The 68,386-nt window shown below is 40.6% G+C and overlaps 1 protein-coding gene and 1 long non-coding RNA gene across 3 annotated transcripts; one reads left to right on the plus strand and one right to left on the minus strand.

The window, feature by feature from the left end:
- Nucleotides 1-26,624: 26,624 nt before the first annotated feature.
- On the plus strand, nucleotides 26,625-53,519 carry ZC3H6 (zinc finger CCCH-type containing 6). 2 transcript variants are annotated; one of them, XM_060754471.2, is made up of 12 exons: nucleotides 26,625-27,375; nucleotides 36,148-36,331; nucleotides 37,015-37,134; nucleotides 39,470-39,707; nucleotides 40,523-40,635; nucleotides 41,101-41,217; nucleotides 42,302-42,413; nucleotides 43,499-43,608; nucleotides 44,539-44,792; nucleotides 45,369-45,832; nucleotides 48,447-48,683; nucleotides 51,176-53,519. In XM_060754471.2, exons 1-12 carry the CDS (start codon nucleotides 27,002-27,004, stop codon nucleotides 52,660-52,662), a joined length of 3,810 nt encoding a protein of 1,269 aa, XP_060610454.2. In that variant the 5' UTR covers nucleotides 26,625-27,001; the 3' UTR covers nucleotides 52,663-53,519. The 2 variants fall into 2 exon arrangements, with proteins under 2 accessions (XP_060610454.2, XP_067319486.1); XM_067463385.1 differs by lacking the exon at nucleotides 48,447-48,683.
- Nucleotides 53,520-56,443: 2,924 nt separating this feature from the next.
- On the minus strand, nucleotides 56,444-59,318 carry LOC137095879 (uncharacterized). Its single transcript, XR_010909029.1, has 3 exons — nucleotides 59,132-59,318; nucleotides 58,086-58,203; nucleotides 56,444-56,676 (listed from the first exon to the last, which is right to left on the minus strand). It is a non-coding gene; the product is annotated as an uncharacterized lncRNA (long non-coding RNA).
- Nucleotides 59,319-68,386: the final 9,068 nt, after the last annotated feature.

Consider the following 68,386-nt stretch of genomic DNA (forward strand, 5'->3'; position numbering starts at 1 on the left):
AAAAATAGGAAATACAAAAGATTAGTAATCAAAAAATGGCAAAATACATCAAGTCAAGATAACCCACAACAGTTATTCAAACATGAATCCATAAACCATAAAACAGGAGTTTCTTCCAAGGCAAACTTACAGGAACGAAGTCATGAACCATAACAGGAAACTTGAATCATGATCTTGAAGCATAGACAAGAAAATCGTCCTTTAGTAACATTGTCTTCTCTAGGAAGCTTGACGCCAGACCACTTAATTTAAGCCCGCCCAGGCACCCATGACATCATACTGAACACACCTGGACTTCAAGGTCTTCCCACGGATTCTGTGGGAATATCTAGTTTGTCTGTTTTTGACTCCCTCCGTTCTCAGACCTAATCTAGTTTCCTGAGAAAACTCCCCATCTGCCCAAGGACTTTCGCTTTCCCTGTCTTATCTGCCTCATCTCCCTGCAATTATCTCCAATCTGAGGCCTGAAATCCTCTCCAATCACACACAGACTACTCATTTTAAAACTCATCATCCCCCTCATCCTCTAACAAATCCTCAGACATTTGCTGTGCTATAACACACAATGTCCTGGGGTTTTTTTAGTACTCCATTGTGTCCACAGTACTAAATTCTTGCTCTTCTTGTTTCCTCTTTTTCTTATGACCTCCCATTCCTTGCCAAAAGTACCCTTTGATGAAACCTGAACGCCAAATTAAAGATCCTATGAGAAACATGGAAATAACAAATCTGTTCAGCCTCAGGGAAAGGAAAAATTAAGGCATGATAGCAGTCTTCCTATGCAGAAGAAGATGGAGTAGACTTGTTCTCCACTGATCCATGGAAAACAGTCAGGATAGGTGCACAAAAGGAAATTTTAGTTCAGCATTAGGATAAATGTCCTAAGGACTTTTCTGCATAGGAGCAGATTGTATGAGGAGGTCTCCAGCCTGACAGCATCATCGGTGGAGACAAAGTGGTGGAGAAAATGTAGTAATAACATGAGTCTCTATCATACATAAATCATATTTTGAAGAGAATGGGACCTGGAAATTCCTTTGTGTGTCACTTTTACCTATACATATTCAAGCACAAGAATGAATCATAGGAGCCAATCATAGGGTTGGAAGAGACCGCATGGGCCACCCAGTCCAATAACCATCTAGACCGGATAATGCAACTGGAACTCTGGCAAATGTTTGCCAAGACCCTTGCAATATATTCGAGTTTTGCATTCTCCATGAATCTCTTGTGGTATCTTTTTGCCTGTTAACTAGACATCCACTTAAATGAATGATCAAGTCTTCAATGCCAACTGAGATGCCAAAGACTACTTCAGCATTGCTTCAGGCACCTTGGAGCTATATTTCACCATAATCAAAACTGGACAATCTATTCACCATGGATGTTCTCGCTTCCATGGAATCCACAGGTATATTATGCTGAGCAGTCAAATGGAAATCTTATATCTAATCAGCATTAGGTGGTAGGAGTGACTTGATGCAGCTTCTTTGATGTGGATGATACTGTTTAAGAACATTCATAAGGGAGGTTTTCTACTCCTACCAGGACATTTAAGAAATTTAGAGGCCAAAAGGAATTCTTTGGATGGAGCCTTGGGATTTGATATGGCAAAATTGCCCTTATTCCTCTTTTCTTCTAGTATGACCATTTGGTAAGACATCATTCTCACCATATTTATTTATTTATGTATATTAATACATTCACATGACCCAAGATTGCTTTCTCCTACATTAAAATAAAGAATGGCTAAAACCCTTATAATACACAAGTAATAAAAACACAAAAAAGTATAAAAACAACCACAATTTAATTTTATTTTTAATAACAATAAAAATGTAATTTAGCACAACCCTCTATTTAAGTTTTATGTTTTATTGATTTTATTGTTCATGGAATTTTATGGATGTTATATGCTTTTAACTGTTTATATTATTGTGGTATCTAATTGTGTTGTTTTGTAAACCACCCTGAGTTGCCCTCAGGCTGAGAAGGGCAGTATAGAAATATAGTAAATAAATAAATTAAATTAAATAAGATCACGAGTTCTCAAATGCCTGTTTAAAAAGGTATTCATGGGTCAGCAGAAGTGCCCATGCTTGCCAAGTATCTTAGCTCCATATGTCTGCCAAGACTGGCTTGAGGTCTTCAGTCAGGTGAACATCATCAGGGTCTGTCCAGCTGGGGCAAATTCCAACTCAATCTGTAGTCTGAGATCAAGAAGTCTGGCCAACTGAGCACGAAGGCCAAAAAGAGGGTAGAGGGAGAGATCAAACCAAGGTCAAGAGTCAGAGGCCAAGAAGCCCAGAAGTGTTAAACAACGACTCTTGATATATAACTATATGCAAATCAACACAGCTGGCTCCATTAACCCATTATTGACTCTAAAAGCACTGATTTACTATCTCAGCCTGTCTACTCTGCCAAGGCAAACCTGCTTGGGCCTCCTTGCTCCCTCCTTCCTCCATGGATGGATTACTTATCCAAGTATGGATGAGAAATCACTTTCCTTCTCACATGTGAGGACACCATATCCCCCAGTTAGTCCACCAGTTCCATCAGCATTACCCAGAAGTTGTGGTCTGACAACTGAGGAGGAACACTTAGAATCATAGAATTGCTGAGTTGGAAGAGACCTCTTGGGCCATCCAGTCTAACCCTCTGCCAAGAAGTAGGAAAATCGCATTCAAAGCATCCCTGACAGATGGCCATCCAGCCTCTGTTTAAAAGCCTCCAAAGAGTGTGATGGAGGCTCCTTCTTTGGAAGCTTTTAAACAGAGTGTTCTCAGTTGACAGACCACAACTTCTCTGGGTACTGCTCATGGAATTGGTGGACTAACTGGGGGACATGGTTGTCTCTGGTGTCCTCACATGACCTTTTCTCAGGGCCATACTCCACCCAATTGATGAGACACTTGAGGTGGCTTTGGTGTCTACAGGAAAACAATGCTGCAGTGACTGATTATTTAGGTTTTCTACTCCTATTCTTCATCCTCGTCAACTAGGGTGCAAGGTTTTGATCAGACAGTCCAACAGGCACCACCAAGAAATTCTGGAAGATTAGATGAATGTGAAAAGGCCTGGGGAGCAGGATTTACCTGTAGTGGGGTACAGGTCTATAAACCAACTTTGGACAATTCACATTCTTTCCGTATGCACCATGCAATAGTAGTGCAAGCACTCATTCCTTGCACCAGTATTAACTTGTGTTTTACTTTTTTCCAGTAGCATCATAGTACCCTTCTATGGTCTTGTTTTGGAAGAGCCAGTACTCTTTGTTCCATTGTTGTCCTACTTTTCCAGTTGCTTTTGAATTGTTCCAGTTTCTCTCTCTTCCTCTCACTTTCCTCCTTTGTCCTCTGCTTACTTTGGCTACTGTAAATTGAGTTCGAAGTGCAAAAGTAATTTGCATTCAATTATGGTAACTCAGTAGGGGAAGAGTGCAGAATCATCCCCTTCCCAGTAAACTCAGGGAAATGCAAACTGCTACAGCCTCTCCTAGCTATTCCATTCATAACTCTTATCGTCTTAGGTCGGATCTACACTACCATATAGCCCAGTTTCTGACTCCAGATTATCCACTTTGCACAAGATTATATGAGTCTACGCTGCCAATGATTTAACCTATGTGTTCATTTACAATTTATTCAATACGTCTACTCTAACTGGGACTAACCAATATGGTTCAAGTCTTTATTTATTATATCTAAAGATCTAAGGCACAGGGAGATGTTCAGACCCAAGGTCAGGAGAACACTCACACATACTACACTTTCTTTGTAATATCACTTTTTGGTGCATGTGACTTAAATAAGGGGCACTACTGTTTATTGAGTCTGTCTTACTCCTGATATTTTGGTGAGAGGATATGCCATACCTTGCCTGGGAGTTCTAGTGCAGTGGTCCTCACCTTTTGATATGTTATGCACTTCAGCTCCCAGAATCTGTTATCACTGGTCATAATACTGTCCAAGATATTACAACATTGTGTTGTCGAAGGCTTTCACGGCCGAAATCACTGGGTTGCTGTAAGTTTTCCAGGCTGTTATGGCCAAAGGAGAGGTGGAGAGAGATCCTGGGACATTTCAGAAGTAGTTGAAAAAGCAAGATTGCAGAAGATTAAGCAGGACTGTCTTTGCAGAATCAGAACTGGAGGATATGAGCCATGTTGACCCAGTCTTCTGGGAGTTGGTGTCTAAATCACCAAGGAATCAAAGACTGAGATCCTTGCCATAATTCCTTAGCAAATGACAAAGCCCCAGGTTCCATAGACAGCATCAAAATGGCATAACTATGTGAAGTGAAAGAGACCTTGGAAGCCCTACATAGTATGAATGTCCAAGAGCAACAAAGCCAACATCCTTGGCATTGGCCTACCCTTCCGTCATTACTGCTAGAAACAGCTCCTCCTTTGATCGATGTACCCTGCACCATAATTATTCCAAGAAAAAGCAGAGAACATGCTGCCCTGAAGCAAATCAAAAATAAATAAATAGACGAAAGGCTTATAGCTGCTTTTTTTCTAAGCTCAAACATTTCAATAACATCAAGAATTGGCAGAAGAGATTTACTGTTTAGGCAACCCAATGCCTGTAATCTTATCTGTGACTCAGGGCAATTCCTCATAAGCAGGCTTTTTGCGCAATCAAATCCATGAATATATGTTTTTAATGAAAACTCCCTGTAGGTAGCTGTTTTGAAAAGCAAATAGAGTGCTGCATTTTGTACTCCAAAAAGAGGTTTTCTTTCCCTGCATCCAAAGGCATGAAAATGCAGGTGCAATTCAAAATTCAACCCCAAGAAATATGGAAGGCCTACTGTACCTAGCTACATAGTACAGGTACCTTGGCACATCTACACTGTATAATTAATGCAGTTTCTGTGTAACTTGCATCTATGTATCAATTCCTAAAATTATAAACTGTATCAAATGAAATTATCAAAATATATCTGGAAGGCAGTTACCTCTCCATACCCTCAGTTTGAATAATCCCTTGGGAAAGGAGATTACGGCCAGGGTCCCTCCAGTAATTTCTCAAACCAGATAAATTTAAGAAACATTGTGTAGGCAGATGACCCTCTTTGTTCCTGAGATGAGCTCAGGGTATTTGTTCATTTTACTTGAGGCTGAGAGTCTGCCGCTCCCGCAGAAGAGGAAGCTCAGCAAACATGAATTCATTAAATCTCTATAAGAGCAGCCAAGCCTTTGATTGTCTGGAATCATCTTTTGGGTCTTGCAACCTTTATTTCACATGGAACTGGACACTTGAGTTAACCAGGGACTCATCAGCATATCCATATCACAATTTCCTCCTGAATTATACCCTCCCAAAGGGCATCTCTACAATGGACTGGCTCTTTAAATTAGCCAATCACTAGTCTTTCTTCCCACCATAGGACTCTCCTCATGTAGGCTGCAATGTCAAGAGAACCGTCACCAATCCTGGCACGGATCCTAGCCTACCTCTCTTTTCGACCAATTAGGAGAGGGAGCGGGAAGTCTGAATAGCTATCAGAACTGTATAAGATGTCATATATTTTTCTGTGAGGCACCTTGCTTGTAATAAACCTCTGTAACTAACCTCTGTAGCTTTGCATTCAACCTGGAGAGCCTCTACTCTCCTCTGGCCAATCTGGTTTAATGAAAGCTCACCGGGCATGGACCTCTCTATCCATGGTCCTAGCTGAAATTGCTACACTCCCAATATGATTGTACTCTACAGTCTCACAAATAGCCTGATTACAGCCTACAATCAGCTGTAAAACTAGCACTGGGAAATTAGGGCAAAAAGTTAATCATGTTGGAATAAAGAACTGACTTCTGCAGTGTCAACTGTGAAGCAATCTTGCTTCCCTCCAAGGGTTTCCTCTGCGAGTATTGAACATTCATCTGGATTCTTCCAATAAAAACATTGAATTGGCAGCATGAGAGAGAGGAGATCACAAAGACACAACACTCACTTGGTTACAAGTCCCAGTGCTTTAGCACATTATCCTTTTATTTTTATTCCTCAAAAATATCTTTAACAAATTTAAGCACGGCTTCATATTATTCCTTTGACTCAAGGATGGTATGAATGCAGATGATATCTTGGGACCTCAAAAGACTGTAGGCCCCTTCTACACTGCTGTATCAAATCCAGATTATCTATTTTGAACTGGATTATATGGCAATGTAGACTCATATAATCCAGTTCAATGCAGATAATGTGGATTATTATCTGCTTTGATTATCTGGATTATATGACAGTGTAGAAGAGGCCTGGGGGGGGGGGGGGGCTTCCACACAACTGTATAACCCAGAATATCAAGGCAGTAAATCCCACATTATCTGAGTGTAGACTCAAATAACCCAGTTCAAAGCAGATATTGGGGGGGGGGGGGTTGCCTTGATATTCTGGGATATAGGGCTGTTTGGAAGGCCTCCCAGTCCACACTGCCATATATTCCAGTTCAAAGCAGACAATGTGATATTTTACCATCCTGTGGGAGGCTTCTCTCATGTCCCCGCATGGGGAGCTGGAGCTGACAGACGGAGCTCAACCCGCTCTCCCTGGATTCAAACCTCTGACCTATTGGTCAGCAGTCCTGCTGGCACAAGGGTTTAACCCATTGAGCTACTGGAGACCCCATACAAGACAATAGAGAAATTATATTTAGAGTTGGGAACAACAATAGCTTTCATTGGAAAATTCCAGTATTCCCTCTCTCCCTCCCTTTAGGTTTAGATAACACAGGATTTCCTGCATGTGAACATCCTCTGTTTCTCCTCATCCCATTTGCTCTTCCTATTCTTCTAAATGCATGGTCATAAATACCTTTCTGAGTATCCAAGAAACTAGACCATGTGATCCCAGAAAGCTAGTAGGGTCTTTGGTCATATAAAGTTTCCCCCATTCTTCTGAAGTCTCATTGTTGCTGATGTTATTCTCCCTCTTCGATGTTTGGAGCTCTTCTTTCAGCTGTAATTCGCTTCTCCATCAACAAGATGGTAAGTTATGAATGAAATTACAACTTTTTGCCTAGTTTTATCATTAGCTAGTTAGGATGTTGGTGCTCTGTGAATATGTAAATGTTGAAACCACAAGGAAATATTTTCTAGCCTGCAAATTTTGTAACTGCTTTATATGTTTTTTTAAATTAGTTTCAATTCAACGAAGCAAGATAAGATAGACACATGCTCATTTTCTATTCTGCTAAGCAAAAGCTGATTTCCAACGGTTTAAACTTTCATGTTCCCCAAAACAGCTAAGACCTTAGGAAACTCTAATTCCCAACAGCAATCGGGATGTTTCTTTTCATTTACTGTATATACTCGAATATAAGCCTAATTTTTCAGCCCTTTGTTTTAGGCTGAAACAGTCTCCCTTATACTCAAGTCAAGGTTATTTATTATTTTACTCTGTTGTTATTGTTATTATTACATTTATGATTTTACACTATTATTACTGCTATTATTACATTTCCAATTATTATTATTATTATTATTATTACATTTATTATTTTACTCTATTATTATTATTGGAAGGATACGTAATCACATTGAAATTGAAGAAGGTCAGAATAATGGTTTAATCAGAGTTGGGCAGTCGTATCTTAAATTACAGTTTTATGTAAATATTCAAAAACATTTAACCTACTGATGCTTCAGTTAATGTAATTGTGTTGTTATCTATTTTTATTTTGAAATTTACCAGTAGCTGCTGTATTTCCCACCCTCAACTTATACTCGAGTCAATCCATTGTCCCATTTCTTTCTGGTAAAATTAGGTGCCTCGGGTTATATTTGGGTTGGCTTATACTTGAGTATATATGATATATATATTTTTAAAATATGATAATTTCTCTCAAATTAGATAGGCATGTTTAGCACATTTAGAAAAACTGAAACTGTGGAAGTGTATGTCACAACTTTCCTTCCATACATATCAAGCATTCAGCATAGTAAGGAACGCAGGGAGCTGGGATTCAGGTCCCTTCCACACAGAAATATAAAATCCACATTGAACTGGATTATATGGTAGTGTGGACTCAGATAATCCAGTTCATAGCAGATATTGTGGATTACCTGCTTTGATATTCTGGGTTATATGGCTGCATGTAAAGGCCCTCAATTGCTGGGAAGTGGCACTAGATGACCCAGGGCCCTTCCACACAGCCATATAACCCAAAATACCAAGGCTGGAAATCCCACAATATCTGTTTTGAACTGGGTTATGAGTCCACACTGCCCTATATTCCAGTTCAAAACAGAAAATGTGGGATTTTCTTGATATTCTGGGTCATATGGCTGAATGGAAGGGACCCCAGTTCCAACCCTGCAATTCTGTAATGCTATATCCAAAATTATTTCTAGCATTCCTACTCAGAAGATGCATCTGGGTTATGTTCCTGGCAATATTAATTTCAACCATGTTCTGCCAGTTTATATTGGCTGGCTGCACAGAACTGAACTAAAACAGCTGATCTGTGATGAGTTACATAAAAAGTGGGAACTTGGGAGCCAATGCAAAGCACACATAGAGTTACATAACCATAAGCAAAGGACCTCCTCTGCCAAGCAAGTTGAAACTCCAAGTCCCTTAATATTTTGAAAATTGGACCTTAAAGCATTAAAAAAAGATTATGGGTTATGAGTCTGGGTGTTTTCCAAAAAACACTGAAATCCCATTAGCTTAACATTGCTGACCCCAAAAGAATACGTTCCTGTGGTAAGAGACATGCTCCGTGCTCATCTTCAGGTTGTATCTGTGCATATGGAATCCATTGTCAGACAATCTTGCTTACAACATCTTTAGAAAGCTTCCAAAGAACATGGCATCCACGAAAGAAAAAAATCAAAAGAACAAATTGTACAAATTCACGTTAACTTAAGTATCCAACTTCATTGCGTGGATATGGTGAGAATATGCAAAAATATCTTGTTACCTAACACTAATTTTTTTGCAGCAAATAATTAACTGTTCATACAAAATATTGACTTACCCAGGAACATAATATTTTGGACTTTTTCACAGATTTCTTGCTACATTCATTTGGAGGACTGTGCCGTCGCACCTGAGGGCTATAGCTCTTAGTGAAAGAGGCATGGACGTGACATCTTTCCCCCAGGGGATTGCTTCTTGCCCTCCTTTAGAAAACTGGAACTCTCAAAGACCCAAACACTGTAGATAACTCAAAATAAGTTTTATTGTTCACAAAGAGTTATCTCTTTAAGGCAATAAGCTGGAAGTTTCAAAGGGGTGAAGGAAAATGTAAATTACAGTCTCTGGTTGTCTTGGGTCCAAGGAGTTTTGCAGCTGAGAAGCTTTTCCAGGTCCCTCTTTCTCAATGGCTGTAAATGCTGGAGCAATCCACAACCTCAGTCCAAATGGCCTATGTTTGAAGACACAGGGTCTTCCTCTGGTGCCAAAAGAACTGGTTTGAAGGCGCTTGAGACTTCCCAACGTCGTTCAGGTTGGTCTGAACATGAAGAATAAGTCTCAAGGGTAAGAACCTCAGAATTGGTGCTGAGAGGTAATTTAATCAGGGGCTTTTAGAGCCAAGTCTCTTACTCACGTCCATCTGGTAGAAAATATGATGGTGGAATAAAAAAGGGAAGCACTCCCCTCCTCCAGGAAGAGGTGGAGCCAAACAATTGAGCTGAAAAAAGCAATTCAACTGGTGCAAACAACACCGATAGCTATAAATAACCAATCAATCCAACTATACATAAGCAGGGTAAAAAGGCAGGATTAAGCATGATACAACAGTTTAAATCTTGCAACTAACAGTTCTACACATAGGTGGTGCCACTCGCCCTGTCACAAGGACAAAAAGATTTTAATATATTTTGTATAGCTTGTAATGTTGAAAGAACACTGAGAGGAGTTTGGAACAAAACTGGCCTTTTTCTGTGCTCATGCGCTCTCTGGTTCACTCTATGCTCTCCCACTCGTTGACCTCACTATGAGTAGGCTTTCCCTCTAATCTCCATTGTCACCTGCTGCCCACTGAGTACATTCTGATTTTAATTTTTAAAATGTATATGTCACAATATATATTTATATACTGTAAATGATGCGCCTAGAACCATAAGAAATGCAAAAAAAAAAAAATTCACTGTTAATAACTCATTCTTGAATTGCCCCCCAGTGGGGTCTGTGCCCCACATTGGGAACCATGGCTATAGAGGATCAAAGACTGAGAAGCACAGGTTTCTTATATTCCTCTCCCAGTGAGGTAGGTACACTATTCTCATAAATGGATCCTGTTTCCCCTCCACCAACCCACAAAAAAGGTATCCCGATTTCTATCCTGCTACTTATTTATTATTTATTTATTTTAAAACATTCCGCTCTTCTCACCCCGAAGGGAACTCAGGGCGGAGCACAGCATATATACGGCAAACATTCAATGCTGGGACACAAATTCTTATATATATACATAAACATTAAAGGCATTTATCAAAATATTAAAATACACCATTTAAAACCGTCCTAGTCATCCACGTCAAATCTAATTGGCCTAGTAATCTTTCCTTTTGCTACTTTATTGCCCTGTCCCGAAAGCCTGGTCCCATAGCCAAGTTTTTACCATCCTTCTAAAGGACAGGAGAGAGGGGGCTGATCTGATCTCACCAGGAAGGGAGTTCCATAGCTGGGGAGCAATCACCGAGAAGGCCCTGTCTCTCGTCCCCACCAACTGTGCCTGTGACAATGGCAGGACAGAAAGCAGGACCTCCCCGGAGGATCTTAATCTCCATGATGGTTCATAGGGGGAGATGCGTACAGACAGGTCATTTGAGCTGGTGAATGAATTAGAACCAGACATCCTGAGGAGTGAGGTTGAATGGGCCTTAAGAAGCATTGCTAACAACAAGGCAGCAGGAGACGACAGGATCCCAGCTGAACTGTTTAAAATCTTAAAAGATGATGCAGTCAAGGTGATGCATGCCATTTGCCAGCAAATATGGAAAACACAAGAATGGCCATCAGACTGGAAAAAATCAACTTATATCCCCATACCAAAAAAGGGAAATGCGAAAGACTGCTCAAACTTCCGTACAGTGGCCCTTATTTCTCATGCCAGTAAGGTAATGCTCAAGATCCTGCAAGGAAGACTCCAGCAATACATGGAGCGAGAGTTGCCAGATGTTCAGGCTGGGTTTAGAAAAGGTAGAGGAACGAGAGACCAAATTGCCAATATCCGCTGGATAATGGAGAAAGGCAGGGAGTTTCAGAAAAACATCTACTTCTGCTTCATTGACTATTCTAAAGCCTTTGACTGTGTGGATCATAATAAATTGTGGCAAGTTCTTGGTGGGATGGGCATACCAAGCCACCTTGTCTCTCTCCTGAGGAATCTGTACAAGGACCAAGTAGCAACAGTCAGAACTGACCACGGAACAACAGACTGGTTCAAGATTGGGAAAGGCGTACGGCAAGGCTGCATCCTCTCACCCAACCTTTTTAACTTGTATGCAGAACACATCATGCAATGTGCGGGGCTTGATGAATGCAAAGCTGGGGTGAAAATTGCTGGAAGAAACATTAACAACCTCAGATATGCAGATGACACCACTCTGATGGCCGAAAGCGAGGAGGAGCTGAGGAGCCTTCTAATCAAGGTGAAAGAAGAAAGCGCAAAAGCTGGGTTGCAGCTAAACGTCAAAAAAACCAAGATTATGGCAACAAGAATGATTGACAACTGGAAAATAGAGGGAGAAACCGTGGAGGCCGTTACAGACTTTGTATTTCTAGGTGCAAAGATTACTGCAGATGCAGACTGTGGCCAGGAAATCAGAAGACGCTTACTTCTTGGGAGGAGAGCAATGTCCAATCTCGATAAAATAGTAAAGAGTAGAGACATCAGACGGGCAACAAAGATCCGCCTAGTCAAAGCCATGGTATTCCCTGTAGTAACCTACGGATGTGAGAGCTGGACCTTAGGGAAGGCTGAGCGAAGGAAGATCGATGCTTTTGAGCTGTGGTGCTGGAGGAAAGTTCTGAGAGTGCCTTGGACTGCGAGAAGATCCAACCAGTCCATCCTCCAGGAAATAAAGCCCGACTGCTCACTGGAGGGAAGGATACTAGAGACAAAGTTGAAGTACTTTGGCCACATCATGAGGAGACAGGAAAGCCTGGAGAAGACAATTATGCTGGGGAAAGTGGAAGGCAAAAGGAAGAGGGGCCGACCAAGGGCAAGATGGATGGATAGCATCCTTGAAGTGACTGGACTGACCTTGAGGGAGCTGGGGGTGGTAACGGCCGACAGGGAGCTGTGGCGTGGGCTGGTCCATGAGGTCACGAAGAGTCGGAGACGACTGAACGAATGAACAACAACAACAAAAGGCCAAAGCCAGCACTTTGAATTGTGCCCGGTAGCAAACTGGCAGCCAGTGGAGCTGGCGTAACATGGGAGTTGTATGCTCCCTTTATGCCGCCCCAGTTATTAACCTGGCTGCCCCTTCCACACTTAGGCCGCTTCCACACAGTTGTATATAATCCACATTGAACTAGATTATATGGCAGTGTAGACTCAGATAATCCAGTTCAAAACAGATATTGTGGATTATCTGCCTTGATATTCTGGGTTATATGGCTGTGTGGAAGGGCCCTTAGTCATATATCATGGCCTGATACCACCTTGACAAGCCCAGTTCACCATAATAGCCAGCAGCCACATTGGGAGATCTGTTCAGGGTGCAAGAAATATGTTTCCAGGCCTTTCCCATTGGTAAGCCATAAAAATCCAATAATGACATATTATATGGTTAACATTTTTGCCCATTAATGACAAGGCATTATGATAGGGCCTTGCTTCTGCTTGTAGTTTTGGTCAGTAGCAAGACAGGACTGGAAACATTCTCCTTCAAATCAACAGCTAAAACAGGACTGTTTTAGGAGAAATGCCTCTAGAACATGGCCATATAGCCCGAAAAAACCCACAAGAACTAAAACAGGACTCTTTTGTCCACTGCAACTCCTGTCTACTAAGTGAATTTTTGATGCAATTACAGTCTTACTAACTATGGATTACAGATCTGTAATTCCAGGTTATGAATCCATAGCAGTAATAAAGTATGCCAGACACAGTTTCCAAAGCTGCTCAGATAATAACAGTGGGTCCTGCAACAAATCAAGCCTGAATGCTTCCTAGAAGCCAAGATGACTAAACTGAGATTCTTGTGCTTTGGGCACTTCATGAGAAGAGATGACTCACTAGAGGGGAAAAAATGCTTGTTAAGGTAGAAAGCAGCAGATCATAAATATTTCGCTACCTGGAGAAGCAAGTCAAGAGACACATTCAAACCTAATCAAACACAGAAGGAAGAAAAATCAAGAGTCTTTCCCTCTCAGTCAAAATACAATAATGACAGATTATATGATGAACAATATTGTTGTCCAAATCTCTTTCTTGAGGTTGCTTCCTCATCTTGCCTAATGATAGGATTAACTCTCCAAGACATTTTCTTTACTTGGGTTTATTTCCCAATCTCTCTAGTTTAGCTCACAAGAAGTTCTAATCCAATTGAATTCTATGGACTTTCCATCCAAACCAGAGGAATGTTTGTCGAAATTGATACAATTTGCAGAAAAGGAGTCATTTCTTGGTTTCTTAAATATCTGTAACCAATTATAGACTTTTTGTCAAAAGACAACAAATTGGTTATTGATTATTAAAGTGAATAAGTTATTGAAAGAAGAGACTGTGCCACAATATTTGGAATGAGAACTTTGAATAACTATATACACAATAGCTTGCTGTGAGTTTTCCAGGCTGTATGGCCATGTTCCAGAAGCATTCTCTCCTGACATTTCGCTCACATCTGTGGCAGGCATCCTCAGAGTTTGTGAGGTCTGTTGGAAACTAAGTAAGTGAGGTTTAGATATCTGTGGAATGTCCAGGGTGGGAGAAAGAACTCTTGTCTACTTGAGGCAAGTGTGAATGTTACAATTTGCCATCTTGATTAGCTTGTGGATTTAAATGGCTTCTCTGTTTAGTCTGTCATGGTGGTTGTTAGATGGTCCAGCATTTCTGTGTTTTCAAATAATATGCTGTGTCTAGGTTGGTTCATCAGGTGCTCTGCTATGGCTGACTTCTCTGGTTGAAGTAGTCTGCAGTGCTTTTCATGTTCCTTGATTCATGTTTGGGCAATGCTGCGTTTGGTGGTCCCTATGTAGACTTGTCCACAGCTGCATGGTACACGGTAGACTCCTGCAGAAGTGAGAGGATCCCTCTTGCTCTTGAATGTAGCTTTGTTGGATTTTCTTAGTGGGTCTTTAGATAGTTTGTAGGTTGTGTTTCCTCATCAGTTTCCCTATGTGGTCAGTGGTTCCCTTGATGTAAGAACACTTTTCCAATGGGAGGATATTTGTCTTAACTCTCATGGCTTGTTCTTGGTCTTGCAGCTCTTCTGATGTCTGTGATATTGTGATGACTATACACAATAACTGAAAGAGAGATTGAAAGTCACCTTTTTTTCTTTTTTTCTTACACACATTTGTATATGTTTCTATTCTTTAGTTTTTGTTACTTGGAATGCATTTTAATATTCTCAAAAATATCAGTAGGATTTAAAATCACTACACTTTAAAGAGATCTTGTCCCCTTTATCATCACGCTATTCACGGAAGCAATTAAACTAAGGAAACTTTGGATGGGTGAGCAGGATTTGTTTAAATACCATCTACATTGTTTAAGGAAAGCTTATTACAAGGCAGACATAGCCCATGGAGAAATGAACTATTAATTATCTAAAACTGTTTTAAAATCATTTGTTGTATCTTGTATTTATAGTTGGATTTTTAGTCTATTAAAAGAAACTTTCCAATAAGGTTCAACCCAAGTCCATTTACACAAGACCAGGCATTTGTTTAACTAGAACAGACGGAACATCTGAAAAATTCTTCTTCTTGAGTCCATTTTGTTGCCTGTGACAGTAAAAGTGACAGTGTGACAAGATGTTTAGTCGTTTCAATAATGGACGCCTTTGTGTGTATCTTCAGCAGTTGTTTTTATGTCTGTCTTTAGAATACCTTTGGGCCAATTATACTACAAATTGAATAGTCCTTATCTGAAAAGCCTCGAAGCAGAAGTGTTTTAGATTTTGGATGTTTTTGGAATACCTGCACTTGACTATATGTACAAAAGGAAGTAACATGAAGATGAGGTACAAATCTAAACATTGAATTCATTTGTGTTTCATATATATCTCAAACACATTGGCTGGAGGTAAATTTATACATACCATGTTCATAATTTTGTGTATGAAACCAAGGTTGTGTACATTGAACCATCAGAAAGCAATGGTGTCGCCATCTCATCTGCTCATGTGGACAATTTTGGATTTCTGAATTCTGGATAAGGAGTGCTCTATCTATATCTATAACCACTGTAAAGAAAGTTAGAAGTCAATTTTCTATTTACTGTATAAGCCTAGTTTTTCAGCCTTTTTTCAGGGTGAAAATGTCCCCCTAGGCTTATACTTGAGTCAAGGTTATTTATTATTTTACTCTGTTATTATTATTATTACATTATGTATTCTATTTATTATTATTATTACATTTATCATTTTACTCTATTATTATTACATTAATTTTTTTACTTTATAATTGTTTACTGCTACATTCATTATTTTACTCTTTTTATTACTATTATTACATTTCCAATATTTTACTCTATTATTATTATTACATTTATTATTTTACTCTCTTTATTATTATTGGAAAGATACGTAAACACATTTACGTTGAAGAAGGTTAGAATAATTGTTTAATCAGAGTTGGACAGTCTTATCTTAAATTACTGTTTTATGTAAACATTCAAAAACATTTCACCTATTGATGCCTCAATTAATGTAATTTTATTGATATCTATTTTTATTTTGAAATTCACCAATAGCTGCTGCATTTCCCACCTTGGCTTATACTTCAGTCAATACATTTTCCCCAGTATTTTGTGGTAAAATTAGGTGCATTGGCTTATATTTGGGTCAGCTTATATTCAAGTATATACGGTATATGTATTTCCCCCTATCTTACCAGCTTGTATTCTGTTATCTTTCTTTTCTATCTATTTTCAAACAGTTCGTCATGTGTGTTTCATCTTCAGCGTCATAAATCAGCATTGGTATTGAAGATGGGAGGAAATAATTGTATCTTTCCTTAGGTGATCCCTCGTTGTCTGAATATGATGGCCTCCCAAGTGTAGTGTCTTGGTGGTGGGTCTGTAGGTGACTGTGAAGCTCTATTATTGACCCGCATGTTCTTCCACAATGAGGGCATCAGTTTCCAGGTGGAAGGTGGTCCCGGTCAGGGTTGACTTGATGCGGCTTCTTCTTGGCACGTTTCTCCCTTTTGCCCTCCATTCGTGCCTTTTCAAATTCTGCAGCACTGCTGGTCACAGCTGACCTCCAGCTGGAACGCTCGAGGGCCAGGGCTTCCCAGTTCGCAGTGTCTATGCCACAGTTTTTAAGGTTAGTTCTAAGCCCATCATTAAATCTCTTTTCCTGTCCACCAATATTCCGTTTTCTGTTCTTGAGTAGGGAATATAGTAACTGCTTTGGGAGACGGTGATCGGGCATTTGGACAACATGGCCAGTCCAGCTGAGTTTATGGCGTAGGAGCATTGCTTCAATGCTGGTGGTTTTTGCTTCATCCAGCACACTGACGTTTGTCCGCCTGTCTTCCCAAGAGATTTGCAGGATTTTTCAGAGGCAACACTGATGGAATCATTCCAGGAGTTGAGTGTGATGTCTGTAGACAGTCCATGTTTCGCAGGCGTATAACACGGTTGGGAGGACAATAGCTTTATAAACAAGCATCTTGGTACACCCTCTGCTTCATTTGGAAAAATGCTGCACTCACAGAGCTCAGACGGTGTTGTATTTCGGTGTCAATGTTGACTTTTGTGGAGAGGTGGCTGCCAAGGTAGCGGAAATGTTCAACAGGTTCTAACATTACACCATTAAGCTGTATCTCTGGCATTGGAGAGGGATTGGCTGGTGACTACTAGAAGACCACTTTGGTTTTCTCGATGTTCAATGAGAGGCCAAGCTTCTCGTATGCTTATGCAAGGGTGTTTAGAATGGCTTGTAGGTCTTCTTCTAAATGTGCACAGACTACGTTATCAGTTAGAAATAATTGTATATCAGCCCGAGATTTGCTAACTTGATTATTGCTGATCACAAGCATCGAATTGTCAAGATTCGCTTATAATTTCGGGGTCGGTAATTGTCGATGTCTCATCCCTTTGAAGGTCTTTTATTTAAGCACTTTTGCTAGATCCAAGGAGTGGGAACACTTTCCAAAACACTTATTAATCCCACTGTAGACATTAATGAATTTTTCGACCATAATATTTTTATTTGTTAGGTTGCTAAGTATGTTGCTAAGTTATACACACCAAAGCCTGGCTCCTAAAATGTTTGTGTAATCTGAGAGTGTAAACTGTGTTGAGGGATTTCTTTCACTGAACTGGACAAGTTTAATTATATGTGAAAGCTATGAAAAAGTGCCACTTATGAACTTCCTATGGGCCTACCATTTTTCCTTGACAACACAAACACATGTAATTATAGTTAAACAAATGTTTGCTGGAGGGGGTTACTCTTTGCATGTTTTTCAGTTAATTTATGCTCCGTTTTGCACTTGTGAGAGGAAAAAGGATGACTGGAGAGTATACAGTTAGCAATTTACGCCATAGACCAATAAAATGAGTTAGTTACAAAAGAACTGTTTACAAAACAGAAGCTATAAAAATATACAGCAGAGTCATTAATTGAGTAACACAGTAAATGGGCCAGAGATTTTCAAATGCAGGTCCCCGTCTGTCTTAAGTGATAAGCACTTACACAATGCCTTTTTGTTTTTAACTTGCGAAAGACTGATATGTATTTTGAATGTTGGTTTATCCACCTCTTCCCAAACAAAGGACTAAATTAAACAAGAATCAGTGGGCATTTAAACAAAGGGCAGGCAACTGCAGTTGGGGAGTCTTTTACAGGCCTTGGAAGCCCAGGCTACCTACACACACACACACACACTCGCTTAGGTACCCGGTGTTGCCCAGATTATTTGTTATTTTTTGATTTTACAAAATGCATAAGGCTGTGGATGAACTACAACTCACATCATGCCAGGTTAACCCTCTGAAACTCCATCAGTGGTTAAAGTGTGTCATGTCGGGCAAGTTTGCTCTCTAGATGCATCATCGGTGGGATCCATGTGGTCTCTGGCTGTGGGTTTATTTACAGCTCCCACCATGGTGGGTCAGTCCCCTCAAACCCCTCCAGTATATTCAGTTGGTCATGATGGTTCTGTGTGCCAAGTTTGATCCAGATCCATCATCACTGGTGGTCAGTGTCTCTGGATGTAGGCAAACTATAACTCCCAGAAATGAAGGTCAGTTCCCCTCAAACCCCTCCAGTATATTCAGTTGGTCATGATGGTTCTGTGTGCCAAGTTTGATCCAGGTCCATCGTTGGTGGGGATCACAGTTTCTCTGGTTGTAGGTGAACTACAACTTTCAAAAATCAAGGTCAATCTCTCCTCCAATATTCAGATTTGGGTGTATTGGGTATGTGTGCCAAGTGTGGTTTCAGATTCATTGTCATTTGGGTTCACAGAGCTCTCTGAATGTAAGTGAACTACAACTCCCCCAAATCAAGGTTAATATCCCCCAAAGCCTTCCAGTATTTTTTGTTGATCGTGAGGGTTCTGTGTACCAAGTTAGATCCAAGTCCATCGTTGGTGGGGTTCAGAGTGTTTTTTGATAGCAGGTGAACTATATATTCCAGTATCTACAACTCCCAAATTTCAAGACCAAGCCCCTTAAAACCTACCAGTATTCAAATTTGGGCACTGCAGTGCAACATGTCTGTAGAACTCTAAGTTTAGAGACAACTGAGAGCAGGTTCTTGGTATCTGCTGGGATTTGGTTCCAGGACTCCCTGTAAATATTAAAATATGTGGATGCTCAAGTTCCATTATATACAGTGATATAGTTAAATGGTTTGATTTGGTAATTTTAAAAAATGATTTTCAAACCAGCCATGGTTCAACCCATAGATGTAGAATTCATGGATAAAGAGGGCCAGTTGTATTTATAATCCTCCTGCAAGGCCAGAGCATCACTGAAGTAAATAGAAGAGATTGTTTACACATCTTACATTGACTTTCATGGGAGAATTGTATAGTATCGTTTCAAGCAGGACCGTGGAACAATAGCTCTATCACCCGTCCAGTGGATGAGTAGAGTTATCTATGAATGGAATATATTCATCAAATATTTCACACTGTAGGGGGAAAAAAATCATACATCATCCCAAACAGAATGACTTTCCAACTTGAGCAAAGCCATGCTAGATAACGTGTTTAATTTGTTGGTGTTGTTATGTGTCTTCATATCAGCTCCAACTTAAGAAAATGCTATCGCAGGGTTTTGAAAACAACATTTAGTCAGTTGGAAGAGGCGTGCCATTGCCTCCTGCAAAGGCTGAAAAATTGGCCAAGGTCATTCAGTCAGTTTTCATGGATATGCTGTGATTGGAACCCTGGAGTTCTCATCGAACAGTCACACCAATACAGCCACATTGGCTTCCCAGAGATTTGAGGTTGCAGTATAAGATCTATTTTTTTAAAGTAATGTCTTTATTAAATACAAACACACAGCCACAGAAACATAATATAAAACACACAAAAATTCATATTAATAAACCACAATCATCATCTATGCTACATAAAAAATAATAAAAAACAAAACAGGAGGCTTGCAACCTCACTGATGAAGGTATTATTTGCCTCCTAAACCTAATTCTAGTAGAAACTATATTTTTAGGAAACATGTGTAAACTGCCACTTAACATGATTTCTATTATTCTTCAAACATTATAACTGATTATTTGCCGTATTTTTTTCACAATCGCTTGCCAGTCTTGCTCAAACTTCGTTGCTATATTGAGTTTGGATCAATTTCTGAACACTCTTCAAAGGTGGTTGTTAGTCTGTCCTTTTCTGCTAAATCAAGGAGAATTCTCCTTCTTTGGAGGCTTTTAAACAGAGGCAGGGTGGCCATCTTTTGTGGATGCTTTGATTGTCCTGCGAATATTGGGGGTGCACCAGGCATTCCCCGGTATCCACAGGTCTTTGAAAGCTCAAATTTCCAGCTTCAGATTCAATTTGCAGGAAAAGAGATTCCACCAAAACATTGAGAAGAACTTCCTGGTAAGAGCTCTTTGGCAGTGGAATATGCTACCTTGGAGTTGGTGGAGTCTCTTTCTCTGGAGATTTGTAAATAAAGAGGCTGAATGGCCTCCTGTTAGGAGTGCTCTGATTGTGCTCTTCCTGCATGGCAGGGGGTTGGACTAGATGACCCCTCGGGTCTCTTCCAACTCTATGATTATGTGATTCTGTAATTCTATTGAAAGAATCTCCTTACCTTTCTATGTTTGTGCATATAAAATCCTTGCCACCGTAATCCTATACAGCAGAATGCATCCATGTGTCATGTTGATTATCTAATAATGCCAACAAGTTTTTTTCCCAATTATACAATGTATTTCCCAAAATTCCACATACAAAAGCCACGCGACAAGCTTATTCATGCTATAAACCTCCTTAAAGTGTAATTTCAACACTGAAGGCACCTGTGGAAATGATTCTGCTTGCATTTTGTTTGAAGAACCATAAATTCTCCAACTTTTGCCCTATTTGTTATGTTCCAGTAATCTTTCACCATCAAGGGATTGTCAAGAAGTGAAATATTGTCATAGACAGGGCATATATGCCCTCTGGTGGGCAAGTAATGTGTTTTTTGAAATCTAGAAGGTAAAGAATATTCCATACTTATAAAGGTAAAGTGTAAGAAGGCAAACTGCAACCAACTATTTCAGTGTTTAGTGCTCTTTTTTTTTTTTACCAGTGAGTCAATTATACCGTATTTCATTGAAAATAAGACTGGGTCTTATATTAATTTTTGTTCCAGAAGATGCATTAAGGCTTATTTTCAGGGGATATCTTATTTTTTCATGTACAAAAATTTACATTTATTCTTTAAGTATGTCCGTTACAACACAGTATTGAATTATGAAGACTCATATTAGTCACAAGTACTTCTATTCACTTGGGTATTTACAAATAGTTAATTATAATTTATATTAAGTATTAATGTAAACAATATTATTTATTTTATATTTAATTATATATAAATATTACAAATGGCTGGCAAACTTAACTGGGGCTTATTTTCCGGTTAGGTCTTATTTTCAGAGAAGTAGGGTATCTTTTCCAGGACACTCCATTCCATTCTGCCTTACACTTCATTTCCAGCAACCCACTCGTATTCTTTGGCCATTGAGCACACTTGGATCTCATTTGGCGATCTTGGAGGAGCGGCTTTGGGAGCTGGGGATGTTTAGGTTGGAGGAGCGAAGGTCAAGGGGGACGTGATAGTCATGCTTAAATATTGGAAAGGATTAGACATTGAGAAAGGAGACAGCTTGTTTTCTGCTGATCAAGAGAATATGACACAGAGTAATTGTGGTTTTTATTATGTTTTATACTGTTTTTATTTAATATGTCTATGTTGTTGTTAGCCGTCCTGAGTCCCTCTGTAGAGGTCAAAATAGGACGGGATCTAAATGATATAAAAAAATAAATGGTAGAACCAAAAGTGATGGGAGTTGTCATTCAAAAACATCTCAGGACCTGAAATGGGTAAAAACTAAAGAGCATCGGCCACTATGTAAAAAATTGCAGTTGGTCCATTGTATCCGCGGATTCTACATCCATTAATTCAATGGCCCTTTGGAGGCAACCTTAAGGTTGATGTGGCCCTCAATGAAAATGAATTTGCCACCTTGTGCTAAAATGAGGACAAGAATAATAGAATTCTAGAGTTGGAAGAGACCCCCAAGTGCCATCCAATCCAACCTCCTTCTGCAATGCAAGAGAAACACAATCAAAGCACTCCTAACAGGAGACCACCCAGCATCTCTGTTTATAAATCTCCAGAGAAGGAGACTCCACCAACTCCGAGGCAGCACATTCCACTTCCAAATAGCTCTTACAACCAGGAAGTTCTTCCTAATGTTTAAGTGGAATCTCTTTTCCTGCAAATTGAATCTCAAGTTCAAAATGTGAGTTTTCAAAAACCCGCAGATACCGAGGGATGCCTGGTGAGTTCTGCTGACCGCAAATGTTCCATGTCAGAAATCAGGATCTCACCAGTGTGAAGGCAAACAACAGAAGTTTTATTCAATCGACAGAAAAGACACTAGTACACCAAGTGCTCAAAGGGTACAAGTGTGAACTACAAGGAAAAAGCAAGCATCTTTAGACATTTTCATGCATCTACGGTTCTATGGTTCGAAATTCCCTCCCATTCCCCTGATTGGCAAGTGCCAGGAGGCCAGTTGGCATTTCCCAGGCCTCTTATTGGTTGAGAGGCAGGCCTTAGCTGGTGTGCACACTGATCCCTGGAGGACGTGATGATGAGCCTGGGGGTTCCCTCTCAGCTGGGTGGGGAAGCCCTGGGGCCTCCAATGGATGATCAGAGACAGTTTCTGGGGCAGGGTAGTCTCCAGGGGGGTTGTGTCCACCCCTGGGTGTATGGCAATGGAATGCTGAAGACAATGACAGTCCAGAAAGATGAATGATGGGATTATGCAGATACTGAGTATTGGATGTTGAGTTCCCCAGACACCTTCCTATGCTGGTTAGACAAAGAAAAGGTCCAAGATACAACACGGATACAACGTCTATGGGAGATGAGTGTGCCATCAGAGTCTTTTCTTGGATCTTTGTCCAGCGGGGCCCTTCTACATAACCATATAACCCAGAATATCAAGGCAGATAATCCACAATGGTCCCTTCCAGACAGGGTCTGATCCCAGGTTTTCTGTTTATTCCAGATTATCTGGCAGTGAGGACTCATTTAATCCAGTTTAAAGTAGAAAGTCTGGGTTCAGGTCCTGGGATATAGGGGAAGTGTGGAAGGGCCCAACATCTGCTTTGAACTGAGGACCCTTCTACACAGCCATATAACCCAGAAATATCAAGGCAGAAAAAATAAGAGAAATAAGGTTGAACACTGTGAAAGCCTCCCACTACATGACTACCAGCCTCCTCCCAGTAGACTCAAATCAAGGAAAAGCTTTATGAGAACTACCACTCCTATTGGCGTCCCCCCAGCAGCAGCAAGGGTATCACTCTGGGCAGCTAAACCAGGAGATCCTAACTGGATGGCCATGAGGGAGGGTCTTCCCCCAGGGGGAAACCAAGAATGGGCAACTTGGAAATCCCTGAACAGACTCAGAAGTGGAGTGGGCAGATCAAAATACAACCTGGCAAAATGGCATTACCTATAAGAATACCACACCTTGTGTGACTGTGGAGCAGAACAGACAACTCCGCACTTTTTATGCTTGTCCACTGTGCCCTGCCTCATGTACAGAGGAAGCACTCTTGGAGGCTACAGACAATGCCATTGCTGTTCCCCATTTTTGGTCAAAGGATATTTTGCTGCCTGTGCTCCTTCTATTTTTATCAGTTTTATACTAATTTCTGCAATAAAGGCAGAAAATGCACAATATCTGCTTTGAACTGGGGTTATCTGAGACCCCTTCCACACAGCTGAATAAAAAACACCATTTTCTGCTTCGAACTGGACTATATGGCAGTGTTGAAGCCGGTAGACGCTTTGGAAGGGTCCTCCCCAGGAGGAGGGACCCTAAGACCACACCAAAGAGGGTCCACTACTTTGGCGAGCCAGAGAAGCCTGATTTCAGCAATTTTATTTAGATTAAAATTCAAAATAAAGCTCACCAAAGTTGAAGAAGTGGCACCGAGGCGTTTATTAGCGATTCGGCTGAAAAGGATGCTATGTAGCAATAATTTACCTACAAAGCATGAGGAGAATACACCAATGCAGTCATATTTATAGTAAATTCAAAGTTGCAGAGTTCAAACTTCCCACCCCAGCCTCCCTGCTGCCCTCCACCGTGATTGGCCGATGGGCAAACAGCTGGGAGGTGGCCCTCCCGCCCCTGGCGCCTCTGGACCAATCAGGAAGCTCCAGTGGTCCGTAGGATCCAATGGGGAGACCTCGGCCACCTGGGAGTGACAGCAAATCAGGAGAGAGGGAGGCGGGACGATAGAACATAAAGGAATCTGTGAATGAGTTTTGAAAAAAAAATGCCATGTGGCTCACGAGACAAAAAGGAAGTCTCAAACATGTGTTCATGAGTGAAGGCAATAAAAAGAAATCTGGGTTTTCCTGTCGCCATCAGATATGACACAAAGGGGGAGACTTGGGTGGAAGTTCTTTGTGGAGAAGTTTGAAAGAAAAACGGCTTGGAGGAAAAGAGGACTTTCCTAAGATCATATCCCCCTCCCCCATTGTTATATGATTAAAAAGTCTGCCAAACAGAAATCCTAATGGTGGCCCAACTCCGAAGACAAAAGGATTTCCTTTACTATTGTCCATGCAAAGAATGTCCAAAGATAAGGGTCTTTTCATGATCGCTGATTGCTTTTCCAGAGGCAGGGCAGCTTCCTTGTAGATTTCCCCCAAGGAGAGGGGAAGGGGGCAAAAGGGTCAGGGCAAGGTCAAATACATGAAGGGAAATATAGAAATACAGGAGAAAATATGAAAATATAGAAATCGTAATACAGAGAGTAAACCCAACTACCTTCCCCCAGTGTCCATAAAGGGAAATATCCATGAGGGGGAAAGAGAGTCCCTTGTTTGTGAGATGGGGGACCATCAGGAGGCCAGGTGTGCCTCAGATGGGAAAATTCAAATACTTTTGTGGCATGATTTTCAGTAATAAATTAGTTACTTTCTGCTGTAAACATATGGAAATAGAGCATAAAGCCTTGATTAAATGATAACACACCAAACTGACCAAGGCTTCACCCTTATTATCCAGCCTGGCGTCCTTGCCCTTAGCAAAACTATAAGTTACTATCTCGGGGGGGGGGGGGTCATGTGTGGACTCGGAGTACCCAATTCAAAGAAGATATTGTGGGATTTTCTGCTTTGATATTCTGGGTTATATGGCTGTGGAATGCCCTTCCCACGGACATTAGACTAGCACCATCTCTAATGGTATTCCACAAAAAAGTGAAGACCTGGCTATTTGAGCAGGTGTTCGAATAATCAGTGCAATGATTGGTAATGAACATAGGAATGGAACAATGGATGACGAATCTGGATTATGTTTTTGATGATTTGACGATAGTGAATGGTTATTGTAGTAATTGCTTATTAATTATGTAATGTGTTAGGTCGTTAACTGTTTTTTACACTGTAGCATTGAATTTTTGCTGTTCTTATTTGTTGTGAACAGCCGTGAGTCGCCTTCGGGCTGAGAACAGCGGTATATAGGTAAGGTAAATAAATAAAGTAAATAAATAAATATGGCTGTGTGGAAGGGCCCCGAATCCACGCTGCCATATAATCCAGTTCAAAGCAGACTGTGGATTTGATACAGCTGTGTGGAAAGGGGCTGAGTTATTGGGAGTCCACACTGCCATATAATCCAGTTCAATCAGGATGTTATACAGGTGTGGGGGGGAGGGTTTGAATAGCCATGTCCATCACCTAGGGAATCTTGGAATTTGTAGTGTGGGGAGGGATATTTATTTATTTCCCTTTTTCCCCTTTAGTGAAGGCCAACCCGCCCTTTTCCTCCTCCTCCTCCTGTTTTTCTTTCCCAAGGGCGGGCCTTGTGAGAGGCACCCGATCCGCCCAATCCCCTTTTACCCTTTTCGGACGCGGACCAATGAGAGCGCAGAGAGGCGCAGCCAATGGGGAAGGAGGGAGGAGCAAGCGGGAGCGTGCGCAGCCAAAGGCGGCTTGGGCTTGGCGGGCGGCGGTTGGGGCCTGGCTTGTTCCCGCCCTTTCCTCTCTGCTCGGCGTTTATTTGAGAGAGCGACGCCGGCGCCATCTTGTGAGCCCTCCCCTCCCGAGAGCGCGCGCGCGCCATTTCACTCTCCTTCCTCGCCTTCTCTCTCTGTCTCTCTCTCTCTGTTCTCTGTGGAGGAAGGACACAGGCAAACGGGCGGGCGCCATGTTTGTCAGGAAGACATAGCAAACAGCAGCAGCTGCTCAAGCTCTCCTTGTCCCTCCTTCCCTTCCCTATTTCCCTTCCTTCCTTCACTCCCGTTGGATGTGGACGTGCGTGTAAAATGGATGTGGTCTAATCCCTCCTCCCTCAGGAAGGGAGGGATGCCTTGGAGCCCTTTCTGCGCCATTTTTGGCCTGGGCCCTTATTTTTTTGGGTTTGTGCGGGCAAGAAGGACATTTTCCATAAGGCTATTCTTTTGATATCATAGATATATTTGTGAGCTTTCATGTTGTGTGGTGTGAGTGTGAAAGAAATTTGGAAAGGGGAGGGGGCATTTCAACCTTCCAAAGCGATAGGCCCATTATTGTGTGCCTGTGTGTGGTATTCTCCCATTCCATGAAACCTTGAGGAAAAAGGACACTTTCACCATTTTGGGGTTCACAAAAGGCAATGCGATGATGGGCTAGTTCCCTTTCTGCCCAGTCTCTTTTTTGTTGGTATGTGATTGCCCCTTTTTCCCAGTGAGAGAGGAAGAAAGCTTGTCCCTTGACATTTTGTGTCTCCTCCCCCCCCCCCCCCCCCAGGTCTTTGCGCGTGTGTATCTATGTGGGATTGTTCTCCCCCTGGATCTTGAAGGGAAGGAGGACTCTCCACTCTTCTCTTGGCTAGTTCCCTTTCTGCCCAGTCTCTTTTTTGTTTGTGTGATTGCCCCCTTTTTCCCTGTGAGAGAGGAAGAAAGCTTGTCCCTTGACATTTTGTGTCTCCTTTTTTCCCCCCACAGGTCTTTGTGTATGTGTATCTATTTGGGATTGTTCTCCCCCTGGATCTTGAAGGGAAGGAGGACTTTTCCACTCTTTTCTTGCCCCTTTTTTCCCTGTGAGAGAGGAAGAAAGCTTGTCCCTTGACATTTTGTGTCTCCTCCCCCCCCCCCCAAACAGGTCTTTGTGTATGTGTATCTATGTGGGATTGTTCTCCCCCTGGATCTTGAAGGGAAGGAGGACTCTCCACTCTTCTCTTGGCGAGGCTTGCAGCTTTGTGCGCACTCTCGACTGCCTGGTTGTGTATGTGGTTTGTGTATGTGCATGTTGTGTGTGTGATCGCGCCTCCTCCCTCCTTCCTTCCCTCCCTCCCCAACCACTGGCAGGCATCAGCAGCAGCAGTGCCCTGCCTTCCTCCCTCTCTCCTCCTTCCTCCTCCTCCTCCTCCTCACACACAGCCAGAGCCAGCACAATGGCCTTTGAAAGCTTGTTCTCCAAGCCCCCAAACCCAATTCTTGACCAAAACATGCCCGACTCTGACAGGCAACATGCAGGGGACGAAAGGTCGAGTAACCCTTCTTCTCTCTTTCTTTCTTCTCCGCTTCTCAATGGCGATAAGAAATGACGATATGCTGTGAGATGATGGTGGTAATAATAATAATAGTAATAATAATAATGTCGTAAATTGTGCCTTGGTGGATTTAAGAAACAAAAGGGGAGAAAATAATAATAATAATAATGTCTGTAGCATTGTAATGGGGAGGGTAGGGGGAAGAAGTCACCTTCAGCCTGGAGGAAAAAAAAAACAGTGATGTTGATATGTATTTAATAGAGAGGGGAAAAATAATAAATCTAGATACAAGGATGTTTGATCAAAGAGCATTTTGCATGCATTTTTTATTTTTTTACATTTCATTCTGTAAAAAGGAAAAAAAATCCATCTTTTCATACAACGCACGCAGTGGGTGTCTGTATAATGTCACCATTGTTCCTCTTTCCTCACTCCCATTTGAAATCAAAAACAGTTGTGTTTTCCTCCCATGTGGTATACATGAAGCTACATGTAAATGTCGACACCTTACACATTTAAGTAGATTTAGGGGGAGGGGTGTAGGTGAGTTTGTATCCGATGTTATCTCTGCCACTTTTCAATCCTAAACCAACAAACCCCCAAACCCTTCCTGTGGTTAGAGATTCTGCATCTTCCTCCTGTCTTTTCAGCGGGCTTTTTTCCCTCCTACAGATTTCACTTTTCATGTTTCTCAAACAGGAGACTCCTTAAATAATTTTCGTACATTCAGTGACATGTATGCATTTTTTTCTAGATCACAGTAACATGTTTCCAATAATGGACAAGTCTGCCTGTAAAAACTTATTCCACTCCACAATCATATAAAGGATTTTAAATCAGTGATGCAAAACATATACGCAGCCCCAAGCACTTTATGGTATAGCCTGTTTCCCCTTTCTACGAGTGACTGCGAGATAAAATGACTTGCACGCAGTAACAGTGAAGCAGGTCTGGGCCTTGTAGCTAGATCTACGTACCAGCAGTCTTCAAGTAAAGTAGCAGCATTTAACATGTTAATGAAATGCTTCTTACTACAGACTGGATACTAAGTATATTATAACTATTACCAGAAAGTGATATAAATGCCACCTACTTTACCTAATGGATTCTTAAAAGCAGCCATTGCCCATTACTGAATTACTAGTTTTGAGCTTATTATTCTGTGACTTACTGTTATTTTAAAATTAAAAACTCACAGAAAGTACAGAATTATATTCATGCAAAATATGCTCATTTGTAGAAGGAAGACACTCAGCGAATGTCTAGGTATTAAAAATTAAGTTTTCATCGCAACCCAGAACATTTTCCTTTGTTTGCCTTGACAGAAGACACATTAAGCTATATTAGAATGACCCTATGTAGTTTGAGAAGTAGAATTGGATCTTGTAAATTTATGTAACTTTGCAAAAGTAGGAACTTCTTTATGAGTTGACTGCTCTCGTTGCTTATCTGCATGTTTATTTTTACTTTAAAAAAATCCCCTATGTTCTGATAATAATAAGATGGGTCACTTTAAAACTGGATACTTAGAATTTATTGTTCAGAGCAAAACAAGAAAAAGTTTTACTGCCTTATTTTTCAGCAGTTAGTTGGCAATTTTTTTTATTTTACCTTTGCTAAAGCACAAAACCAAGATTATGGCAACAAGAATGATTGACAACTGGAAAATAGAGGGAGAAACCGTGGAGGCCGTGACAGACTTTGTATTTCTAGGTGCAAAGATTACTGCAGATGCAGACTGTAGCCAGGAAATCAGAAGACGCTTACTTCTTGGGAGGAGAGCAATGTCCAGTCTCGATAAAATAGTGAAGAGTAGAGACATCAGACTGGCAACAAAGATCCGCCTAGTCAAAGCCATGGTATTCCCTGTAGTAACCTACGGATGTGAGAGCTGGACCTTAGGGAAGGCTGAGCGAAGGAAGATCGATGCTTTTGAGCTGTGGTGTTGGAGGAAAGTGCTGAGAGTGCCTTGGACTGCGAGAAGATCCAACCAGTCCATCCTCCAGGAAATAAAGCCCGCCTGTTCACTGGAGGGAAAGATACTAGAGACAAAGTTGAAGTACTTTGGCCACATCATGAGGAGACAGGAAAGCCTAGAGAAGACAATTATGCTGGGGAAAGTGGAAGGCAAAAGGAAGAGGGGCCGACCAAGGGCAAGATGGATGGATGGCATCCTTGAAGTGACTGGACTGACCTTGAGGGAGCTGGGGGTGGTAACGGCCGACAGGGAACTCTGGCGTAGGCTGGTCCATGAGGTCACGAAGAGTCGGAGACGACTGAACGAATGAACAACAACAAAGCACAAAAAGATGCAAAAAAAATTAAGATAAGACATTCCTTTTAATTAGTTCCCCCCCCCCCCCCCATAATATGTTGAGTACAAAGTTTTAGAAGAATAGGTTTCTTGTTTTGCTGTGCTTTGAGAGTCCTGGTTAGTGAGGGAGATCTGTTTTGTTCCATCTCAATGTTTGGAAGTTGGACTGTTCATTCTGTCCCAGTACTACAACACTATACTGATCATGGATTACTGTATACAGTCACCCTTCCACATTCTTGCCTTGGAGTGCAGGACCCATGTGAAAGCAGAAAAAACACACATTTTAAAATGTTCTTTGTTGCCTGAGAAAACACCTCTACAGGAAGCTCTAGGTCTTGCATCATGACTCTGTTGTCACCTTTGGGCAGAATTTTTCCACAGAATCACAAAGGAGGAACTAGAGATTCCTAGAGAGAACATATTAAATCTGCAAACTTGAAACCCGCAAATATGGAAAGTCAGCTATAGTATAGAAGAGGAGGATAAGTGTTACAATTATTTCAACTTTTATATAGGGAAGACACATTGGCTGAGCATTTCCTTTGTTGAGAATTTATAAGTCAGGTTGGGTTGGGTCAGTAGCCAATGACTCAGAATAAAAATTCACAATGTCATTTGGACACCCAAGAAATAAAAATAGGAATAGGTGTGGCTCATATTTTGTTAAAACTGATTCTGATTATCAGTGTTGTGAACACAATGATAATATCGTGTAATAGGTTGTATACTGACTGAAAGGATAAGGTCGTGATATGCCAGAATTGCAACACATAAGTTACCCTCTCAAAGAGAATGAGCAATTAATTACTTTGTGAATTAAATATATGCAGTTCCTCCAAAATCTAAAATAAGTGAATATCATAGTTAAAAACTGTGCCAACCAAATTACTGAGGTTAGTTCTGTGATAAACATTTCACTATTGAATTAAAGGAAGCCCTCATAGTTAAGAATGGGGGTCAGACAACAGGCAATGAGAGAATTCTACCCCTCAGAAGGGAAATTCACACCTGAAAGAGTTGCCATGGTAGAAAGATGTCTCCACTGAAGCTTTATCACCCATCCTTATTTCCACAACAAGCCACTATTTTCAAAAACAAATAATCACAGAGACAGAAAGTGAGATGAAACACAGCACAGGGGTGTTAACCCTTCCCTATTCTATCCGAAGCTTGCTCCCCCCCTCTATATATATGTATTGCTGGAGTTACCCTTAAAAATATACCTGTGCTGACTTACAAAGTCAACTTAAGAACAAATTTACAGAACCTATCTTGTTCGTAACTTGGGGACTGCTTGTACAGTCATATTTATAGTACCCTGCACATATGGGAAGGTGATCAGTAGGTCATCTGCTATAGCTCACTACAGAAGAGAATATTCTAATAATCAAGTAGTCCTTGAAAATCTTCACAAAGTTTTGTTTATGGTCTAAATAGTTTTTCTGGCCTCTTCCTTAATTCTTTCTTCTGGTGCTTGTAGGTCTCACTTTCCATATTTATGACTCTAAAGCCAGTGTGGTGTAGGTATTTGAGTGCTGAACAATGACTCTGGAGCCTAGGGTTCAAATCCCTGCTTAGCCATGGGAAACCCTCTGGGTGATCTTGGGCAAGTTGCACATTCTCAAACTCAGAAGGAGACAAAGGCCAACCTCCTTTGAACAAATCTTGCCAAGGAAATCCCATTATATGTTTGCCTTATATGGAAGAAATAACTTGAAAGCAGACAGCAATAATAACAATAGTGTGTGAATCATTATTTTCAATTTTTCTCTTGATTACATTTTATATATTAACACTTTTCAAGTCCCTTATATGCCCCCTCCCCTCAAATTTGTCCTCAGCATTATGTCCATTTTTGTTCTTTGTCCTATGTGTGCATCAGAAAAATATGAGGGGAAATTAGATCTTCATGCCCAGTTAACATTGTGAGAAATACCCACTCAAATTGACAGAGGAACAGTAACTGTGTCTTGGCCAAAAGACTAAATCAGTTCACTGAAGGTTATATGGCTTAGTCCAATAATGAGCTTCATATTGGCTCTTCCCACAGACTGAAGCAGATTTACTAATTGTTCAAGGATATACCTACCAAAGCAGAAGGCAAGATAGTTGACCTTTTCTTGTACTGCATTACCACAAATTCCAAGTTTGAGTTCACATAGTTGAATAGTTGTTTGTTTGTTTGATTTATAGCTTGCCTTTTTCCCAAGACATGACTGTTGAAAATTGTATGTAACTAAGAAAGCTTGTCAGGATGATTTTACATTTTTAAATTACTTGAAATTTTCTTGCACTGGAAACCTTCTACAAAGAAGCATTCAAACATGACCTTAATGCTTGCAGTCCGAAGTGATTATAGTCAAGAAATGTTACCATCTCACTTTCTGTTTTGATAAATTAGCTCAGATACCTTCATTGATTGAATGAAAAAAACCCTACTTTGTTTCAAGCCAACATTCTGAACCAACTATCCTACATGGATCATTATAGTATTCCATATAGAATGAGATTTCTCTGTTTGATGTGTGCCATAACAATAGTGTGGGAATGTCCTTTGGAGTTATCAGTAATACTGAGCTAGATGTAATTAAAACATCTCTCTATTAGTTAACTATTTTCCTAAAAGTAACTAGACATGTTAAGAATATACACTTCAAATTGGAGTAAAATTCTTTCCTCCAACACTTAACTTGCATGATAATTTTTGGGAGATTGTTTTTTCTTTAATTTAATTGCAAACAAAAATTCATTTCAAAATACTCTGTTTACCCGCAACACTTTGTAAAGTTGGTTCTAAACAGGCATGTTTATGATTCATTTGTTTAAAAGAAATCAGATTAAAACATGTAATACCTTTAATGTGAGGCTTTTTAAATGGCATGTTTCATTTACAATTAATTAATGTTTGAAATCTAACTAAGGCCCCTCTGCTGACAAAATAATTATATCAGCGAGATTTTGGATGTGATCTAGGGCTTTTGGATACTTAGCATTTTTCAAGTGCACTTCAAGCCTTGAAAATAATTTTGCGTATGTTTTAAACTCATAGGGTAGCAATTTACGAGGATAGTAATGTTAGTCTGTTGCAGGAAAATATCAATGTTTTGTGACACCTTAAAGACCAAGCTTTCATGGATTATGGATCACTTCATCAGATGGAATGGATTGGATACCTACTTGGGTGATTCGTCTCAGTTGTTTCTTACTGGAATTGGTCTTGGAAGTTCTTTTGTTCAAGAATGAATATCTTGAGATTAGAGACAGAATGCCTCATGAGACTGAAATGTTCTCATTCCCCATTTTTTATTAAACCTTGGAGTTTCTGATGCCAATCTTAATCTATTTATTTTGTGTAGAAACTGATCCATTTGTTCTATGTAGAAAATAGTGGTACAGTAAGAAGCACTGGTGTTCATGTTGGGTCATGAACAAATATGCGACTCTCCGATCATAGGTACTATGGGTAACCTCATTAGGTACTGCGGGGACATAATCATTATCTAGGGCACTGCTTCTTAAACTGCAGGTCCTGACCCTAAATTGTCAACAGTAAAAGGTTTCCAAATGTCACCCAGTGGTTGTTTTAGACTATACAAATCTGCTGTGCAGTATTTACACTGGGGCTGTTCATTTGTTTTTAAAATTGTTGTACCCCATTTTGAGCTATCAGGAGAGGCGGGTAATAAATAAAATGTATTATATTATTTTCAGTTAGATAAAGCAAATATAGATCTGGCCCTTGTAGAAGATGAGCTAACTGTTTTAACTGGGAGGAATGAGTAACAAAAGCAGAATTGTTTCCTCCTTCTAGGTTTGACCTTTAGTAGATTAATCCTGTAGAACGGTCTGACTACATTAACCTATTATTTAATTTGATTGCATGGGTATTGTAAGATGAAAAATAACTTGCTTAAATCGTTGCTTATAGGTTTCTTTTGCATTTGTCTGAACAAATATAGTTGTAGATAGTGTTGTAAAATTTCTGGAAACTTTGAAACCAAGGGAGGAAAATTGATTTTTTTTTTTACAGTTTTTTTAAAAAAAATGAAAATGTGTGATACTAACTTTGTTACCATATTGAAAATACATTTTTCTTCTTTAAGAAAATGAATGATATTATATATAATTGTTTGGTATAAGGTTATAATGTTTGGTATACTTAAACTTCTCTTTATTCTGACAGTAGCTATGCATTGCTTAACCTTTTTACACATTGAGTTGCTAAATTCTAAACTGTAAAGAATCTCTTTGGTTTTACCAATCCATCAAGAAGAGGGAAAATAATAAAAAGAAGAAACAATTGACATTAGTAAAACAGAAATTGATTTTGCCTTGACTAGTTCTGCATAGCATCAAACAGGCATCAAGTAGTCAGTCCCATTTAAAAAACTGAGAAGAAAAGACCAAGACCAGAAATGTCACTGATGAGATATTGTACATTATTATAACTCACTTCTAGAGTTGGGTGATTCAGATATAAAAGAGGAAGTCAGGAATCTGCGGGTGCTTCCACACAGCCCTATATCCCAGAATATCAAGACAGAAAATCCCACAATATCTGCTTTGAACTGGGTGATCTGAGTCCACATTCACAGAGGAATTGCTTCAACAAAACTGGAGTGTGTCTGAGCACGTAAATCTGCTCACTTCAAGTACAGATTAACCACAAGCAGCTATTACCTAAACTGTAGTTTTCTTGACAGAAAACTACAGTTTAGGTAATAAACTGTAGTTTTGAGAGAAATGCAGTGGCTCCTTAGATACACAACATTGCAGGATCAGTGTGAAGATGTTTTGGTGGATGACATCTTGGACAAACTGGTCCAGATTGACATCCCCCTCTCACCCACTTCCCTGGAGAAACTAACCAAACAATACTTTGAATTAATGAATGGCTGGTAACCATTTCACATTACCAGGCAGCTGATGATAACTATTACCTTTCTTTGTTTGAGGAGCTTGGCATTTGAGGCAGAAGAGGGTTCTACCCCTTAGCATGAAGCTTCATTTGATGAAGACTCATAGCCATAGTTTATTGATCAACAAGAGAAGGCGAGATTGTGCCACTCTCTGTGGTTATTAAGTAGAAGACTTTGACTTTATTAGGCACCTGATATCAGGAGACCGTTGTCTATAAATCTTCTACTACCTGGCAGCTTTGTTACTTTCAACCCCCCTTGGCGACAAAGTATTTTTCAGTTTTTGCGTTTTCCTTACCTCGGACTGGCTATGATATATGTCTTTTGTTTTACTTTTTGCCAGCTTTGTTTATCTGGACTAGTGATTTGCTGAATAATTTCTGAACCAGCTGATGATCACTCTTTTGCTTTTCCCTTCAACCTGTTGGATTCCCTATGAGTGACTTGAATTAATTAACTACTCAAAAGTTCTTGTCTTCTAACTGGATATATATTGTCTTACATTAATGCTTTCCTGCTTTAGAAAAAAGTTAGAATAAATATATGAACACTTTGCTTTAAACATTTTATCTATCACTCTAAAAAAAAAATCCATAAATCATTTTTCCAAGGGAAAAGGCTTCAGAAAAAAGTGGGGAGAAAGTGCTGAATTTTGCCAGGGTTTATCATGTGCCTAATTGTAATATTTATTTAATTATTTATTTAAAACATTTATATTCCGCCCTTCTCACCCTGAAGGGGATTCAGGCACAGCATATATACATCAAGCATTCAATGCTGGGACAAGAATTCATTGTATGAATACATAAACATTAAAAACATTTATCTCAATATTAAAATACACTGTTTAAAACCTTCTTGGTCAGTGTTCAGATGTCGACAGCAGATTTTGTTGTGTGTTCTGGATAAAATTCAGTAACATGTTAAGTAAGTGTAGCATTTTTAGACACAATGCATAATTATTCATATATTTATATATATATATATTGGGGTGAAAATTGATGAAATCCTTTTGAAATGTTGGTAGGGATCTTTTCCAGTGCTGACCATAATGGAGAGATTGATGCCTTATCTTATTTTGTTTGTGGTATTTTTGTATACTTTTAACAATGAAGATATTATCCAAGTGGCTGGTACTGCATGTGAAGTTTAATGTAGTTTTATTTCTTTGACAGCTTTTTATTTTGGGTTTTAACTGCTTTATTGAAATTTATCATATACTGCTTTTTTACCTTATTTGTTAATTACAAATTAGTTATTTGTTATTTTCAATGCTTGGTTAATTTATTGATTATTGGTTTATTAATAGCTTTACGTATATGTTGGTTTTTTATTCAATCATAATTTTGCAGTAGTTTGGAGACTTAAATTTTAAAATGGCATTCAGATATTTATTAAAACTACATATAAGCTCTGCAGTATCTTTCACAAAACAGAGCTACTTTGCATTTGAGGTAATTGTGCCTTTACTCTGTTACTTTTAATTTTCCAAATGCATACTGAGTTCATACTATATCTTTATGAAACAGAGAGGATGGTGAACTTGAGGATGGTGAAATAGATGATACGGGATTTGAGGAAGATAAGGATGAACAAGATGCAAAAGCTGAAGATAAACAGAAAACTGAAAAAGCACATAGGAAATCCCGAAAGAAGCGCAAAAAAGAGAAAGAGAAGAAAAAATCAAAGAGGAGAAGACGAGAAAAACACAAGGTTAGAATTTTGAGTCAGTGATTTTGAGTCAGAATTTTGAGTCGGCTTCTGTATTCACATTTAGAGATGGGAAGGTCTGGGTGGAAAAATGGGAGTAGGTAGGGAAATAAACTGTTTTTTCCACATTTTTCCAGTTTTTTTCCAAGCCTTCCCAGCTCTACTCACAGTGATTATTTTCCTTTACTGAAATCCATTTGAAACCATTCTTAAACTTTGTGATACCTTTGTGTGCTTTCACTGATGATTAAACTTTTTGATGAAGATATTTCCCACGGGTGTGGAAACCATCCCACAGGTGTGGAGAGAATCGATGCATTGCATGCTAGTTCCTGCTTTTCCAGAATCACATGTGAGCTGTAAAAAATAAGTAAAAATGGATCTGTCCTTGAATTCTAGTCTTGGGATGTGGGCGTGGAAAGGGAGGTTATAGATTATAATGGTGGTAGTTATATGGCATCTTGAATGCATGTCACGAGATAGTCTAAGTACTGCACTATATGTGAACAGCTGAACTGCAACTCAGTTTTATTAATTGTGTTAATATATTAATCTTTGTGATCATTTGAGCTGTACACTCTTAGCCCATGGCATCCTTTTCTTCCTACCCTAATTGTAGTGTCTAAAGTACACTCTATAAGTTATTCATATGCCTACATTATAAAATGAAACCTCTTGCTTTTCAGCACAATTCCCCTTCTAGTGATGATAGTTCTGATTATAGCATCGATTCTGAAGCTGAACGTTCAGAAAGATCCCATAAGAAAGGCGGCGGTTTCTACAGAGATTATGAGTCTTCTTTTCAGGTATATCTTTTAATTTGACATAATTTTGTTATTTAAATATGTGGTCAGCCCACAATTATCACAAGGGTTAAGGCCCAAAATCCTTGTAAAAGTGGAAAAACCATAAATACAGTACAATCCCTGTATCTTCAGGAGACATGACTCAAGTTCACCTATGGATACCTGTAACCAGGGATAATAGCAGAGCCTATGTTTTGGCTATGTTTGAGCCAGATGCATAACGTAGAATAGCACTGGAAGACCCAGAGAAGCACACAAACACTTCCAGTTGTGGCCTTTCAAGATTCTGGGTTTCCAAGCATTCCCCTCCTGCTAATCTTTACCTCTCCTATTCATCTGCTCTGGAAACCTATGGATCATTTGCCACTCCCCTCCCCTGCCCGACCCAAGGGAGTAAGCAAGGGAATGCAGGTGTAGCTGGGTTCACCTAGTTGGATTTTTTTCCCAGTGACCAAAGATTTGGTCACTGACTAAGCCTAACATAACTGAGAACAGCCCAAGATGGGTACTGGTGTTATTTAAAATCCCTATTTAAAATGACAGGGATGGTGGTAGTGAAAAATAATCCAAGAATAATCAGATTTGCAACTGTTAAGCCCATGAATGTAACAGGCCAACAATTCTATCTTGGACTACATCATCGTCCTTTTAAAAAGTGCTTTACACATTTTAAAATGTTTCATTCTAGGCCTATATTTGGTTAATTTGCATATATGCTGTTTTCCCTTTTTTTTATCCAGCCATATATAATCTTATTTTCTTGATTTACTTTCACTTTTATCAAATGGATACAAGGTATACAGGCAAAAAGGACTCACATTTTCCCTTTTAACAAGTTACCAAAATTTTGAGACAGAATAAAGCAATTTATTCTTGACCGGTATGTTCTCCCGCAGTGAGGGCATTGGTTTCCAGGTGAAAGGCAGTCCCGGTCGGGGTTGGCTTGATGTGCCTTCCTCTTGGCACATTTCTCTCTTTCGCCCTCCATTCATGCCTCTTCAAATTCGACAGCACTGCTGGTCACAGCTGACCTCCAGTTGGAGCACTCAAGGGCCAGGGCTTCCCAGTTCTCAGTGTCTATGCCAGAGTTTTTAAGGTTGCCTTTGAGCCCATCTTTAAATCTTCAATGCCAGTGTTGAAAGATTTCATTAACTCTTCAATTTCTGCAAATGAAGTCAATGACAGATTGGGTTTTACTAGTACTATATACATTCATTTAAGTTGACCTCAAGTATAAGTCAAGGGCAGATTTAGGGGCAATATTATGAATTTTGATAAGATGCAAAGATAAGTCAAGAATTTTTCTGCAGAGAGGGAAAGCACTAGCGTTGCCTGTTCCTGGTCACTAGCACTGCCATTTCCCTGTCCAGACATTCAAAAAGCCCAGATGTGGTACTGCAGCAGAAAGAATATAAGGAGTTACTGCTTCTTTTATGTTTTTCTGATATAAATTAAGTTCTCTTTTGCTCAGTAGCACAAAAAGGGAAGGTTTCCCCTTTTGATAAAACTTATGATACAGTACTTACTTTGACCTGTGGATAAATCTACGAAGGGTTTCTTGGGTTGATTTTTTTGACTATATTTTCTGGAGTTAGGTATGAGTATACAAAATACAGTGCTTTCACTTTCTTGTTGCTTGTTCCAGATTTTTTAACAGTAAAGAAAACGGCAATATGATTAGATGTAGGTGACTCAAGTAAATATGTTTTATTGTTGTTGAAATGTTTATTGTGAGAGTTTTTGTATTATGCACATGTATGTATCAGAGAAGGATGTTCAGAACATCCTTAACAAGAACATTAGCTAAAGGACAAAAATAACATTTATCTGTATGAAAATTCCTTATAAACCATTTTTTAAAATTTAAGTTAAGTAAATTACAGTTGAGCAAATTGCACTACAGCAAAAATCAATTATTTATAGGCTGATATTCTTGGAGGAAACAGTAACACCCATTCCAGCATTCAGTCCTACAGCATTCAGTCTTTTGATACCCAAGATTAATGTGGGAAATAAAGACTGAGGTGATAGAAATATTTCCTAGATTGGGAAACACAGCAAATAATAATAATAATAATAATAATAATAATAATAATAATAATATAATCTTTATTTATATCCTGCCCTGTCTTCACAAGGACTCGGCCAAATGTTAAATGTTATATTTCCTTTAAAGTTGTATAGGGAAAACTGGTGTTGATCACTTGCTTTTCCTTGCTTTTCCTGTTGACATCTGCAATCAAACTACGTCTTGGAGAACTGCTGTTGATTGGCATACATAATATTTACAGTTTGTATCCTGATGTGCTTCTCATGATCGTTTTGTCTCACCCAGCATGGGCATATTTCAGGGAAGTATACCCCTTTGCAGAAGACACTGCATATCAAAAAATTAAAAAACAAAGACTATGACGATTATAGTGATGACTTTGGCTATAATGAGGATGAAAAAGAGGATTTTGTTGACCAGCTGAAACAATATAGACAAGCTAAAGAGAGTTCAAATAGTGATTTAGACGCTCCCGTTTCTAAAGAACTAATGAAGAAACAAGGAATGAAAGGAATTCAGAAAGGTAAGGAAGTAATCTAAGAGTAATCTTCTATGAGTCAAAATTCACACCTATGCAGAGTGGTATTTACAGTATTAGCAGTGATACACTGGAAACAAGCCAGCAATTTTCCCAATTCTTGGTGTGGAATATTTTTGATGGTTGTATATCTTCTTAGCTGCCAGTATCTGTACAAGCAGAATTGGTGTGGCAGCATGTAGAGTTAGAAGAGACTACAAGAGCCATCCAATCCAACCCTCTGCCATGCGGGAAAATGCAACCAAAGCACTCCCAACAGAAGGAGACTCCACTAGCTTCTGAGACAGCATATTCCACTTCTGAACAGCTTTTATAAACAGGAAGTTTTTCTAATGTTTAAGTGGTACTATTGCTTCCTCAGTCTGAGTGACACTATACTGCTATTGATGCGGCGTAGAATCACATTGACTTTTTAGCTGCCACATCACAATTGGATGTTAAAATTTATTGGTGTATACTTTGCTTCTGTCATTATTCTTATCTTATTCCTTCCTCCTTCAAAGCATAACTATACCTTGCTCTTCTTATATTTTTAAAAATGTAAATTTACTTTCTGAAAAGAACTTAATTGGAACTTAGAATTCATTCTGAAAGGTCTCAAAGAGAATTTAGAACAATGTACTGTTTTATAATCTCAGAAATTACTTCAAAAAGCATTTAATTCTGAAATGAATTGCAGGAAGAGATTTTAACATGATGTATACACTATAAGTACACATATGTAAATATTGTTACATTTTCAGAACATAATCTTTATGCTCTAAATTATTTTAATCATGAGGTTTTGTGCTTTTTATAAGGTGCTGGGCAAAATATCAATAGTTACAGTATGGGCCGAGGGCGTGGCATGCAAAAGAAATTGAAGCGTAAAGACCGTGGAAGGGGAAGAGGGATAAATAAAGGACTTGAAGAGGTAACTTATGCGGAAATTGCTTCTGTCGTGTTAATGCTTGGGATATTTATTTAGATTGCTGTGGAAGTATTTAGTGGAATGATTGACATTGTAAAAGTTGGAATAGATAGGCCTTCAGTACCATGACTGTAGTAAGTGGATTTCATTGTGTATGCACAATATGCACTATGATATTTTTTTATGAATCATAAGATGTAGGATAATACAACCAAGGTAAATATCATGCATTGCTAAGTAGCTGCATTAGTAAAATCTTATTTGCTTCTTCATAAAGATGCAGTTGGCTGATATACAACAGTACCCTGCTCTCAACTGGATCAATTAATGTATATATTTGTTTGATTTTTAAACTTTGGGAAATCTCAATCATTGATTTTTTTTCAGTGATTTGAATACTGTAACTGTTTTGCTTGCCAATTATATTTTATGGAGTAACACATTAAAACAAGTTACTTGTTTTTCTAGGAAATAAAGCCAGTGAAGAAATGGCCAACTATGAGTCAGGCGTTTATAAACCAGCATACTGTGGAACACAAAGGAAAACAAATATGCAAATATTTCCTAGAGGCACGGTGTATTAAGGTGACTATATTGTTATACTCTCTATTTAAAATTGGGGTATTGAATTATTTCTTGAATAGTTTTCTCACTACCAACACATGATTTATCACAAACCGATTTTATGTCCTTAGTATAAAAAGATACTAGAGAAAGCTACTTATGGAACTTTAAGGAAAGTAAAAACGATAGCTACCATAGTTCTAAACAGTGGTGCATACTTTCTGATTTAATATTGAACATGAGCAATATAGAATCAGAAGTGTTTCGTAAAAATGTTTTGGTGGTTTATATTAGCATATTTGTTCTAGTAGCCTAATGCTATATATACTTTATTTCCTGGTGTGGCATCATCACTGAATTAGTTTTCAATTCTGTTGTCTTCAAGCCCTGTTCAACAGTTACATCTGAAACTATAGAAATAAAAATTTTATGATACTTTTCGGATAAAAACATTTTCATTGGATTTTAAAAAGGTTGTTGTGTAGAACAGTTAGTTAGTGATGGGAATTAGAACTAGTTAGATAAGCAGAGGAGACTGGTGAAAGGGAAGGTGTTTGTTTGAGGTCACTTAAAACAGTTAGAGTCAGCTTGGATTATGAAGAGATGGGGAAAGACCCAGTGAGATGGATTACATTGGAATTTGGAAGTTAAATGAGTAGAGGTATCAATGAAGCTTTGAAATTCTGTAATCATAAGGTTCTGTACATCAAATAATATCTATAACTGTATGTTGAACTTCTGTTTAATAAGTGTTTCTTGTGGTACACACATATGACTAGGAAAACACTACAGTAGTGCTATTTGAGTGGGCAAATTCAGGCACACAGTGTATATGGTGGGACCAATTAGTTAAGGGTGGAATTAAGTTTGATATTATAATGGTGGGAGAGTCAAAGGGCCCACATTTGGTGCCATAGCAGTGGAGTACATGGAGGTCTCTTTGTGACCTTTGTTTATTTGTTCATCTCTTTAAAATTCAATTTTCACAGTGCTAATAGAAAGTGGGCAATGCCGAGTCAGATTTATTAATATTATAATTGCATTTTCAGCATGAAATAGATGAATTCAACATTAGGAACTATAACCTCTCTTTTTATATCCACAGGGAGATCAGTGTAAATTTGATCATGATGCAGAAATAGAAAAGAAAAAGGAAATCTGCAAATTTTATATACAGGGTTATTGTTCCAAAGGGGAGAACTGCATTTACATGCATAATATCCTTTGAGAAAATAATTCTAGTAATGTTGTGGTTAAATAATAATAGTACTAATAATAATTCCTTTAACATGTATATGTCATGCATATTGTTGTTACCATCACCACACCATATGATATTTGAGTTGAGAAAGGGAAAGTGGATTTATTTTGTTACCGTTAGTTTCTATATAAAGCATGGCAGAAGAAATATGGAAAAAGAACAATAAAGGAGTGCCCCCACCTCATGTTTTCCTATTACACCTTTTCTGGAAGCTGCAGTGGCTAAAAACGCAAGTTTGAGGGAAGAAACTGTTTTGTTTTCTGACAGTAGTAAAAAAAAACATTGACTATCAAAAAAGAAACAAATTATCTTCTCTGTGGTGATGGTTTTTCTTCAGAATGCCCTTGCACAGTTTTCTAATGCTGTATTCTTTTTGGTACCAGGTTGAAATCCTTTTGTTTACAGAGTCTTTTAGAAAAAATATATTTTAAATTTAAATGTGCATTACTAATATTTTTTGTACACTGATCTACTCTGGGATGAAGTTGTTTAACATGTGGAAGAATGTTAACTGCTCCAAACTATCCCATGCACTCTTTTAAGAAAAATATTCTAGGGAACCCATTGATACAATGCCCAATGGCAGTCATTCCTTAAATGGCAGTGTGAAGAGCCATTTCATTGTACTGTTTACTCTAACCTACTGTGCCTGTCAAAGTGGTGATTGTATAAATTGCTGTTTCTTAAACTGTTGGTCCCAATCCCAAATGGGGTCGCATTAGCTCATTGTTGGGATCGCAATAATAAAAAGTCCCTCAACATCACCCATTTGCAAAATCTGTTAGCAACAACATGCAGGATTTACAGTGGACTGCAAATAAAATACTTCAGCTATACTCCACAGAAAGGAAAATCAGCCTGTTCAGCAAGACTTGTAAATGCTGATTTACCAGTAAAGATTTGATTTTTATACCTATTTTATATACCTATATATCTGGGGTCACATAAAAATTTCTCAGGCAGAAGGGTCATGAGTGGGAAAACTTGTGTAAATAATACTATTTGAAAAGTTATACTTGTTACTCCTTAATATTGGTTCACATGAATTCCCTTGCAAGTTCTATCATACAGGAGCCAAGTGCTACCATGGGGACAAGTGCAAGTTTTCTCATGATCCTCTAACTAAAGAGACTAAAGAACTACTTGATAAGGTGAGTAAATCTCCTTCTGACATTTGTTTTATTTCTGTATGAAGCGGACACTCCTATCCAAGAGCCCTTATTAGAGATGAAAGCATAGCTATGTACATTAGGCCTCCCACTACCAGTTGAGCATGAGGACAGATGGGGAACACATTCTCTAAGTTTTTTTTCTCTGTGCATACCAATAATAATTGAGTTAAGTTGCTCCTGGTTTGTGTCCAGTAGACATTCATATAACTTGTCAGAAGTTTTCATCTTTAGCCCTGAAATAAAAAGGATCTGGGTGGGCATGTTAGCTTTTCTGAGGTGCATACATTGAATACAGAGACAAACACATTTGTCTCCTTTTCATGTCTCCTCTGTGCTGGAGGAGGGAGACAGAAAATAGTGATAGTTGCGCATTTAACAAGTGTGAAGCTGAAGCAAACCTCATGCTTCAGAAGAAATCTGGAAGGATGAAGTAATTTCCTTTCTAACTTTGTGTTCAAGAGGATCATTTTTTGTCATGATGAAAGTGGTGAATGAGATTAAACTCAATCTATATATGAAACCAATTAAATAATTGTTTCCTATTGAGAAATCCTCTCCCCCCCTTCTTTTTATCTATGAGTGTGAGTTGACCATTTTTTAGAAACAAGAATTTGTATGTTAGATTATGGTCTGTTTGATCTATGGACTTAGAATATACTTTGTCTAAAGCATGTCTAGGTCTTCATAAACTGGTTTTGATAGGGAGCTTCAAATAATTTTGAGATTAACTGTAGTGTATGTCTGCTTGAATTTTATTCTAAACCTGGATTCTTCCATATCCTAAGCCTTTAGAATCGGGGATGTCAGAATCCCATTAAGTAAACATATGGTAGGATTATATAATGACTGCAATTTTTTTTAGAAAATTTGGATAACTTAAAGACTGTAATATTTTTCTATGTATTCTAGGTTTTAAATAATGAGGAGGAACCACAAAATGATGATGAGAAAGAAGTTGAAGAACTTAGGAAGCGTGGCATAGTGCCTCTTCCTAAACCACCCCCAGGAGTTGGACTTTTGCCAACTCCACCAGAACCATATTCCTTTACTGAGGAAGATGCAGAAGACTTTCAGGATCCCTCTGGTGAATTCAAGAAAATCCCATCTCTCTTTGAGATAGTTGTGAAGCCAACTGTGGATTTAGCACACAAAATTGGGAAAACGTAAGTCTTAGACTTATGGAAATTTCATACCAGGTTTTAATGGAGCCAAAACGTGCAGAATATTGATGGCCTTCTGAGTAGCTTACATCTGGTGTTACAAGATATATTGTTGAAAGCTTTCATGGCCGGAATCACTGGGCTGTTGTGGGTTTTCCAGGCTGGGTGGCCATGTTCCAGAAGCATTCTCTCCTGGCATTTCGCCTGCATCTATAGCAGCCATCTTCAGAGGTTGTGAGGTTACAACCTCTGAGGATGCCTGTCGCAGATGCAGGCAAAACGTCAGGAGAGAATGCTTCTGGAACATGGCCATACAGCCTGTAAAACTCACAACAACCCTGTTATAAGATGTTTGCTCAACCTTATTGCCCAGGTGGGTGCCACTCATTCTTCTGTGTTCCCTATTTCTTTGTATTTTCTATAGCAGTGAACCACACATCTGCCAAATAGAAAACTGTTTTTACAAAAGAAGAGGGAAATGGGTACACCTTTAAGTACAGCAGGATGGAACATGACTATTTTAAGATTTTAAGAAATGTTTATACAGAAATGATATTGATTTAACATTTTGTTTTTCAGTCCACCATCCTTCTATAATAGCACATCACCACCGGGACCAGAATTTGAAGGAGACAATGTGTACAATGCAGAGTCAAGCCCAGGACATAATGGATTGTCAGGACTTTCAAATTCTCCTGGGCATCCTTGTGCAGGTCCAGCAGTGCCACAGAGCCCTCCTTTGCAGCCAGGCCCTCCAGGTTACTTGGGGCCACAGGGTCCAGTTGGTGGATCTGTTCATGCACAGCAAGGTGGTCCACCTTTAACATCACCTGGAGCATCCTACGGCAGTGCTACTGCTCAAGAACATATAGTGAACATGCCCAGAGAGAGTCACTGTGCACCTGGTCCACCGTATCAGCAACTTGCTAGTGAACGAAAACCAAACACCGGTTATGAGCCTCTTCAGAATCCAGCCAGTTTCTATGACAATTATTATTCACATCAGGCGGTACACAACTTCCAGGCAACCACAAATGTTGGTGGTAAGTTTCAATATTCAATATATACATTTTATCCTGAGTGATAAGCATATATGCAGTGAGGAGTTGAAATGTGACAATCCCCTGTGCTTATTGAAGATTTTAAAAAGTATTTTCACAGTTCAGTCATTGTAAAAGGAGGACATACCTGCTGCATGGGACCCTAGAAATGTTGTATTATCTCTATGTACTCTATATGCAAAATGCATTCTTCCTGTGACATTTCTACCAGCGGGTCATGGGCCAAGTGTAAAGAATGGGTTATATTCTGCTGTAAATACATCTCATTCCAAACTACTTAAGTTTTCATATAAGAGCATATGCCAGTGGAAACTATTCTTTGAATACACCCTGGTCAAGAGAAAATCAGTTGCTGTCCCATGTTTAACCAGACTAGTCTCTCCCACACACAGAAACTTTTCACCTAGCAAGTATTGGATACCTTTTTGTAAGGTCTGAAGCTTCAAGGAAATCCAAAACATACATCCAGTTGTTATGGAGGGATAAATGTCAACTTGGATGTTGATGTTTCACAAAAAAGGCTAGTCATGGGGATTGCTTGTTCATCTCTGGTTGTGTAGCTTCCATTCCAGTCAACCCTTCTTCCAAGTGTGGACCTGGGAAGATAACCCCAAAGGTGCTAGGATAATCTTTATCTACCCCACAGCTTCACATTTGGGAGGAAAACTAGTTACTCACCATTCTACCTAAGAGGGGCGCTTCCTTCTTCATGTTCTCTGTGAAATTGCACATATGGCATTCTCTATAAGCTTTAAATCAAACATTTTGGCGGTAGCCTCGTCCACTCTCCCCGAGTTAGTGTATATGCTAGTGAGAGGGGCTTGAGCCTCTGTACTTTTGTCTGCCGCATCTTAGCAGCTTTCCCTTAGCTCTTGTTCTCAGTTCAGCTAGCATCCTCTTTACCATTTTGACTTGGATAGGTTCCCTAACTACTCTCTTGCTAAACAATTGGGACTGTTATTTACCAACTTTAACTTGGCTACACTCTCCAACTACTCTTCTGCCCTACACAGTGGACCAGGCCAGTTGATTTTCCCCTTGCTCGTTTATCAGGATGTCTTCTACTTTTTATAGAAGTGTGCAACTTGCGGAGGGAAGCTCCCAGATACTGATGGCCACTCCATGTGCCTACTGTGCCTTGGGGAAACTCGCATGGTACAGTCCTGCCACATCTGCCAGGCGGTTACCCCCCAAGCATGCTGTATGAGCACCAATCACCCAGCGTAAAAAGCTTCCAGCATCTGAAGTTTGGAATTGGTCCTATGTCAGCTACCCAAACTCCACTTTGAGCCATTGGCTTTGACAGAACTTCCTTACCTTTCTTGGAAGACCGCCTTTCTTGTCATGATTACTGTGGTAAGACATGTTAGTGAACTTGGTGTCCTAGGGGTTGATGAACCATATCTCTGCTTCTATAGAGACAAAGTAGTTCTCTGCATAGATGTTACCTTCCTGCCTAAAGTGGTCTCTCATTTCCAAATGTGCCAAGATTACCTTCAAGCATTCTTTCAGAATCCGACTTCTCTTGAATTGGTCCCCCACACACTAGATGTCAGAAGGGCTCTGGTCTTTTACATCCACAGAACTCGCAAACACAGGAAGTCTCCTAGGCTCTTCCTCAAATATCACCAAGATGCTCTTCCGGTATTGTCACAGGGTTCTCCTCGTGGATTAATGTCATGATCTGTCTTGCCTACCGGCTTGCAGGTCAAAACCTTCCACCCCAAGTTAGAAGCCGTTCTGCAAGAGTGGTTGCTGCTTCGCAGGCTTTCCTGCATGGCGTACCTTTAGAGAACATCTTGCCGGGCAGCAATGTGGTCCACACCACTCACATTTGTCTCTCACTACAAAGTGGGCATCCTATATAGGAAAGATGTTATTTTTGACAAAACCGTGCTCTTCTCCTGTGTGGCATGACTCCCACCTCCAAAGTCAGTAGGTTGCTAGTCACCCAAATGTGCCATTTTCACAGAGACAACAAAGAAGAACAGGTTGCTTATCTGTAACTGTGTTTCTTCGAGTGGTCATCTGTGTAATTTGCACATCCCCACCCATCCTCCCCACTGCTGGTCATGCCTCGATGTCTATAGCTGCTTACCTATCGTCTGAGGAACTGAGGCTTAAAACCCTCTGACTGGCATATAGATTATCACAGGGAGAGGGTGAGGCTACCGCCAAAATGTTTCACTTAGACCTAAAGAATTCCTAACTGCTTTGTGCATGCATGGAAGAACCTATATGTGCAAATTTCACAGGTGAGCACTCGAAGAAAGGCAGTTAAAGGTAAGCAACCTGTTCATTTCAAATGACTTTGTCTTAGAGAAACTAAAGAGTGCACTTAAGGATGCTACTGAGGTGTAAGGTAAGGATGCTACTGAGGTGTAAGGTAAATTTGCTACCTGCCCCTGGTGACTATAGCCACTGAACATTAAGCTTACTGTAACATACTCCCACCTCTTTTATCACGTTGAACTATGTTTCTTGATTACACGTGATAGCACTGAGGCAATTTACTTATAAGGAGGAGAGGGAACTTAGAAAGTTATTTTAGCATGCATTCAGCATTAATACTGATTATTTGTAATATTAAATACAGATGGTACATGGAAAGGAGAATTCACAGATCACCAGCTTCACCACACTTCTTCACATAACAGTGGAAATGAGTACGAATTAGATTGTGCCCCAGCAACAGGACATAATTCAGCTATTAATGTACCAGACTTCCTTCCTGCAATGCAGAAGGCCCTTTTCGTTAGGCTCAGTCAAAAACAACAAGATGATGGAGAACAAATGAGCAATCGTTGTCAAAGGTCATTGAGTAGAGAAGAAGGTATTGTCAGACTCTGCATTTTAAAAAATAAAATGTTGTGTAACATTCTGTCCATATGTAAAAATTGTCTTTTCAAGTACTTGTCAATGTTCTGTGTCACACTGCAAAATCAGCTCCAAATTGGTCCTGTTAATTTTATTGTAGTGATTAGGCAGCAGCATCATTCCACCTCACCACTAAAGTACGTATTTCTCCAAAGTAATCCATATGCCCTATATTATTTTATTATTACAGCCTGTCTAATCCTGATACTAATTCAGAGATTTTAAAAAACAATGAATTTTTATTTAACCTGCATTTATACAAGTCAGTAGAAGGGATATCTTTCTAGGAAGAAGGGTTGTGATGGCAAATACACTGACAGAATAGCGTTCTTTTGACCATTGGATACATTTAAAGAGAGATTCTTCATGGATCTAATACAAAAAAAATGAAGTGGCTTCCTTCTCTCACAGCAGCATAATGCTGAGCTAGAGTGTCTTGTTTTATCCTTTCTTCCTGTCCAGGCATTGCAAGTAATACCTAACTTTGAAAAACAAGTTCTTTTTAGCATTTTGTTACATTGAACTTCTAGAGAGTGACTGTTGAATGTGCAACTACATCTAAAAACAAAACCAATTAAGCAATTACTGAAATCATCAAAAAATAATGTTGAAAGTAATGTTTATAAAAACAAGAGAAATACTGAATATTGTAGTGATAGTGATGATGATAATGATTGAATAACGGTTGAGTCAGAATCCATGTGAGAAATATTAAAGACAATAATAAAATATTAAAGCTTAATTATATTACTTAATGAAGTCATAGTAAATATTGAATTGTATGGAATTAAATATTGAGATCCCACTGGGTCTAACATTATGTGAAAACGTACAAAACTTCTTGGATGTCTCCTTATTAATAGTGATCTATATAAACAAAAGATTTCAATAAAGTAGCAGCCATGTTACTTAAATCCGTCATCCAACTTTTCCCAAGAAGAGAACACAGATATGCTTGCTTTTAAACACAAGGTGAAACAAAATATCAGAAAAGACTTGATTGACATGAAGAAAGAAAGGAAATTAAAAATATTATTCCCACTTTGTGGTCTAGTTGTAATACTTTGCGTTAAAAAAAAGCCACAAAACAATAAAATGAAAATGTAGTTGTAGTGTTTTAAACAAACAAAAAATGCCTGGTATCATGTTAAGAATTAAGGTCCTTTTAAACATGGATATTTTCAGTATTGCCCTTACAGATTGGTCATCAAGAGTTGTGTATTTGTAGTTGCTCTGTATTCAATAACACTGCATAGTTTTACTATAAGATTATGTAACTCTGTGCCTTAACAGCCAGGTGATGGATCAGATAAGGGAGCTCTGTCCAGGTGTTAACTGAGGCACAAAGTGGATATTTTCCAGCCCACTCCCACCAGCAAGCAGGGCTAGGCAAACAGAAGTAGGACCCCATCACAACTCCTCGTCTCAGCCCCGTTTGCTGGTGGGAGCAGATTGGAAATGTCAATTTCCTTGTGCTCCGATTGGCAGCTGAACAGATATCTGATCCAGCTAGTGGTTCACAAGGTGGGCTGCAGGACGTTGGACCAGGAGCTACTTAATTACACATATGTATCGAAGTAGCTGTTGGAGAATTTTAATGCAATGAGCTTTCTTTAAAGCATAATAATCACATCACAGTGTTGTCTTATCTTCAAAGGACTTCATTAGCCCTGTAGAAAGTGTTTTATGATTTCTTGGCATTTTTCAGTTGAACTGTCCTGATGTCATACACTGCATGGACAGTACGCAAACAGAATTTTGAACTAGGGAGAACTTTAGTATTTATCCAGCATAGTTCTTCATGTGTTCTTATGGGTACAAAATAGAACCTCTGAGTCAGGAAGATCTAGAGTGACTATATCTCAACTTCGGACCCATGGACATTCATTCTTGTAGTTTGGAAGACAGTTGAAGATAATTCCACAAATCAAATCTGACCTTTGTCAGCATCATCCTTCCAAACAGATAAAAAGAAAACACACATGAAGCCAGTTAACGTTCTTGTGAATTATCTGTTTTTCATCTTCCTGAAATATTTGCCTTGTTTATATAGTGCCTTTTTCAGTTTAGACAGCGATTCATACTTCAGCAGTTGCTACTTACAGACACTTATACTCAGATTTGTTGATTGTGATCAAAAATATGTCCACTAAAATCTGCAGATGTAATCTGGCTAATTACGTTAATTCATGTGTTTTCACCTCTATGTAGCATTTAACATTTGGTTTTATGGTTGAATTTTGCTGATCTAAGATATTACAGCCAATTTGTATTTGGAGACATCTCTTCCAATATTCAAATAGGAAATCAAGAAATGTCCTCTTTCATGTAATTTAGTTTTATTTAAAGATACCCAGATATCACTGAGAAATTCCATTTTGGGATTCTTGGGTTAGGAAAACATGGCTATTGAAATATGCATGATGTTGTTTTTTTTTATCTTTCTAGATGATAATGTGAATTGGTACTCGAGTAGTGAAGAGGAAGAAGGAAGCAGTGTTAAATCAATACTGAAGACCTTAAAGAAACAAAGTGAGACATTCAGAAATCAACAGCATTTGGCAGACCAGCAGCTGAGTGTTGTGCCAACTGACCCAAGACTTGCTAAGGAGCGAGTCCCAGGAATTCAGGCCGCTGATCCCAGGCTTAGGTCCACCTCAAGATCCAATGCTCGAAAAGCATCCGATTCAGCAGTTTTGGACCCAAGGCTCTCCCGAGATCCTAGGACGTTAAAAGTTAATGAAAGTAGTCATGTGAGCTCATCAGCAAGTGGAGCTAAGGTGGACTTGCATCATACGCATCCTAGTGTCAAAATCATGCAGAAAGGAGTGGATGAAGACGATGAGGAAACAGAACGAGAACTGAGAGAGAGACCTTTTTTGATACCATTAGACCCTCTTCCTGGAGTAACATTACGGGATCCAAGGTCTCAACTTCGGCAGTTTAGCCATATTAAAATGGACATCGTTCTGAACAAACCCAACTTTGCGAAACATATTGTTTGGGCTCCTGAAGATTTACTTCCAGTACCTTTGCCCAAACAAGACCCAGTATCTTCCATCAATTTACCTCTTCCTCCACTCATAGCTGACCAGAGATTTAATCAATTAAGGAATATCAAAAATGATTCCATTCCGATTGCAGTTCCAGCTGACCCACGATTAGTGGCGAAAGCAAAAAATACAAATTTGGCAAGCAGGAGTATTTCCCTGGACCAACCTGGAGATTCACATCCTGGTAAATTAGGAGATCCTCGCTTGCAGAAGATCATTGACCCCAGAATCCATAGATCTTCCAGTACAGACACCCACCACGGGACACCAAAAGACCTTTTGCCTCCTAAACCTGATCCTAGGTTGGCTAAATCCAGCGGTGGGACATCACAGTCCTCAGAAGCGGCAACCTCTCAGACTGATCCAGACATGTTGCCTCCATATGCACCCAAGTTGTCCTCTGGCACACGTCTGGGCACTCCTAGCTCAATACTGAGTGGCATTAGTTTGTATGATCCAAGAAATCAAGCGTCATTAGACCCCCCTCTAATTAATTCAGGGGAAAATGGAGAGAACCAGAAAAAAGGTATTTTGAAAAACTCTAGCCAAAGTGAAACTACTGTATCAGAAGAACAGTTGCTTCCAAAACCATCTCCACAGGTGGAAAAGAATCTGGAAGGATTTGGAGAAGCCAGTCTGGATAAAGTGGGGTGCGCTAGGAAGTCCCCAGCGAAACGCTCCAGTTCTGCACCCGCCGTGCACAACCTTCCCATCCAGGCTCTGTCAGGGTTGATCAGACCACAGTACAGTGATCAGAAGCAGGCAAGGCAGCCTGGGCAGACCAGCCAAGCCCCAGAGAACGACCCCAGTGGGGATTCGGATGACAAATCGCTGAAAGAGGTCTTCAAGACTTTCGACCCCACTGCTTCACCTTTTTGTTAGATACTTGTTTACTAAGACTTTCCCCATTATGGATAATGCAGGTTTCTGCCGTTTTGTAACTGGTTTACCTCTGTGCTTTATTTATTTTTAAATTATAAACAGAAACACTTTCGGGCTGCTATTTTCGGAACCACATGCAGTAATCCAGTATGCTATAGTGTTTGCCAAGTTGGTATTTTCCGCATAATTTTCCCATTTTGAGGGAGATTAATCATTTTGTAAGACGTATATCATGTTAGATCTGAAAGAAGCACTTTCATTGTAAATAGACATCACTGAGGACTGACTTCGACGACTTGTATATGTGTAATGTGTCTTTTCAAAATTACCATTTAGCGAATGTTTGCCACTTTTGTATGATTGTACAGGTTTAAGCAATATAATGTACAGTACTGTGAGAGACAGTATTTAAGATGACCGTTATTAAGTGTATGAAATCCTACTAAATAAGCAGATTTAAAAATTGATCCTTTCAGAGCAGTTGACACGAAGTATCATTTTTATTCAGTAGTCTGATTCTGTTAGGCTAAAAGATATTGTATTGCATATTAAGGAGAAGAAACAACTTTTTAAAGTATTTTATTCTATGCTGTATATAGAAGATATTGCAAAGGAAATAACTAAAACATTACTGTTAGAGTAGAAATCACATACACATTACATGTAAAAATGTATTTACTTTTTTCATGTATACACTGTTCTCAATTAGTGTCGTGTCCCATTGTGGTGTTCATGTATTCAGTGTATTTTTGTATCCAGCTGCTTAATTTGTATTGCTTTTTGTATTGATGTAATGATGGTAACATGTATTCATGGGTCTGACATTTTTAACAAATTAAAGAGTGAAAATCTCTTGACTTTTTTTATAGACTCAAGTAGAACGTTGGACTACTTAGCTGGAAAATTTGCATTGCGGAGTGTAGCTGGAGTCTCTTGGTTTAGTCTCATCCTCATCTAGAGTAGCTCCACTAAATCAAGTGTTGCATGGCAAGTCAACAGATAGGGAAAGCCCATTGATTCAAGTTGAGAGTAACAACAGGCCTATGTGTTGCAGTTTTGTAAATAGAAAGGAAAAGAGAAGTAGCTTTTTTTAAAAAAAAATTGCATTGCAAATTCCCTTTTTCTCCTGTTGTAGACCTTTCCAATTTCCACAATATCACAGAATGCCTATCAACCTTGAGAGCACAATAGCTGTTTTAAAAAAAAAGGAATAATGAAAATTTATTCCCCTTTCCTTTAATGGAAGGGTAGTGCTGGATACCTTATATATGCATTTTCCCTTGTTTGTTTCTTTCCAGAAGTACTTGGTCATTCCTTCCAGTTCTGTCCAACAGTCCTATTGAAGCATGAACAGTATCCTGGTGTGCTTCTAGATTTAAATCCGCAGTATTTACAGACTTCCATATATCTCCTCACAACCTCTGAGGATGCCTGCCGTAGATGCAGGCAAACTGTCAGGAGAAAATGCTTCTGGAACATGGCCATACAGCCTAGAAAACACACAAAAACCCACTATCTTTCTCTTGACTTATAAATAATCAAAATTGAAAAGCTTTAAAGCCGCAAAGTACTATAGAATTTGTTCTAATCTATAGTTGAAAATGTGGAAAGAAGGATGTGCAGCCAGTCAGAGGTATTAGGCAAAAGAAACAATTATCACTTTAGGATTAAGCCAGAGGTAGAGGGAATTACTTGACTCTTCCCAATGTGTATCTCCAAAGTCACTTGGCGTAGTTGGAGGCCAGAGCAACCTCTCTCTGAATGCCAAAACTCTCCATCTATAGGGATGTTATTTCAGGTAAAAGGGCAACATGCTCAGGCCTTCCCAAATGTGGTCTTGTTTTGGGTTACTTTTAAGTTTAATTAACAGGCCACTAGATGGCACTAAAGAGGGGTTTCAAAGAGCAAAATTAAACGCATTCCCCAAAAGTATCTATCAAATAAACCATCCAGTTTACTCCTGGAAATCCCTATTTAATCCTAGGGAAAGGTGAAGTAAGGGTTGGATTTTTGAGGCAGAATGGGTTCCATTTATCACAATTCTCTGCCATAACAGCCTCGTTATAAAAAGAGGTAAGAATAATGATCTTTTCTTAGACGGGACATCCATTAGAACTATGAGCTCTACTATCATACATTTGCTCAAGGTGCCATTGGAGACTTGGGTGAATTGGGTGATCCTACACTGCCATATAATCCAGGCTATCAAAGCAGATAACCATTTTATCTGCTTTGAACTGGATTATATGAGTCTACACTGCCATATAATCCAGTTTAAAGGAGATAATTGGATTTTATATAGCAGTGTAGATCCAGCCTATGGCCTCTTCTAAATTGCCCCTTATCCCAGGATCTGATCCCAGATTATCTGGTAGTGGAGACTCAGTTTAAGCAGATAATCTGGGATCAGATCCTGGGATACAGAGCACTGTTGAAGGGGCCTAATTCAGTGAACATCATCCCTTAAGGGCTACCAACACTAACACAAGGTGTTCTCAGCCGTTCAGTCGGTTATTGCTCACTCTGCTCTTTGTATTTTATTCTTTAATTCAGTTTGCTTTGGTGCCTCAAGTCTGGCAGTATAAAGCACAAGGAAGAGCAATAAATAAAAAGCTATGTGCAGAACTCCACTTGGAACCATAGATTTGGAGGAGACACCAAGGGCCATCCAATCCCATTCAACCGTAAAGGAGTACCCAACCAAAGCATTCCTAATAGATGGCATTCCAGCCTGTGATTGAAAACCTCCAAATGAGACTCCACCACACTCCCAGGCAGTGTACTCCATTGTCAAATAGCTCTTGCCAACACAAAATTCTTCCTAGTATTCGAATAGACTCTTCCTGTAGTTGGAATCCATTGCTCGATGACCTAGTTTGTAGACAAGCAGAAAACAAGCCTGCTCCATCTTCAATGTGCAATCCCTCCAAATATTTAAACATGGCCATCATGTCTTTTCTTAACCACCTCCATGTGAAAAACATACCCAGCTCCCTAAACTGCTCCTCATAGTGCTTGCATTCCGGATTTCTACAACTTTGAATTCAGCGTTGAAATTGCACATTGGAGAGCAACAACAATGCCTATCCATTTCCAGTATGTTCCACATCAAGGGAATCCAATTACACCTGCACAAGATACCAATAGACTTCTAGTCTGTTGGCATAAACGTAAGTGATCATGAGGAGGGTTTTGTGGGTGTGTGTGTGTGTCAGGAGTGACGAGAAACCGCAAGTCGCTTCTGGTGTGAGAGACTTGGCCGTCTGCAAGGACGTTGCCCTGGGGATGCCCAGATGTCTCCCCCCCTTGTGTGAGACTTCTCTCATGTCCCTACATGAGAAGCTGGAGCTGACGGGCAGAAGCTCACCCCGCTCCCTGGACTCTGCAGTCCTGCTAGCACAAAGGTTTAACCACCGGGAGCCTCTATCATGAAAAGGTTGAGGAAAGTTAGAAGCAACTCCATAGAGATGCAAGCAGAGCAAAGACAGAAGCAAAGAGTATTGGAGCCTCCACCACACTCCGGGGCAGAGAGTTCCACTGCTGAACAGCTCTCACAGTCAGGACATTTAGTCTGTAGGCTTTCTTTGGAAACTATATTTTCATAAATCACAGTTAAATAGTCCAATTGAATCTAGATATATATATATTTACCACTAGTCTTATCCAGCCCTGGCCAACGGATTATGGAGTCCTGTAATCTAAAACATCTGGAAGGTATTGGGTTGCCTAGCCCAATCTGGTGACCATTTTGCTTAAGAGTTTATTTCATATCTATCTCCAATACCTATCAATAGTTCTTTAAGCAGGACTGGAATGTGACTATGGAGCAGAGAGCTCTTGGGCCATGGATGTGAAGGTAGGCTCAGGCCAAGATGCAGTTTTGCGCAGTCCCAATTCATCTCTTTCGGAGTTCAGGGATTCCTTGAATCTGTGCCACCAAAGGCATTTCCTCCATTGGCTGCAAAACGCAGCCACATCAGCTTCTTCTGAGTCTGGGGGTGCCTGTTGTGAACCCTGCAAGGGGGGGAAGCAAAAGAAGAGTGACAGCGCTCCAGTATAGCAATTTGTGACAAATGGATTTACGAATATGCTCAGCATTGTATGCAAAAGAAAACAATATTGCTTTGCGCCAAAATAATGCACAAAGGATGAAGCATCAAGGAAAGGAATGAGATTTATCATGTTTTTACGCACCTATATTTTTATGTAAATTAACCTGAAAGGGATGAAATACCCTAAAGGTAGCAGATTCTTTCTGATCTTGGAAGTTAAACAAGATGAATCCACTAAAAATCTGGTTTCTGCCTCCTGCAGAATTCTGGGATTTATAGTCTAGTGAGGCTGTTAAAGGCTCCTCCCAAAACTACAATGCCCAGAATTCTTCAGAATTCCGATTTGAATGCATACATAAAAGCGAACTTAGGAGAAAACTCTGATAGACAAGTTCAGGAAGCAATTTTCCCATCCACAGTAATTTCCCATTCACAAGTATTCCTTTCACTGCCCCCCCCCACCCCAAATCTGCAAGGAAAGGATGGAATCATAGAATCCTAGAGTTGGAAGAGACCACAAGGGTCATTCAGTCCAAAACTCCTGCCATGCAGAAACATACAAAGCACTCTTGACAGATGGCCATCCAGTCTCTGTTTAAAAACCTCCAGAGAAGGAGAATCTATCACCCTCCAATGTAGCATATTCCACTATCAAACAGCTTCCAAAGAGCTTCTCCACCACACTCCGGGGCAGCTTCTCCACCACACTCCGGGGCAGAGAGTTCTACTGCTGAACAGATCTCACCGTTCTTCCTAATGTTCAGGTGGAATTTCCTTTCCTGTAGTTAGAAGCCATTGCTCCGAATCATAGTCTCCAGGGCAGCGGAAAACAAGCTTTCTCCCTCCTCCCTATGACTTCCCCTCACATATTTATACATGGCCATCATCATGTCTCCTCTCAGCCTTCTCTTCTACAGGCTAAACATGCCCAACTTTTTAAGCCGCTCCTCATAGGGCTTGTTCTCCAGACCCTTGATTATTTTAGTCTCCCTCCTCTAGACACATTCCAACTTGTCAATATCTCTCTTCAATTGCGGTGCCCAGAATTGGACACAATATTCCAGGTGTGGTCTAACCAAGGCAGAATAGAAGGGTAGCATGACTTCCCTGGATTTAGACACTATACTCCTATTGATGCAGGCCAAAATGCCATTGGCCAATCATAGAGTTGGAAGAGACCACAAGGGTCATCCAGTCCAACCTCCTGCCATGCAGAAACAGTCAATCACAGCACTCTTGAGATGTCTATGCGCAAGGACTATGGCAACCATACTGGATGCAGCCTCCAGTGTAAAGCCAAGAAAAAACCCATCATACTACCCACTGAAATGTGATTTATAAAACAACTTGGAGACGCTCTTTGTGACTTACTTTGACACAAGCTACTTCTGCCATCTTTAACATCTGAAGAGCCACGTGGATTAGGTTCTGTGCATTGCTCACAAGGTGTTCTGATGATGACCTGCTCCTGCCAGTTGACGCATTAACCCTGGGGACACAGAGACAAAACATCATAATCCTCCCAAAACGACACAGAATTCTATAATCAGTGGAATAGAGACATGTTTCAGTTCCATCTCTTTGACCCAGCAGATGATATTCTGTGAGTAGAAAGATTCGGTTATGTGGGTTCTCTTCGTTTCCCTTCATTCACTAGCCTAAGGATGCAAATACATTGTAGAATGAATGTTTGACACCACTTTAACTGCCATGGCTCAATGGTATGGAACGGGTACAGGCAAACTTGGGCCCTCCAGGTGTTTTGAACTTCAACTCCCACCATTCCTAACAGCCTCAGGCCCTTTCCTTTTCCCCCTCAGCCGCTTAAGCAGGTTTTGTGTTTTGTGCCCCCAACGTCTGCAAAAGTGGAGGACTTACTGCATATGGAAGGTATCAGTAAAGTTACAGAAGAATGGCAAATTCAATAAAAAAAAATAGATATAAATCACACACAGATCCCATTTGGCTCAATACTATGAATTCATGGGAGGTGTAGTTTTGCAAGAACTTTAGCCTTCTCTGCCAAAAAGTGCTGGTTGCCTCACCAAACTACAAATCCCAGCATTCAATAACATTAAACCATGGCAATTTGGTATCAAACGGCATTAATTCGATAGTGTAGATACACCGCTAATTCAACACTGAAATGACGACATCGCACTGGCTCTCTTACTTTCCATTTAAATCAATGAGACAAATAGTCACTTTTATAATATCATTGGGAACAAAGTGCAACACAGGCAGAATACAAGCTAAAAATGCTGATGGTAATGCAAGAATGAGAAGAAAAAAAGTTAAATTCCTCTGATTGATGAATAAGACAACATCAACTTATTCAATGCTTCTGGGTTTTTTATTTAAAAGACAGTAGTTCATTCCTCCTAGAAGTAAACATCCAAGATCTGGAAGTTAATTACCTGGAAACAATGCTGAGTTGATAGCTGATTGTCCTGGTTTGTTCCACCGCATGCAGCAGTTCACTTGCACATCTTTCATCTCGGCAGTTCTTTGCAACAATGCTGGCAAACTTCACCAGAACTTGTCCTCCAGAAATTATTTCTGCAGCAGAAGCAAGGAGCTGTTCCTTGGTCTAAAATCCATAAGCATTTCCAAAAAGAAAGACAAACAAACACACAGTCAGCCACCTTCTCCACTCATGTATTTCCTCCCTACTCATTGTCCAAAGAATTCAAGAGCATGATGACGGCCATGTATAAATATGTGAGTGGAAGTCATAGGGAGGAGGGCGCAGGCTTGTTTTCTGCTGCCCTGGAGACAACAGAAAACTTCATAATAAGTAACATGGGAATAAGGTTCCACTTGTTAGCAATGGGAGCAAGGCTCAAATACATTTCCTGATGGTGAGAGCTGTTCAGCAGTGGAGCTCACTGCCCCGGAATGTGGTGGAGGCTCCTCTTTTGGAGGCTTTTAAGCAGATGCTGGATGGCCATCTGTCAGGGGTGCTTTGAATGCATTTTTCCTGCTTCTTGGCAGGGGGTTGGACTAGGGGGCCCATGAGGTCTCTTCCAACTCTATGATTCTATTATTCTAAACTGCTTTATTTATTTATTTATTTATTTATTTATTTACCACACTTTTATCCCACCCTTTTCAGCCCGAAGGCAACTCAAGGCGGCGTACAGACTGGCAACAATTAGATGCCGAACACACATAAATACATAGTTTAAAACCTGTTAAATCACATAATAAAATTGATATAACAAGCAATTTAAAACTATAAAAATCAATGACTTCCAGGTTTAAATCGATGTCCATTTGTATAATTAAGCCGTTACATATTTGTTCACAATACTGAGTTTATCTAGTTACAACGAGGTTCCAAAAGCTTGCTCGAAGAGCCAGCGTTTTACTTTTTTCCTAAACGTCAGGAAGGAGGGGGCCGATCTAATATCCCCAGGAAGGGAGTTCCATAGCCGAGGGGCCACCACTGAGAAGGCCCTGTCCCTCGTCCCCGCCAAGCACACCTGTGAGGCAGGCAGGATCAAGAGCAGGGCCTCCCCAGATGAAGGTTCGTAAAGGGAGACCCCTTCCTGGAAGGTTCGTAGAGGGAGACACGTTTGGATAGGTAAGGTGGGCCTGAACCATTTAGTGTTTTATATGCTAAAGCCAGCTCTTTGAATTGTGCCCGGTGAGCTCCCTGACGCTGCTCCCATTAGTAGCCTGGCTGCCACCCGCTGGACCATTTGAAGCTTCTGGACAGACTTCAAAGGCAACCCCACGTAGACCGCGTTGCAGTAGTCTATACAAGATGTAACCAGAGCGTGGACTATTATATAGCTGTGTAAATGGAGTCTGAATGTTGCCACCCAAAACATCAAATTGGCCAAAAGCTTCCCCAAACTCCCCAAAATTGTTTGGTTTTTTCCTTTCTCCCTCTTAATCCCTTTCTCTCTTCTACTAGAACTTTTGGATAGTGTTGAGCTGAAAACAGAGACTATCATGCACCAATTGGCTGTTCCCTTTCAAAGTAAACTGCCCACATTGGCCTAATCAGTCTCCATATTTGCAAAGTACATTAATCAGAAACAGAATAAAATGAAATGGACATATTGCAGCCAACCCTTGTCAGACGAAAGAGGCAGAGGGGAATTACCGTAATTGGTCCTCTCCTTTTCAGGAACTGAGCCATGTAGGATATCTGAGTTGTCATTTGCTTCACAACTTGTGAAATTGGACAGCCATTGTGTTGCCACTTTTTGGAATCTCCCAGCAAGGAGGAAGGACTGCTTCTTGAGTTTTCCATTGTGTGACTGAGCTGAAACACACTTTGACTATCTCCACAGTGCTGGAAAGATAATAAGAGAAGATCACCGTCTTTTCAGGTTTCCCAACATTTAATCAATGATAGAACAGAGTCAGGATTGGCAAGCTCAAAACACGGTTCAATTTCCAATGTTTCTGGCAAAGGCAATTTCAGACAAAGGCAAATGGGCAGGTCTAAGGTTGCCCAGTGGCTTTCCATGGATCAGTGGGGATATCAACCCTACGCCTCACTGGGTATCTTATGACAAACGTATCACAGGGTTTTCTTTGCAAATGTTTTATTTAGAAGAGGTTTGCCACAGCCTTCCTGAGAAAGTACGACCTGCCCAAAGTTGTCCAGTGGGTTTGGATGGCTAAGTAGGGATTCAAAACCTGGTTTTCCAAGGTCTTAGTCCAACGCTCAAACAACACAAAACTGATTCTCTGATTCATCAAGATCAGTTTAAAGTAGGCCAAACTCTTATCATCTTCTGAAGTTCAGAAAGGTCTAAAACCCTAAAACTCTTACTACCAATAATTAACCTTTAGAGGAGGCACTGCAACCCTTTGGGATGGAGTAGTGAAAGGGTCTTTGAGTGAAATTAGCAATAGCTAAGCAAGGGGTTTGAATGAAATTAGCAACAAAGGAGAAATGTACCCCTTCTCTGTAGAAAAGGAGCAGCATGGAGGAAAATGTTTTAAAAACAAGAGGTGACATGTAGAGGTCATACAAAGTTCGAGCTTACATAGGAAGTTGGTTTGTGGTTAAGCGCAAAGCCTGCAGGAGCAAGAAGGTACTCAAGAGGTTGATGGGACAGGAAGAGTAAAGGTCAAAGTATTATTGTTTACCTGAGGGTATATAAAAGTTTGCAAAAACAGAGGAGGGGGCAGCAGTCTGCGGAAGCACTTGTGGAAGTGCTGACTGTTCACCTTATGCTGATCAGCTTGAATAAATGGTGTCTTATATGAACCTATTGGACTCTGTGGATTTTTTTGAAAAGAGACCCCACACCCTAAACCCGTGATCCCTTACAGTAGAAACCCATACAAAAGCTGGGAAGCCACTAAACAAAGTGTCATAAAGGTATCATGAAAAAGGTGTAATCTGGAAAAATTCCCAAGGGCTAGAATTGGCTTCCCAGAGAGCCAGAGATTTCCCAGCCCCTTTTAGCAGATCATGACATGTTTCTGGTAAGGCAGTGGTTCTCAGCCTTCCTAGTGCCGCAGCCCCTTAATACAGTTTCTCATGTTGTGGTGACCTCCGACCGTGAAATTATTTTAGCTGCTATTTCATAACTGTAATTTTGCTACTGTTACAAATTGTAAGTATCTTATATGCAGGATGTATTTTCATTCACTGGACCAAATTTGGCACAAAATACCCAATACGCCCTAATTTGAATACTGGTGGGGTTGGGGAGGATTGATTTTGTCATTTGGGAGTTGTACTTGCTGGGATTTCTAGTTCATCTACAATCAAAGAGTATTCGGAACTCCACCAACAATGAAATTGAATCAAACTTGGCACACAGAACTCCCATGACCAAAAGAAAATACTAGAAGGGTTTGGTGGGCATTGACCTTGAGTTTTGGAGTTGTGGTTCATTTACATCCAGAGAGCACTGTGGATTCAAACAATGATGGATCTGGACCAAACTTGGCAAGAATACTCAATATTCCCAAATGAGAACACTGCTGAAGTTTGGGGAAAATAGACCTTGACATTTGGGAGCTGTAGTTGCTGGGATTTATAATTCACCTACAATCAAAGATTATTCTGAACCCCACCAACAATAGAATTGGGCCAAACTTCCCACACAGAACCCCCATGCCTTGAAGGGACTCACTGGCACAAGCCTCTCTCCAGCCTCTCACGCTCTCCCTTGCCCGAACATGTGCACCACACTACCATGCGTGGAGCACGCCTGCTCTCCCCTCTGCACTTGGAGTCTCAGAAACACCCCTCCCCTTGGCTGAGGGGCCAGCCAATCACAGCGGGAGAGGGCTTTTGGTGGGAAGATTTGCCGTCGGTTTAAAAAAAAGAAGAGAAGGACAGGCTGAGAGATCTTCAGTCTTCTCTGCCAAAGAGGTTCCTAAGACCACTAAAAATAGATGTTTTCTGATGGTCTTTGTAAACCCCTCGGACACCCCCTCATGACCCCCCAAGGTTCCCGACCCCCAGGTTGAGAAACACTGTGCTAAGGGGGAAATCGTGTTTCTACTAAAAAAAGAAAACTATATGTTGGAGTAAAACTTCATCTTTCTGATGAAATGGGCTACAATTTACAAAAGCTCATACTGAAATAAAGGTATTAGTCTTTAAGGTGCCAAATTATGTGCTACTGTTTCTTATTAAACTCTGGTTTACCACATGATGCAAACTAAAACATTTACCTTTGGCAAAAACAATCAAAGTCTACGTACCTGGTCAATGTTTTCTTCCTCAATAGCCCCAATCTGCTCTTTCCTGAAAGATGTCCCAGCTGGAGATCCATAACTAATATCCTGATCAGATTCCTCCAAGGAGAGGAACAGCACCAGAAAGCCAAGAGTAGCATTTATTTATTTATTTATTATTTATTTCCGTCACTTTTACCCCGCCCTTCTCACCCCCGGGGGGGGGACTCAGGGCGGCTTACAAGGAAGGCACAATTCGATGCCTTGTCACATATACATACATATATAAGCAAGTTAAACTATTACCTATTAAAAATTTAAAAACATCACTACACAAAATACAGTAACACAATAGTAGGCTAATCCTGAGCTCAGCATTCGAAGTTTCGTAAATCCATTCCGTCTCATCAGATTCCAGCTCGTCATCAGGTCTTTCTTTAGCTGCCTTGATGTCCAAATGCCTGGTCCCATATCCAGGTTTTCAACTTTTTCCTAAATGAAAGGAGGGACGTTGCCGATCTAATCTCCCCGGGGAGTGAGTTCCACAGGTGGGGGGCCACCACCGAGAAGGCCCTGCTCCTCGTCCCCGCCAATCTCACTTGTGATAAAGGCGGGGTCGAGAGCAGGGCCTCCCCGGAAGATCTTAGGTTTCGAGGTGGGACGTAGAGGGAGATCCGTTCGGACAGATACACTGGGCCGGAACCGTATAGGGTTTTGTAGGTCAAAACCAGCACTTTGAATTGTGCTCGGAATTGGATCGGCAGCCAGTGGAGCTGACACAACAGGGGGGTGGTGTGCTCCCTGTATGTCGCTCCGGTGAGCAATCTGGCTGCCTCCCGCTGGACCAGTTGGAGTTTCCGAGCAGTCTTCAAAGGCAACCCCACGTAGAGTGCGTTGCAGTAATCCAATCGGGATGTAACAAGAGCGTGGACCACCGTGGCCAAGTCCGACTTCCCAAGGTACGGGCGCAGCTGGCGCACAAGTTTTAGTTGTGCAAAAGCTCTCCCGGCCACCGCCGAGACCTGGGGTTCCAGGCTCAGCGGTGAGTCCAGGATCACTCCCAAGCTGCGAACCTGCGTCTTCAGGGGGAGTGTAACCCCGTCTAACACAGGCTGTAACCCTATGCCCTGTTCGGCCTTACGACTGACCAGTAGGACCTCTGTCTTGTCTGGATTTAATTTCAATTTGTTAGCTCTCATCCAGTCCGACACAGCGGCCAAGCACCGGTTCAAGGTCTGGACAGCCTCCTTGGTGACAGGTGGAAAGGAGTGACAGATTTGGACATCATCTGCGTAGAGATAACATCTCATTCCGAAACTCCGAATGATCTCCCCCAGCGGCTTCATGTAGATGTTAAATAACATCGGGGACAGAATTGAACCCTGTGGGACTCCACACAACAACGGTTGCGGAGTCGAACAGGTGTCACCCAATAACACCTTCTGGGTCCGTCCCTCAAGGAAGGATCGGAGCCACCGCAGAGCAGTGCCTCCGAGCCCCATCTCCATGAGGCGCCCCAGAAGGATACCGTGATCGACGGTATCGAAGGCCGCTGAGAGGTCCAGCAGAACTAACAGGGACACACTCCCCCTGTCTAGCTCCCTGCGCAGATCATCTACCAAGGCGACCAAGGCTGTCTCAGTTCCATGTCCCGGCCTAAAGCCAGACTGTGCCGGGTCTAGATAATCAGTGTCTACCAGAAACCCCTGGAGTTGTGCTGCCACCACACGTTCCATGACTTTGCCCAAATAGGGGAGATTGGAAACTGGCCGAAAGTTGTCGAATTGAGTGGGATCCAGTGATGGTTTCTTCAACAGCGGTTTTATCACAGCCTGTTTTAGACTCGCTGGAAATTTTCCTTCCTGTAAGGAGGCATTAACCATCACCTTCACCCACTCCGCCAAACCCCCTCTGGCTTCCTTGACCAGCCAGGATGGGCAGGGGTCTAGGATGCATGTGGTGGGTCGCACCTCTCCAAGGATCCTGTCCACATCCTCAAGCTGAACCAATTGAAATGAATCCAACAAAACTGGACAAGCAGATGTTCTCGTTACATCCCTGGAGACTGCCGTTAACATGACGTCAAAGCCTGACCGAATCCGCTCAATTTTATCCGTGAAGAATCGAGCAAATGCTTCACAGCGGGCCACCGAGTTATCCGAGGCCTCGCATTTTGGCGGATTTAACAGGCCCCTGACAACTCGGAAGAGCTCAGCCGGACGATTCTTCGCGGATGCAATATTGGCTGTAATAGATGTTTTTTGAGCTGCCGCTATTGCCACACCGTAGGACCTTAAAAAGGCATTCAGGTGTGTTTGGGCTGGATTGGTGGGATTCTGGCGCCACACGCACTCTAGTCTCCTCTTCTTTCGCTTCATCGCTGCCAGCTCCTCAGTAAACCAAGAGGCTGGTTTAGCTCGGTTACTCGAGAGGGGACGTTCCGGAGCGATTGTGTCAATTGCCCTGGTCAACTCACTGTCCCAGCGAGAGACCAGAGCATCGACAGAGTCACCAGCCAAGGAGGTGGAAAAATCCCCAAGAGCCGTCAGAAAACCATTTGGATCCATGAGTCTCCTGGGGCGGACCATTCTAATGGGTCCACCACCCCTGCGGAGGTTCGAAGGCACAGTTAGTCTAAATCTGATCAGATGGTGATCGGTCCATGGCAATGGAGCGATGGTCAGCTCCTCCACCCCGTCACCTTCATCCCATCCCTGCGCAAAAACCAAATCCAAAGTGTGCCCGGCACTATGGGTGGGACCAGATATTAGTTGGGACAGGCCCATGGTTGCCATGGCGGCCATGAAGTCCTGAGCCGCTCCTGAGAGAGAGGCCTCGGCATGGACATTGAAATCTCCCAGGACTAAAAGCCTCTGGGAGCTCAAAGCCATGTCCGAGACCACTCCCGCTAGCTCAGGTAGGGAGACTGTAGTGCAGCGGGGTGGTCGGTACACTAACAGAATCCCTATCCTGTCCCGGTCACCTATCCTGAAGCCGGCACATTCGAACGTAGATGTTTGTGGGATGGGACGTCTGATCAGAGGGATAAACTCCTTATAGACCACTGCGACTCCTCCTCCCCGCCCTCCAAGTCTTGGTTGGTGCTGAACAGAGTAGCCTGGTGGACAGAGTTGGGAGAGGTTAACCCCTCCCCCTTCGTCCAGCCAGGTCTCCGTTATACAAGCCAGGTCGGCCTGTTCTTCTTGGATTAGATCTTGAATAATAGCAGTTTTTCCATTTACCGACCTGGCATTGAACAGCACCACCTTTAACCTGGAGGGTCCACCATCCTGGGACCTCAGTTGTATCTTGTCAGGAGGATGTTTTGGAGCTGCCAATCTGTTTTTGCTAATTTCGGGCCGAATTGTAGTCTCAATTTTTGGAATTGCCAATGTTCTGTTATAGATTTTTGGCCGAATTTGATTTTTCCTTGGGTTGTTAGCATTTTTGAAGGTTGCCAATTTATTATCGTGAATTTTGGGCCGGAATAGATAATTTGCTCTCCCTTTCCCGTATCTCCCTCTACCTGTCACCACCCCTATGGCGGCACCCCCACCCGTGGGCTCACCCCTTTCCCCGGGGACATGTCCCCCATTTCCATCTATTGTTGTTCCATATGTCAATGCTTGATGATAATTGTAGTCACATATATTTGGAACTTGATGTTCCCCCCCCTTGTAATTGTTTGCTCCTTCCAGTGTATCAAAAATGGTAAAGTGCACTAGTATCGATAGCAGCAAAGTTGGAGTTAATGGTAGCATAGGAGTAGGGTAATTAATAAACAACAATATTTGTGCTTAGTTCCAAAGTGACTGTGCCAAACCCTGAGAAGTTGTTTAAAGTGCGACACAATTGATCACAGTTAATCACAATTAATCAATCAATCACTTGATCATGGATTTGGGATTTGGGACCGGTTTGCTACTGGCAAGAGTTCTGGCAGATTAGAGATCTAAAGTGCTCAATGTAAAGTGGTATAGTGCTATGATGGTTCTAAAGTGCAAAGTTAGTGCCTTCCGGATTAAATCCACAATCAACCTTCAATCAGGTCAGTCAGTTCAAACAATAGGAACCCAGTACTCTAGGTCCGTGGAAAGCAAGCCGGCACCCAGTGGCCGGGTCCCCCGTTCTTCTTGGCCGACCTCAGAAGGAGATGACCCAGTTCACGGGCAGATGGTGGCCCGGATATTGAAGGCAACAGTTATTAACACTAGTTACCAGCACAGAATCTAAACAATATTAAATGGTGTTACTTGCATAGTTTGGTTGAACCATAGAGGGCAGTATAGAATGATTAGCTGACTAATTCTCTGGAAAGGATAGCAAACGCTGAGTCATGGACGCCCAGCAGCCCACACTAAACTAGGATATACTAAATTAACCCAAAAATAAGATAGAATAACAATAAAATAAAATAAAGGTAGAAATAAAAGAATAAAAACAGAACAAAACAAAATTATAAAATAAAATAAAATAATAAATCAAGATGGTGAAGGGCCAGAGCAGCAGCAATCCTAGGGGGGGGGGGGTCCTCCTCTTCCCTCAGCGGCGGTGGTGATTTCCTTCTCTGGTGGCTCCTCTCTCTCCTCCCCGTCTTGGCAGCTCCAGGACGGTAACTGCAGCAGTTCTGGGGCCCAGGCAGCAATGAGGCCCAGGCCGGACGCTATGGTGGAGTTCGTCTGCGAGGTGGTAAAGGCGATGGCGGGCCTTCTCCTCCGGTGATGGCGAGGTCTGCTCTTCAATCGGGCCGGGACCAGCCTCGTCCTCAGCAACTGCGCGCGATGGCACACTAGCACGGGGCCCTCGGTGGTAGCGGCAGCGGCGGCAGCAGCGATGTTAAGGCTGCTGTGGCCCGCTTTTCCCACCAGCGGGGTGGGGGAGCGGCGGCGATTGCAGCAGGGCTACGATTCCCATTATTGTTCAAAAGATAATAAATTATTGTTATAATATTTTACCTAATATAGTAAACTCTAGATAATCTTTATCAATTATAAATGCTAGAACCCTATTAT

This window comes from Anolis sagrei, chromosome 1, assembly GCF_037176765.1.
Source record: "Anolis sagrei isolate rAnoSag1 chromosome 1, rAnoSag1.mat, whole genome shotgun sequence".
Lineage (NCBI taxonomy): Eukaryota > Metazoa > Chordata > Lepidosauria > Squamata > Dactyloidae > Anolis > Anolis sagrei.

Bases quoted from the DNA above. Each gene is read 5' to 3' on its own strand.
- ZC3H6 (XM_060754471.2), top strand. From the start codon at position 27,002: ATGTGTATCTATGTGGGATTGTTCTCCCCCTGGATCTTGAAGGGAAGG. The intron at 40,636-41,100 runs GTAACTTATGCG...TTGTTTTTCTAG, and splicing joins TAAATAAAGGACTTGAAGAG to GAAATAAAGCCAGTGAAGAA. The intron at 42,414-43,498 runs ATATCCTTTGAG...ATATTGGTTCAC, and splicing joins GAACTGCATTTACATGCATA to ATGAATTCCCTTGCAAGTTC.